Here is a 60,948-nt window from a genome sequence, read left to right as displayed (position 1 = left end):
CTTAAAACAAACAGAAAGGTTAACATTTTAATTACCATATTAAAGTTTCTTCTCTTTAATAACCGTGACCATAGATTTTTTCAGTGTGGTATTTTTAGAGCTTCACTTTTTTCTGTTTTTGCTGATATGAAAATTAAATTGATCAAGACTGCTTTAAATAATAGCTAGGGAAAATGCATCCACAGCGATGAGTCTCATCCTAATGTCATCTGCCATGTTGAATGTGACACCCTGTAAATTCAGATGAATTCTGATTTGCTGTCAGTGTTTCTATTGTTCATCTAATTGCTCTAAAGTGATCCCAGCAATATCATTTGCCACAGTCATTGTTGTTATAGTGTATAGTGGTGTGGGCTCTACCATCCACATGAGTGAGAACAATTTTCAAAACAATAATAGCTGTTGTTCTTGGTGTGGAAGGACTTTAGTATCTAAGTGTCTGAAATCACACCCTCATTCACACTTTCACTGTCCAGTGGACACTCAGTAGCTTAGTCTACTTCAAAACTGAGCAGTAAATAGAGTTTTGAATTAAGTCCCTCCCCTTCTGAAAGAGAAAGTCATGATGTCACTTAAGCGACTTGTGAAGGCATTCCAACCTTGATGAAAGAATGCTTTCTCTCTGGCCGGTGCTTCTCTTCATCACACATCAACCTGATTTTTTTCAGTTTGAATCTGCACAAATTACTGTTTATTAACAATGGATCAATGACTAGGTGACAGGTGTCGCTTATAGAGACAGTAGTTCATGAGAATCATGGCCTCAAAGTTTACATTAATGCCAGGATTCTCTAACACATGAACTACTGTCTTACCAGCTGACAGGTAGGACCATGTTATTATAATAATGCCGAGGGTGGCCTTTCACATTGTATCTTGATGCAGGGGTTGGCAATAAGTCACATGAGTCGACTCACATGACTAAGAAGGGTCGGTGGTTAGGTTTAGGCAAAAAACTATGTTGAAGGGTTAAGAAAAGATTGTGGGGTAGGGTTAGTCAGTCGGTCGGTGAGCACCTCACGTGACTAACGAGTCATGTGACAAAATAACTAAGCACTGACTTTTAGTTTAGCCAAAGACATGAACACCGGTCTCCTGGGTCAAAGTCCTATGCATGCTGGGCCGATCCATCTCCCCCGTCCCACTTGCACTAAATGGACTTGTGGCCTCATTTTACTACATCTGTTGCACTGAGTAATCTAGTAATGGTCAAATGATGACGTGGATGGTTTTACACTGGAGTTGTTTGAAAGCTCAGCGTGGCTCACACAGAGGTTTAATGGTGCCCCAAGCGCCCCTTTGACACCCAGTGAGACCAGGCTGCCACAGAACTGAGGAACATCACATCTTTCAACGCTTTATCCAAGTCTATAAAAAAGTGGTTACTGGACAATCAAATATGCTGTCATAATCTAGAGCAAAGCTTTTATGTCTTGTTTCATGAATAGTTTTTGCTCATGTGCTTTTGCATGTTTTACTACCTCCGCGCTGGCGATAGCTGTGGCTGAAGGCATTATGTCCATCCCGCCATTTATCTGTCTGTCCCACTCTTGAGAGCAAGATATCTCAAAAATGCCTCAAGGGAACTTCTTAAAGTGTCCACTTGGACTCAATGATGTATTAGTTTTTGATGGTCATCGGTCAAAGGTCAAGGTCACTGTGACCTCTTCTGTCTCATTCTTGTAAACGTGATATCTTCAGAACACCTTGAGGGAATTTTTTTCCAATTTGACACAAACTTCCACCTGGACTGAAGAATAAACTGATTAGCATTTGGTTATTGAAGGTCAAAGGTCAAGGTTAGTGTATCCTCACAAAACCATTTTTTGGCCATAACTCCAGAATTCTTGCACTGATTATGACAAAACTTCACACAAATGTCTAATAGGATAAAATGATGACATGTTGCATTTTATATGCAAAAGGTCAAAGGGCAACTTCACTGGGACATCATAATATCCTGCAAAAACACTCTACTGGTCATCATTTATAGTCAGGAACAGGAGGAGAGACATATGGTTAGATATTGACTTGATTACACTAATCATTAACTGTGCTGACTGTATAGATCCTCTGTGTGGTCGGGGTTAAAATGTGGGTGAAGCATTTATGTTTTCACAGACATGGCTGTAAACTATGACAGGAAATTGACTGGTGCGTGAAGACATACAGTGGTAATTCTAGTTCTTTCATTTTCTTTTATGTCATAGTCATGTCATTGTTTAACTATTTATCTGTACTTCTGTGCTTTTTAATGCTTGATTTTAGGGTTTTTATATGCAGTCATCTTGCAGACAGAGGATGATCATCACCTGACCCTGCAGCTCTGCAGAGAGCTATAGTGTCTTTAAGCTCGTTGTTTTGGTTTTACAGTTCTTATAGTTTCTCATCATTCTCGTCTCCCTTGGCAACATACAGCTGTTTTTTGCAAGTTTTGTTAATTTCCACATTCATTTTAATTTCAGATCCTTAACATGTTGGGTTTTTTTTTAAAGCAGCTGCACAATATAACTGCTTTCCTGTTATGCCAGGTTACATAATTCAAGTTAAATGTGGAATCATCTGTGAGCTAGAGGAAAATTCATTTAAACCATCAGGCCTATGTTATGAACTTGTGATTTTAAAGCTGGCACATGCCACTGCCTGATTTTTTAACTTATAACTGTTCACCTTTTTTAATTGAGTTATCTAAAAGCCATCTCTCAGAGATTCATGGAAACGTGAGGTCATGTGCTGTGTGCCCAGCTTTTAGCGTTGTGGGTTTTACGTCAGAGTTGCAACATTTATCACATGCAATCGATTGTTTCTCTTTCCATCACTCGGTCTCCTGGAGTACAAAAAGCATGAAAAAACACTTGATAGAAAAACAGAGAAATAAAACTATGTAACAGAGTCTCTCATAATAAGACCAATCTTAGATGATTAATTAAATCCCCATCAGTGATCACCTCTGTATAAAGAGCAAAAATTGATCCAGCACTCCTAACCCTGATCCTGCCCCTCACCCAGGGCAAGTATTGATTGTGACTAGTATTCCTGCTCACAGCAACCTCTTTTTCACTGACAGATCGACAAGGCTGCACTTTTTTTTTTTTTTACATTTATGTACTATGTTTTCATTCAAGACACTGTAGCTGTTTGTCAAATTCTACTACACAAATGGGAGAAGAGCAGAGTTTACACTGAAGTTTACATTTTAATTTACATGGAAAAAATGTTTTCTTTTACCCTGAAAATGCCTCATCATGAAATCATTATCAACAATTAAGCAGCCACCTCATTAAACTGCTGCAAGATTTTGATTTCTCTTATTTGATTGCAATATCACTTTAACTTTACCATGTAGCACTTATAAGCAGTATATAAACAAGTAATACATTGATGATAACACACTCTAATGAAGCTGTAAACACATGTAAGGGTGGGTTTTGAGTGTGCATTTATGTGTTCATCAAAAACTTTCTTATAAGGCATCCACAACCAGTGTACAAACAGTTTACAAATTAATACACTTAATTAATTGTTAATTAATTATACAATAATTCATTATTAGCAAATCTTTACAGTGTCGTATTAAAGATCTACAAATCATGTACAAATCATTCATAGATAGGTTTAGGCATAAAGACATGTTGAGCTTCTTTTTCATTCTTGAAATATTAGTTTGGCAAAAACAAAACATTCATCCCAGAGCTCTACACTGCATTTTATGATCTTCATCTGCAGATGGAGTTTGCCCAGTTGTCATGGAGAATGAAGATGAAGTACTTATGAATTCATCTTTTTGAAAAATATGTTACATACATGTTTCACATTTCATATTTGAATTTAATATATTAAGACATATTTTGTGTGATTTCAGGCTGTTCCCCCGCATTGTTTGTATGTATACCTGCACAAAGTAATGTACCACAACTTGTATATAACCAATGTAATCAGGAAGTCTGCGATCACATGACCGATGCGCTGATGGGATTAGAGAAGGAAGTAGGATACAGAGCAAAAGTCCTATTAAGGACACAGGTGGGATTGGTGGATGGGTTAAACATACAGGAATTTCCCCGGTGTTCAGGACCATGTTAAACCAAGTGAACTCTGAGTCTTCCTAAACCTAACCTATGGATCTTAATGTTAAATACATAACTTTACATTAAGTAGATGTAATGTGACATCAGCATTCATTGGACACTAATGCGTTAGATAGCATACAAACCATTGTCTGTGCATTTTCGTATTATATGCACATGTATCATTGTATAGGATACACTGAGGATTTACAACTGTTAAATTTAATTGTCACTCAACATGCTTCACCTGAGATGTTATAGCTGTTGACAAAAACAATAATTAACACTTAAAAATGTCCTTATATGCTCACAGCTACATTGTACTGTGTTACTGCTTTTTACGAATTTACAAATTGTTGAATACTGCTTATGAAAGTTAGAGAGTGAGGGTACATTTCAGGGTGTTACTACATATATGAATTAAATTATGCATAGGTGTCATGTATTAAAACACTGTATAGGAACATGACACGCAGAGTAAATGTCAGCACAGATATCTCTCTGTTTAATGAGAAACAGTTCAGTCTGGTTCTTTCTTTTGTGAATAATTTTGTTATGTAAGCCTGTCTTGAAAGAAGTTAAAGTAATGCACTTATTTATACAAAACTCGCCAAAAATGTGCACACAGATCTTTGGAGTTGTTTTGTGTTATTTCATCAAATGTTCAAAAAGTTTGGGAAGATAGATTGGGAATCAGTTGAAAATAAAATACAGTACAATAGATTGCTCATGGCATGTTGGTGTTTCAAATAGACAGAGCAACACTGTAATATAGTTCATATTCCTTCCTTGCCCTCCTCCCACCTCCCCCTCAGACCGCTTTTCTAAAAACACATTGACCTGGATCACTTCTCACAGTGAGAAATGAGGTGTCCGCCTGCTTCTGAGTAAATTGGCTCTCATGGCATTCGAGGGGGAGTCATCAAGCAGGGCCACAGAGACGGCCGGCACTACAGAAAATAGCTCCCATCATCTGCTTATCACATTTTAAAAGGACTGAAGGGAAGAGTTATCCTAATAATGTTGTGGGCTTTTCTGTCATTGCCCTCCTCAATGAGGTTTGCTCAGGGAAAAACCCTGTGTGTGTTTGTGTGAATGCATGTGTGTGTTTTTAATGCTTTTCTGCATGTGATCAGGAGAGGTGATGGATGGTCCTGGTGGAGACAGAAATACAGGAGTGCCTCCAGCAAAATATGCCACTAAAATGCATTAATATCTCACTGCCACCTAGATCAGAGCTATTTCTATACACAGATGGCCGGGTTGGCAGTGAGGACGGTCTTTCCTTCACCTCAGCTTCATGTCTTGGTGTGCGACTTAACACACTCTAATTAGAGGGTTTTCTATTAAATACTTTGGCAGTCAAAGTGTGGCTGCAAAGCCTGCTCAAACAGAGCAATCCTCATGCTTCTGCAGTATTAATGTATTATCTTTATGTTATTATACTATCATGTGTACAACCCACATTCATTTATCAAGCGTAAATGCCACCACGTATTTGATTGTAAAACTTTGTGCACATGAATCATCAAACAGCTACCTTCACTAACACAACAGTAACAACTCTTTCATTCAGACTTGTTAAATGGAGGACATTGTGTTCCTCTGGCTGTGAGTTATTGTCAGCCCACTCATTCCCACTTAGTTAATCCTCTAACCTCTGACCCGTGCCCACACTGCTCAGTCCGATATTACTGTACCCCAACCCCCCGCCCCCCGCCCCCCCCCCGTGCAATGCAACACCCACCTGTTGTCTCATGAAGCTATAAAGAAAGGAGGTTTAAATATAAACCGTGTGGAGAGAGAGGGAGTGTATTTATATGCAAGAGAAAGGACAGAAAGACGAGAAAAATAAGGTTTCCATGGAAACTAAAGAGTTGTGTCTAATTGGCAATAACACCTCAAAGAGGTCTGAAATAAGAAACATGAAGCCGGCCTCATTGCCGCGCTCAATCGACATTTATTTATTAATGCTTTTCTATTTATTTACAGACACTGATGGTGTTCAATCTGTCCAGTGCATCAAGTACACAATGATTTTGGCTGCAGTCATTTTATCATTTTGTCTAGGATGAATGGTTAACTAAAGCAGGAGAGATTATTTTTTATCACTTCAGAGGACATTACGTTCATTTGTTTCCTAAAGACTAACCCCTAACCCTAACCACCACGAGCCTTATCCTACAAACCCTTACCCTAACATTAACCCAAGTCGTCATCCTAAAATTTAATCATTGACATTATGGGGACTTACATTGTGTCCCTGAAAGGACACACACACACACACACACACACACACACACACACACACACACACACACACACACACACACACACACACACAAACCAAACCTCAACCAGGCTGCCAAAAGAAAATGCCTCTTCTTTTTTTTAGCTATTAAGTCTGGATGGACTTTGCTGCCTCAACCATCAACAAATCATCACAGATATTCCAGAATATACTGTATTATCACCCCTCTAATTTCTTTTAGGGCTGCAATTAATGATATTTTCATTACTAATTAATCATTTTGTCTATAAAATTGTGAAAAATGCCCATCTCAACTTCCCAGACCCAGAGGCTAAAGGGACTACCTTAAATTACTTGTTTTTCTGACCAACAGTCCAAAACCAACAGTAAATCTTCACACTTGAGATGCTGGAAATATTTGACATGTTGCTTAAAAAATGACTGAAACAAATGATTAATTAATTATCAAAACAGTTGCTGGTTAACTTTCTTTTTAATAGACTGATTAACCAACTTATTGCTACACCTCTAGATTTTCTGCAACCACCAGGTCAACAGTGTACCTAACTAAAATAAAAAAGTCTCGGTCGGTCCGTCCTTTTATTTTCTCAACAATAGTTCTTCATCTGATAGACTTCAAACTTGTTGTGTGTGTTGCTGAGGATCCTCGGAGGTACAATGTTCAACACGAGCTCTTGAGCTCTACGGAACATTTACACTTTTGTTCTCGAAAATACCTTTTAGTTCACTGAGGTCATAAAATGTTCTTGTGACCTTTTGCACTCAAATGGGGCTCGTACTTCAATGTTGCTAGGGGACACAAGGAGGGAAACACAGGAAAGCTGCATGCAGCAACAATGGAGGCTGAGCAATCGGCCTGTTCTGAACAGGCACTTTTGAACAGGCACTGCACCAGTGTTCTTATTTCCTAATTTTGAGAGTTACTTGATGAATCACAGTTCCAGACGTTGCAAAGGGAGGTAAACACAAATCATCATTATGTAACCTGTTAAACCTGACATAACACATTAATGACATAATCACCTCCCTTGGCATGGGATTGCATGTAAATAATGCCTGAGACGAATGACAATGAGCTGAGTTCATCTGAAGTTCGTCATAATTTTACCTCTCCGTAAAAAGCATCTCCAATGTTATATATCATTATTACTTTTAAAGTATTTGTGTAAATGACAAGTAAAAGCATAAGATAAGATTGAAGCTGGAAAAAGTAAAACAATTTCCATCATGACTTGTTACAGTGTGGTTGTTGGTTGGGTGCCGCTGCTGGAGGCATAGATGTAGGATGGAGAACAAGGAAGAAATCAACAGATAGAAGCTGCAGAGATTTTAGCAATTACTCTCTTCTGCCTCTCTGATTATCTTCAGTGGACTGGCGATTTAGTCATCATGGTTGACGATGCAAGTAATTTGTTTCTTCCAAAAAATGGTAAATTGTAAAAGCCTCCACTTGACTCAAATGATTGTTGAGTCAGTTCTGGATGGTAACTATACATTTTAACAACAAATAAGGTGAAATTTAAGTGAGAATATTGCGGTAACTTCCAAATAAACATTATAACATTTAAAATGAAATGGACTGGGTGTCTTTATGTGTTGTCATGGTTACAATGATTTGTAATTTCTGACCTAAATGTTTAACATGATGCTGTCTTTTTTTTGTTGTTGATCACAGCAGAGTCTTTATATCTAAATGTAATAATCTGAGGTATCTGGCTGCTGTTGAATTGATTCAAAGTTTATCCATTGTCAGGAAAATAAAGTTCGCTGGCTAATGGAAGTTTTAATATTTGGGCTTGGGGAGGAAAAGTCACGAGCTGTGATGAGCAAGCCAGTAGGATACTCACCCACAGGGACTCACATGCACTAACATGCACACACAGCTGGACTATCTACTGTAACACACAACAGAGAAGCTCAGATTACAACACACAGACACAGTGTGACTTATATGTGACTTCTATATTAAAGGCTATGTATGCAACATTAAAAGCATTAGTATAGCAGCAATCTTGGAACTCTTAGGGGGCGATCACACAGAAATGAGATGCTAGAGACGCGGACGCTTCAAAGACGCTTGAAACTCTGGAAGCGCTTATTCAATGCGCGCTAGCTACTGGCGTCTGACGCTCAAAAATTTGAAAATATTTGAACTTTTCAGCATCTACGCGTGCCTAAAAACGCGCGTCTACAAAAACGTGCCTCTAAAAAGATGCTGGAAAAACGCCTGTCTAAAAAGACGCTTGAACGCCGGTATCATAGCAAAACAATGGTTTTACTGGCGTCGCGTTTCTGCCGTTTCATCTCGGTGTGATCGCTCCCTTAGGCTTTCGGTCTGATGAAAACAAAGCTCCTGAGGGTGAGGGCCAACATTTCGGTCTGATCCAGTGTAGCCAGTGGATATCCCAGCTAAGACTTCCTCTTCCATGTGCTGGTTATTTTTGCTAATCGCGATAAAAGATATCTGCATATGAATGCAAATTTTAAAAAAGGTAATATAAAGCTTAATAGTTGTCACACAATAGTCAGTGGGTTCAGAGATTGCATTTCGGCCAATGCGTTTCTCAAATGTGGAGGATAAATGTTTATAGAGAATATAATGGCAGTAAAACAGTTGAGTTCTGACGTTCTGAGCAGAGAATGAAGTAACGCTACCTCTGTGTGTTTTGTAATTTTAGCATCTCTGTGATTTGTTGTGGTAAACTGGTCTGGCAGCGCATGCATGTTAGTGCATGGGTGTATCTCACTAGCTCACTCATCACTGCTGCTTTGCACTGCACGCATACAGCAGTAACCCCTGGTATGGGGACATTGTGGCCCCCACCCTCCAGATCACCCCAGTTCACATCATTAACTCTATTAGCACTGTTGCTGTTGTTAAGTGCTGTTTATGGAGTTAGAACTATTAGCTGATAGGGGAAGTCTAATAGAAGAGGCTATTGAGGTGCATTGCGAGAAATGTAGAGCCAGCATTTTTCTGAGCTTTACCCAAACTAGGGAATAAAAGTCTCTTCTAAAAGTATTCCTTTATTCATGTGTCTTTTGCAGGCCTCCTTTGTGGAAGTGCAAGTCACCAGATTCATGATTTGAGTCTGACTCAAGTTTAAGTTCTCTCTCTAAGTTATGTGACTCATCTCTCTTTGAAATATACGATATCTTAAATAATTATAAAAAAATAACATAAAAGAAATTATAAATCATAAATCACCATGTAGAGCACCCGTGACACACAACTGTATCTTGGATTTCTTTGGTAGGGATCTGAAACCATGAAATCAGTTAACTTTTGTATCCATCAGACAAAATATTGTATTGTTCTTCAATGAAAAATGAACCCATTTGTGCCCGCAAATGAAGTTTTTTATTTCCTTTGGTGGAGGTTCTTCTCTGGGCTTGCCTAAGCACAAATCTGAAGAACTTTTTCAACATCAGTCAGACTGTTGGGCTGAAAAGTGAGTTTTCATATCATACTGTATCTGTTCTTTGGGCATATAAGACTATTGTTTTTTCCATTATGTATCAGGAAAAAATAATAGTCCCATTTGCCCAAAGACTTGCACAATAACAACATATTTATATAACCTACATGTTTAAAAGTTTTGAAGGTTTAAAATTATGCATAATTAAGACAGTGTTGGTTTGGTAACCCCAGATTCACAGAGTCAGTGTATTCTCATAGAACAGTTAATTTGATATTCTACGAATTAAGGCCCCACAAATGACGTTACGTCCTTAATGTACAGTTAAGTAACTAACATAAAGTCACTGAGGGTAGGTTTAGCAAAAGAAACATGGTAAGGATATACCTTAAAATGACTCAAAATTTACTCAAAGTTCTCACAGTTCTGGACAGTCCCTTGAGAAAGGTTTNCGGAAAACATGCAAAAAAGTAAGAAATCAGGAAGGGGGCAAACACTTTTTCACACCACTGTACCTTAAAATGACTCAAAATTTACTCAAAGTTCTCACAGTTCTGGACAGTCCCTTGAGAAAGGTTTTTTGTTAACCATCAACCACCCAAACTGCCTTCTTACAAGACTGCTTAGGGGTACTTCCTTGTCAGCGCACTGGTCACATGATTGCAGCCTTTCAAAATATGTGGGATATATACAAATTTAGGTGCATTCATTTTCATAGGAAAACATATGAACAATTTGTGAGAACAGCCTGACAGAGTATAGGCGTAGCCGTAGCTGTTGCTGTTTCAGGTTGTTTTCAGTTCATGAAAATTATTGTAATATTTTGGTCGTCCCAAAAAGGTCTTGTTCAGCCTTTTTTTCCCCAGATTCCCAGTTTGAGATCAATAAAGTACTGTCTTATCTTATCTTTTGTTGAATGAAAGACCCTCTAAGGAGTCAAATATTTAGTTTTTCCAGTAAGTACTCTTGTTTTATGGTTTTAAAGCCTGTTTTTTGCTAGCAAAAATTAGCATTAGCATTATTACAGTTAACTAATGCACTGTGCCAACCAAGCTAGCACCTAGCGTTAGGGTTAGCTCACCCTGTTGTCCCTTCTCAACCTGGTCACTTCTGGCTCAAAAAATTCAAGATGGGGACGATGTTTTATTTTGCTTCCTTTGTCCTTTAAAAATGTGTGTTTGTACATATCTTTGTATATTGTGCAAAAAGGGATAAAAATGCAAAAACTTCAACTTATTGTGCATTCCCACAGTTATACACTGAGCCTGTTTAATCATTGTTGTAATTCAATATGAGACCAAAAGAAACCCCATTTTGTACCACACAGTCAGTATATGTAAACACACTGTAAAATGCCTCAGAAACACTCTGAACTCTCCTAGAGATAACAATAGTCACTGGTGTGTTTTGTTGGATGCCAGTGCAAGTCTGAGTGGGCTAAAGTCTAAATTATACAATCCACATCTCCACACTCTGGGGAAAACAATAGCATATATATTTATAAATAGGAACATAATCAGAGCGCGCTCTCTCTCTCTCCCCCTCTCTCTCTCTCTGTCTTTCTGTCTCTCTCTCTCTCCCACACACACACATACACACACACACACTGGCAGGGATCAGAGCAGATGCACAACCAGCAGGCTGCAGGAGCGACTCCGTTCAGCTACTATGGAGCAACAAAACAAAGCTCAGACTGGAGACATGTACAAGTTTGTGCAACAGAAATCTGCCAGCAGATTTACTAAAGAGGTGTTTGTCTATTAAAGGAAAAACAAAGGAGAGAAGAAGAGAGGACGGTGCCAATAACTCAAACATCTTTTTATGAGGATGAAGCCAATATTAGTCTTCGAGTGATTCAGTCGACAGTAACACCTGGGTGAGTTTATAGTTTCATATTCTTATTTTTATTTTTTGTAACATCTGTTGGATCTACTGGAAAGATTTTTTTTTTAAAAATCTTGAATCCCGAAAAGGCATTTTTGTTTTTGTTATGATCAATAATTACAACATGTTAACTTTCCTGACTCCACTTAAAATCTTAAAATTTTAAAACTGCATAGTAAGTAGTAGTGCCACCTCTTGCAATAGTTTCTCTGTCCCTGTTCTGTCTAAACAAGCAACTACTCAGAAAACACAATCAATACTTAAACAAAACGTTCATGTGGCTGAGTAAGTCGACTGTAAAAAATCTGGAGAGTGTAAACAGATAGAGGAAAAGATTTTAAAGGCCAAAATCATTTTCAAGGTTACGGTAGTACTCAGCTCTTCTCCCAGCCCCCCCCATCACCTCTCCGCTCCCAGCTGTCGATTATTCCTGCAGGCTTTGGATTGATTTTCAGCACTGGACAGCTCCTGTGGCCTCAATGAAACGAACACGCGTCACAGCTGCTGCTTAGTTTGCAAACTGCCCCGTCATAACTTTGGGTTGCACTGTGTGAACCATTGATCGGCATTTAAGACTTCCTCTGACAGTGATGCATGTGCAAAGATGGAAACTTTGCTTTTATCTATATGATTTAAAACTGGTACATATTTGGAGCAACGTATGACCCAGATGTATGGTGTGGCTCAAAATATCCTCTATCAAACTGATTTGAACTCACACATCTTTGAACTAATTTTTGCAGCACAAAGTAATATTTATTATACTTTAGTAAAAGTAGCAATACCACACTATAAATATACACCATTACAAGTAAAAGTTTCAAAGTTTTACAACAGTAAAAGTATATAAGTATTAAACATTAATGTCCACTATGACAGAAATTCCAGTTTGTTTCTATTTTCCTTTTTGTAGGAACTACACACAATACTTTTAGTGGGATCACAACAGAAACAGACTTCAGATGATGCACAAAGACTACATAAGTGTTAAACATTAACATACTTAAAATGAAAAATAAAAGTAAAAAGTAAAGGTGGTCATTATTGTTTATTAAAGGATCCATATTCGTCTTCCTGGGGTCCCACACATTGAAATTCAGATCAAAAACAAAATAGGAGTACAGACAAATTAAGATCTAAAACAATCAAAATACCGAACTGTCACATGTATCATGTATGTTTTTTACAAGACTATTATTACCTATGCATTAACATGTAAGCAGCATTTATAGAGGAATTAATTTATCAACTGTATATACACATTGTTAAGTTGTGTAACCCAGTGGTTTTCAACCTTTTTGGTTTCAAGGACATTGATAGACATTAGGCCATTAACCCCTTTTGGTTAGATTTTGCTTCAGGGGCCTCCATCTAAAAATATTTTGGTTGTTAGATATGACTAAAACCTGAATTCTATAGTTGTAAACTACACCAGGAGATAACTGTGTAGGAAGTGAAACCTACGATCAGAATAGTCATGCTAATGATTCTTACTGACACAGGGCTCACTTCTGTTGTGTATTAAATAGTGAAAATAAACTATTCACAATTTTTCTGGGGACTCCCTGGATTTCTGTCAAGGACACCTTGGGGTTGCTGGACATTATATTTAAGTACAGCACTTGAGTAAATTTAGGTACATGCCACCACTGCATTAGACTTGTTTTGGCCTGTGAAAAGAACACAAAGGGGCCTCTCTATTTTGTATATCTATTACTTTTTAGTGTTATTTGTAGTGTGTATTCGTGTATGTGTGTGTGTAGGATGAAGTTCTTCTAGTGAGAATATGTGCCTGTTATACTATTTTTGCTTCTCCATCGGACTATAGGACACTGTGGACCCACTGCTGTCCTCAGGGACATGTGGTCCCTTCTTTAATGTCAGTTAAAAGATAGTGTGCTGTACAGAAATACTGAAATACAGAAATACAGAAGAAAAACAAAACAGAATCGCCTCCGAAGAACATGGCATTACCAAATGCAGCTCTCTCGCACATTTTCAAACATTCCTTTGTCTTTTAGAAAGACATTTACAGACTGGTGTGTGTGTGTGTGTGTGTGTGTGTGTGTTATAGAGTGTTTGTAGTAACATCATCTGACGTCATAATCTCGTCATCTTAATCTGTATTTTTTTCTCACACTCCGTCCAACGTGGAGGACCTCCTAATCTTTTCTTTTTTTTTCTTTCCTTATCCCTCCCTCCCCTTCTCATATCATCAGATCTCAGATTACACAAAAGGGCTTAAACCAGGTCAAACAGCAACTGCCATCCACCTTTCATATTGTTGTTTGGATTGGGAGATTAAGGGACATGGTAATCTGGTATTTGACAAGGGCTTCCTCCATCCTTTTCCTTTGCATGATTATGCTCTGACGTACCTGAATAAGAGCTACGTCAGAGTCTTCAGCGCACTGCGTAATAATAATCTGCACTTGTGGAGAGCTGTGTTGCACTGCAGGTGTCGGTGCTTGTTTATGAGCATAGGTGGGTAACTTGAGGGAGAGTCTGTGGCCTATTTACATCTCTCCACTCCACAGTTGGTTTATCTCCTCCTTACAGGTTGTCTCACACACACACACACACACACACACACACACACACACACACAGCAAATCAGCCCCATAGAGAGAGAGAGGAGAGATGTTCCTATGGAGACGGCTAACAAAGTAACTATGATCAACCATTAATTACTGTCACTCTCCCCCAGGGATCCCATCAGATGAGGAATAAAGATATCAGTAATCGGTAATTTTTCACCCCATTGTCATTCCCAGGTCGTCAAATACCAAAACTTTATCGCGCCCCTCAGCGTCTCATAGCGACACACAGGGCACCTTTAGCTTCTCTGTGTGACACACAGCTGTAACACCATGTTAGCCATGATCAGTGTTCCGAAACAGTTGCGGGTAGGTTCAGGCAGCAAAACTAGTTGTATAGGTAGATTAAGTACGATTGACAATAACGTAGCATGACCTAAATGCATCAGTGTGTGACATCATTGCACAATGACAACGCTGACTTTTGGTTTCACACGGGACACAACCATGCCCCTCTGGGTTAAATTCCTTTTGTGTTCAGTCCATCCTCTTCTCTTTCTTCAGGCCCTTTTGTCTTGCTCTTCATATTACATCAGTTGCTCAGCACTGAGTATTGCTCTGGATGGGTTTACACTGGAGTTTGTTGAAAGCCTGAAAGCCTCTTAAAAGGATGCTAAAGGGTGGCGTCGGTATCACACACCGAGGGGTAAGACAGAGTGTCGTTATTTTATGACCTGGGGATGAGAACGTGCTGAGTTATCTATTCTGTATTTATGTTCTTGACTGTTGCAGTACTTTGCCTTTATTTTTATTTCTTCTAAATATGTTTACTTTATGCACCAAACACCAAGGCAAATTCCTTATAAGTGACAGTTATAAACCTTATTGTCATTCTGAGTCTGAAGTGATAGTTTGTGCTGTGAGAAAACAATCTGAACCCGAGGGCCACATGATATTTTTTTTTCTGAAACTTTAAGATGGAGTTGGGTTTGGTTGTCATGGAGATGATTTATAACATGATTTCACCCATGATACTTTTAGGATTCTTTTTTACGGGGGCCTAAAAGCACAAGCTAGTCAGTGGACACTGAGTGTGGATGTTTTATGTTTTTTTCATTCTGTTACACTGTAAACCTGACGTCGACAAAAGACAAGAGAACAGTTCAATCAACACCTCTCTGATATTTCAACAACTGGATATTGTATAGAATCAGCTTTACAAAGGTATTTTTAAAGGCTTATGTCTAAATATTGTGTGAAGTTTTGTTTGCATGACACTAATAATAACATAAATATCTTTCTCCAGGGTAACACCATAATATGTTTTTAACCAAAAACATATTCTTAGACAAATGTAATTAAATCATACAGTTCACCACAGCTGGCCACACCTGTATCCAGTGCACCATCTCAGTTATATATAAAACCAGTTCCATTTTTTATTGTCCACTTAACTGGGAACAATGCTGTATTTAGACAAATAAAAACAGAAATTGATTTTGTGAATATAAATAAAAAAGGGGCGGGAAGGTTGCCATTGGATATGCTAGCACAGGTGGCATGGGCCAAACATTTGGCATGACACAAAAATAAAAAAACAAACTAACAACACTGAGATATAGAACATTAGATACAACATGTAAAACAATAGATAACTGATTTGGAAACTATGGGATGCTCCTCACCAGTACAAACTGTTTAAAATAAAATACAAATACAATTCAGGAGAACTGCACCAGCACAATTCAGTCTTTCATTCATGTCTTCATTGTAAATCCCATCAGACTGACTTATGAACAGTGTTGTTCCATCCTGATCCCATGCATGATGCCGCTGGCACCGACATGCGTCTGACCTACGTATGTGATCCAACATTTTGGCTGGCATCATTAAGGACTCTGTAAGAAAAGGTTGTGACTTCAGGCAGAGGACACTCTCCTCCAGCTGTACCGAGCTGACGTAATCATCTGCCCTTTGGGATTATCCAGTCGAAAATCACTCCTCATCCGGCCAATCAGCAGCCAGTTCGTAACATCTGTCATTGGTGTTGCAGGAAAGAGAGTCTGGAAGCATCACATACAAAGGTTGCACCCAGGCCACATTACATGATATCAAATCCCATCAAAATTCTATTTGCTTGTTATTGACGGTGATATTGAACAAAGGCTTTTAAACTGCAGATTTCCCCAAGACAATCCATTACTACCTTTCACTGTCAACTAATTTAAATAAGCCAAAGTGATTCACGTACAATAAAACATAAACCACTGTTGCCCTTTTGTAGTGCGTGCGACCGGCCTTCTATTGGTTACGCAACCCGGTGCTTTTTGGTTCTCCTGGCTTCCAACTTGCTGACATAATAAGCCGAGTGAAATCACCCTCCAACCTTGTCATCAGGCCAAACAGCAGATCAATTGTTCCTCTAACAGTAGATTACCACTGATTCATCTCTTTTTTAGACCTTTGTCCCTTCCACTGCCTGTCTGGTTTTCCACCCCTGATTGGTCTGAAGGTCCCTAAGGCTAACCACTAGCAAGGACCTAATCAATAAGCTTTCATTACACAAAACTGTCTGGTCTGCACCGTGCATTAGGACAAAGCCAAAATTTACAGGGAGAGATTTTTGATTCCTCTGATTTTTAGCCATTATAGCAATGTGGCGCTACAGATGGAAATGTCAGTTTGTCCACTGCTTTGGTCCAGACTGAAATATTTTAACAACTATTGGATGATCTGCCATGAAAACTGATCCAGACATTTGGGTCAAATTTTCAAATCATCCAGTACTTTGGTTAGTGACCAAATTCTTGCAAAAATAATGCATTTCCCCTCATCCTCAGCTGTGCTGCTAATTACTGATAGCATGCTAACATGCTTGAAAAAAGTGACCACGGTAAATACCCCCTGCTGTAGCATGTTAACATTGTCATTGTGAGCATGTTAGCATGTTGACATTAGCATTTAGCTCAAAGCACCGCTGTGTGAGTATGGCCTCTCAGAGCTGTTAGCGTGGCTGTCGACCCGTAGCCTTGTTGATTTTTTTGGAGGTCCAGGAATTAGTCATCTTTGTTAACCAGTTTGGTTTTGTTTACCTCCACATTTTGAATGCGCTTAAATTTACAATTCTGATTACTAATGTCTTCATTGTCTTATTTGTTTACAGAAAATGCATCACGAGAAGGCAGCACTGATAACGAATGCAAGACAGACCTGAGCTCATACTGCCCCCCTGTCCAGCAACAGTACTTTAATGGTTGGAACTACCCGCCCCAACCTACATTACTGCCCTCGCAGACACAGCCTGATGATCACCGGTGCCATGGGAGCGGTGCGAGTCAACAGGTAAGATGGGGATGGGGAAACTGTGTCAGTGGCCACTGGCCACAACTGCTCTAGTTTTTCTTTTAGGTTGTTTCTGTTGCCTCTAACTTAGGAAAAAAAGTCCAACAAATTATGGCTGCACCTACAAAAATATAGCAGATATTAAAAATATTGTACCAATTTTATAAGTCACTCTTAATATAGGGTTTATAATCCTTAAGAAATTATTAAATAGAGCTTAAGAGATCAAGTATAAGCCAATATTTAGAACACCATTTGTGATGCCAGGTTTTAAAAAAAATGGACACTATTGTTCACCAGGTAGAGCCTCAATCAAACCATTTGACCTCTGACACTATGGGACATGGCTGCAGAGCATCTGGATGATAACCCATTTATCAACTTTTTTTTAACATTTACAGCTGCTGACTTGATGGATGATCATAAAAGCCCTTTATCAATAACATTTGTATTTCCATACAGATGACTTACCAACTTCTGTGAAGAAACCCATGACCCTTTATCGATGAGTTCATATGTGTGTGTAACTGCAGAATTAATAGTTTATTACAATTAATAGATAGCTTATCAATATCTATATTTTCAGACTTGATGGATTCTTAGAGAGTAAGAGACCCCTGAGGATTTATTCCCTGGGTCTAGACCTGTGAATCCACCCACTCCACCAGGTTTGAGTTGACTGATTCGTCTGACATTGAGACACAAAACTGCGATTTGTCGTTTAAAATAAAATACAACCAATGAATGCTGCTGAGGGTCTCGATTAGCCAATCAATCAGAGTAACACCTTTGTCAAGTGGTGTGCCAGAACTATTGAGAAGCAACAACAACAATGACCAGTGTTATAGACAAGAGAGATGCTGCAATCAAGACTGTTTCTTCTCCATATCGCCTGACATCATAGTTTATTTTACTTTGCTCTGCTCCACCCATGAAACCACAGCAAAAGTATGTTGTCATGACTATGGCAGTGTGGACTACAAATTATGTTAGATTCAGGTGGATATGTTGGTCTCTAGTGATTGGTTAGGGAAAACTGAATCTATCTCCTCTGTGAAAATCAGTTAGAGTGGACGGTTTTTTAAAAATGTGACGTATGATAAAGGGGTACTAAAACATCCAATCGATTGTTCGCAATCAGAGTCTAGCAATGTTACTAAGACAATGAAGGTCTGCCAAGCTCTGCATTTCTCCACATGTTGAAGTGGTGTGCATTGAGCTGTAGTAACAAAGATACAGGTAACAGGTACAGCCAAACAGGTCTGAGCTTACTTTTTTATCATACTTACAGAGCAGAGAGTTTGACAGTAATGGCAACAGTGAGCAGCTTTATAACCTGTCAGTTTCCAGGAAGTAAATTTCTCCTCTCTGTTCTTCCAGATACAGCATCGTTTCCACAGATGAAGATGCCCTAAAGATCTCCAGCCTGGGCCTCCACAATGGCCACAGTCCTCTGACTCAGCAGACGCTGTCGGGGGCCTGTATGCGGGGTGAAGAAGGAGGAGGAGAGTGTCAAGGAAGTGACGAGGGAAGAGGAGCTTTGACTTTGAGAGTGGCAAACGAGCCCATCGTCCACAACAGCTGCCGTGCTTCACCTTCCTGTCGTCTGGGCCTGGATCTGGGCACCGGCCGCCTGCGCAGCCGCTTTGTGAAGAAGAATGGCCAGTGCAATGTGGTGTTCAATAACATGGAGGATAAACCACGACGATACCTGGCTGACATTTTCACCACCTGCGTGGACATACGTTGGCGCTACCTCCTGCTCATTTTCACCACCACCTTCCTTCTGTCTTGGCTGGTGTTCGGCCTGATCTTTTGGGGAGTGGCGCTTGCTCATGGAGACTTTAACCCTCGCATTCCTGTGAAGGAAGGGGATCCTCAAAATAATGTAGAGGATGGAAAAGACGAATGGCGGCCATGTATTCTCCACATCCAGGGTTTCATTGGGGCGTTCCTCTTCTCCATAGAGACCCAGACCACCATTGGATATGGTTTCCGGTGTGTCACTGAAGAGTGCCCAGTTGCTGTGGTGACTGTGGTGGTCCAGTCCATTGTGGGCTGCATTATTGACTCCTTCATGATCGGCACCATCATGGCAAAGATGGTGCGGCCCAAGAAGCGGGCACAGACCTTGCTGTTCTCGCATCATGCCGTCATCGCTCTGCGAGATGGTAAGCTGTGCCTCATGTGGCGCTTGGGGAACATGCGCAAGAGCCACATTGTTGAAGCACACGTGCGTGCTCAGCTCATCAAGCCACATGTGACGGCGGAGGGCGAGTACCTCCCTTTGGAGCAAACGGACATTGATGTTGGCTATGACGATGGGCTGGATCGGCTGTTTCTGGTGTCGCCACTGGTGGTGGTCCATGAAATCAACAAAAACAGTCCTCTGTATGACCTGAGCCGGGATGACCTACAAAAGGAAGACTTTGAGATTGTGGTCATCCTGGAGGGAATGGTGGAAGCTACAGCTATGACCACTCAGGCCCGTAGCTCCTACTTGGCAAAGGAGATCCTGTGGGGTCACCGCTTTGAGCCTGTGGTCTTTGAGAAGAGTGACCGCTATTACGTGGACTACTCCCGCTTCCATAAGTCCTACGAAGTGCCATCTACACCTCACTGCAGTGCCAGGGAACTGAGTCTGATGACAGGTCGTGGCGGGCAGTCCTCATCCTCCAGCTCAAGTTACTCCCAGTCTCCATCACCATTTGCACCGAGGGCAGCCCACCACTTCCTGGGCCCTCACTCCCCCAGCGCTTTCTGCTACGAGAACGAGGTAGCTTTGTGCTGCGGGGATGACGAGGATGAGGAGGACGTGAAAGAGGAGGCAGGGAGCCTGAACGTCAGAAGTGACAGAGAGGTAAAGATGAGAGATGACATTCACTTGGGTTTTAAAGAGACATTTGTGGAGGAGCAGACGGTGGAGATGCTGTGTGTTCTGGACACAGAGAATCAGATCAGCCTTGACAGACTACAGCCCACCCTACCTTTATACATCAGCAGAGAGTCAGGAGTTTAATCAATGTAATGGCTGCCCTTCCATTTTGTTTCCTCTCTTTGTCTGTGTGAATCCAACCAAAGTATTGAACTCATGTAAAAATAAAAGATGGAGGACACAATTTAAACTGTACATCTGGCAGAAGAGAAAGTTATTTTTTGCAGCTGTACAAATCCACTCAGCTTTAGCTCATAACTTGCTCTGGTTTCAGGTATTGTACACTTTCAGTTGTAACATCAGCATCTAAACCACGCACAGCTCATCTACTTTTAAACATGGTGACCGGATATTTCTCTCAAATCATGAGGTATCTTGAAGACTCTATTGCTTTCTTGTTTTATTCAATATAACGGTGTATGATCTACAGTTAAGTCAAGCTTTTTGTTCTTGATTTTGTTTTTGTAAATATGATATGCTTTTGTTTGAATTTTGAAATGATTATGCATCATAAACAAATAAATGTTATGAGAGAAAAATCCATTTATTTCAAAAGAAGCACAACACAAATGCTCAACTTCAACACACTTATTTTCTCTGTGTAAAAATAAATTATTTATTTATTTTGAACTTATGTCTTCCTGCCTGTTATTTTTCACATTTGGTGACGATGCCATTTATTCCATTATAGACAACAGGTTCACACACATTGAATGAGCCATTAAACAGAATTCAGTTAGTCAAACACGTACCGTTGAAGAACAAGCACTTTATTCTTACTTTTATCATTAGATATGAACACTTTGTAACAGTGTGTTGTTTTGTATGAACACAGAACCTAATAAACAACAGTGTATACTGTTAACACTTGAACTGTCTCTGTTGAGTCTGTATTGCACATTTGTCTTGACTTTGGATCACAACAAAGGTGGTTGCTCTTTTTCTTGAATAAGCAATGATAGCTGTTCAAGAGATGGCAAATTGGGCCAGTCGGTGTGTTAGTTGGTCTGTCGGTCAACCACTTTGGTCCAGACTAAAATATCTGAAAAAATGAATGGACTGTCATCCTCAGGATGAGTTGTGATAACTTTTAATCATTCTGCTATCATCAGGACACATTGTTATTACTTTTTAATGCTTTGATTTATGACCAAAAGTCTACAAATATCATGGCATTCCCACCAGTCTCTGCTGTACTTTGTATTAAGTGCTTTTATTTTTTATATTCTAAGTTAAGATGGTGAGTACCATAACTTTTATACCCATAAAAATATTAGCACGTTGGCATTGTCACTGTGATAACTGCATGTTATCATGCTGAAGTTAGCATTAATTGAAAGTGTAACAGAACTGCTAACATGACTATTGACTCTAAAGCTGCTTTCAGATTGCTGCACAGTAACTGCCCCGACAACCCGCAACAGCAATTCCTCAAAAAGCAAAGCGTTTTTAAAGGTTGCTGCCTCTGCTACAGTCAGCAGCTGCCATGACGGGCAGGTACTTCGTTGAACACTGTCAGAAGTGGGAGCTAGCTTGTAACTGCATACTCAACGGAAATCACTGAAATTACCAAAGATTTCTGCATATTTGGACAATCTAGCAGTCATCTGAATTTAAGTATAGATGTTATCCCAGGTCACTTTTTCTTCTGGTTGCCCTTATAAGTTGCTAGCACCCTTCATCTAGGTATTCAGTAACCAACATTTTCAGCTCCTCCATCTCGTCTTCCCTCTGCTTCTGTGATGCCCATTATTTGATCGGCCAGATAGGCAGCAACTGCCAGAAGTTCAACAAGCTAGACTCAGTGCAGCAGGGAAAAATCTGTGTGCGTGCATGTGGCAGCAACCACGCCATACCCCTACCACCATGTTGGGAACCGCTTCCCTTCTGCAGTCTTCTCCTATATAACAAGAGGCTGCGAGGTAACCTGTGGAGTGTGAAAGCCCTTTAGTGTTGTTGGTAACTTGTTAGAGAACCTTCATCACTCAAGTACAATATCACTTGTGTTTCACCTTATCATGGAGGTAATCTCGTGATTCTATGTCCAGTGTCAAAATCTAGTTCAAGTTGTGTGTTAAAACAGAATGCAAAGCAGAAAGATGGAAAGACAAAATTACACACATATTTGCTCACCTCTCTATGAATTGAAAATGTTTAAACTTAAGCAAAAATTCACACATAATCTGCTGCTTTATGAAGCTGCTTCATAGATGTGCAGAGACAAGAGGACAGAGGAGAGAGACTGGTGGGAATATATATTATATTAACATTTTTTTCAGGTATTTTCACCTTTATTACACTGAGAGGGGAGTATGACATGCAGCAACAGTTCTCTGAAGAAGTGAGGGAGAGGCACTTACCACAAAAACACCATGAGGAGGCACTGAAGTCCATCTAACTGTGAAGTGGAGAACGGAGTGTTTCTGTCTGTTGTACAAGCTCCCCCATGTGGTTGAACAGCGACATCACAGTGAGCAACAGTGCCAAAGTTCTGTATGTTGCTGTTGTGTTGATCGCTGAACTGTTTTCTTTGTGTGTTTTTTATTTTTGGTTATTCCACTGTGTACCAAAATCAGAATCAAGATGTCTGAAATATGAAATTAAACCAGTGACAAGAACTTTTCTCTGAGATTCTTCTAGCTGATGGGCACTTTGGGACAGAGTTTCCCAACCTGCGGGTCAAAGCCTCTCCAAGATTTGCCATTACCCCTTTTGAAAATACTAAATTTGCAACACAGAACGATATATGATTGTTTTCAACTTTTAATCTGTCCATACTATCATGCAGTTTGACCTCCTCTTGCTCCTAACAGTTATTCGATAAACAGTTTGAAAGGTTTAGAGAAGGGATACTCAACTTGCTTTGCCCAGGGTCCACTTTTGCAAAATGACAGGAGTTAATAAAAAGATATTAATAATATATAATAAACTATTTGCCTGTTTTCAGCTTTTCAACATTTGCTGTCCTCACTCATTTTTGCCAGAAGACAAATCCAGTTGCAGCAGCCCCGCTCAGATCAGGTGTACATAGTGGCATTTCCAAGATCTGGGGACATTCTGGGGGCATCCTATCTTTGGCCAGATTTGATCCACAGGCCGCAAGCTGAGTATCACTGGTTTAAAAGGTAAAATCACTTAGATGTACGCATTTATTGAGAACTGAATAGGCCTACCAGGCACAGGCTCAGGGGCCCTAATTGTCAGGGGCCCCCCTCTGGCCTTTACCTGCCAAATGTCAAATTATCACGTACTGACCAGGAAGAGACTTAAGATGACTACAAAGAGACACAAAGAGATGCAGAGAAACTGCTAATGACTACAAAAAGTGGCAGAACAACCACACAAAGATGGAAAACAGCAAAAAAAAGAGGCAAAATCACAAAGTCTGTCTTGCTCCTGTGTAGAGGAGATGTAGGGGCCTCTTGTATATCTGTGTCCAGGGTCCCATTGTCTTATAAACCATTTGCAAAGGGTTGCAGACAGACACTGCTTTGCTTTAAGGGTCATAAAAATGAGAACCAGTGCTTCAGGATAAAATCGTAAACCCACTTTTTTTTTTTTTTTTTAATCAAATCATAATTTTAAGTTAACAACAGGGACAGTTATAGGAAACTGGTATTCCTTTAGATTTTAAGTAATGTTCATAGATTGAGTTGTACTTTATTTATAGTTATATATTATTTCAAGTCTGTCTTTAAAGAAAACATACCGGCCCAAAAGAATATGGAAACAGTTTTTAGTTTGTGTAATCATTTCTGTCACCCATGCTGGCCTTCCTCATGTAATAGGGGACAAACATGGAAAAATGTGCACCTATCTGTCAGTTCCTTATGGATCTGACTAACTATCAACAGCACACGGGGGGGGGGCAAGTCCAGGTGTGAGGCCAGTGCCTTGGTAATGCTTCTGATATTCAGAGTTGTTGATATTGAGGGAACACTTGGAGGAAGGCCAATCCTCCACAGAAAGTCCCAGAGCTGAGACTCGGACCAGAACTGTATTGCTGTGAGGTGACAGTGCCAACCTCTGAGCCGCTGTTCCTCATTAACATGATTGATAATTAGATCCATGTCACGCTGTAATCCCCCCTGCTGCTCTTTTTCTGCCATCTTACATCTTTATAGTCCGTCAAAAGACCAAACCAGGTGAGAACTTCTTTGCTCAAATCACTTTGCATGTAACTTAAAAAGGAATGTTTAAATATCATCTCCTGGCCACTCTAACAAGTCATTTCTTCTCACGTCAATCTGCCTGTCTCCCTGCTGTCATCCCATCCTTCTCTCCCTGGCAGTTTTCTGATGCTGGTTAATTAACCGGACCGTCACCCCCCCCCCTGTCATCAGTGTCCGTGAGGGAGAGCAGCTGGGTGACCTCTGTGACCTCTGTTAAGACTTCTAATGGCTGACTTGGATCTTGCCTAATAAGGTGGTGTGTGTTCATCCTCGTGTAGGTTAAGTGTGTGAGTGTGTGCGCGGGCTTTCATGTGTGTGACACCCTGTATATCTGCGTGCCCTCTCTTGGCCTCACTGGCTGTTTGTGGCCTCGGGCTGTGCGACCAGAGCCGGTGACAGTGTCTGTGTGCTCAGCAGGGGACAGTATTTAGGCACTGGGAGCTGTGGCCGAGAGATCTCTGGTTCCATAATGAGCTGTTGTGTGTTGTGGAGCTGTGAAGCAGCTCGCTGGGGGGACAGAGGAGCATTGTGTGCTGCTTGACACAGCTCAGCTAAGGAGGCCTGACTGATTCAGGCTGGGAAGCACCACAGGGCAAACATCTTCTGGTTACTACTGTCTGTGTGTCTGTCTGCTGCTTCTGTCTGTGTGCTTGTATTTTTGTCCACCCTGTTCTTCTGTTATAGGCTGCTATCAGTGCAGCCAGTCACATTTCAACAGCTAAACTGGCTTAATTTCAGTAGAAATATTAATGTCGATCCATGGATTGAGACGGTGGGGATCTTTGTCGCATGTCAGCCCTCCTCTGTCTCAACTTATCTCCCTTTACTTCCTGTAATTCCTCCAGTAGTGGAGAGTAACTGAGTCCAAGTATTGTACTAAAGTACAATTTTAACATACTTGTACTTTACTGGAGTATTTCCATTTTGTGCTACTTTATACCTCAACTAAGCAAATATTGCACTTTTCACTCCACTACATTTATATAACAGCTTGAGTTACTTTGCAGATCTGGATTATTAATACAAATTCTAAATAAAATAATACATTTATTATATATTATAATAGATTAAGCTACCCAGCAGTATATAAAGTAAATTAAATTAGCTCCACCTTTACCAGCTGCAACATTTAAGTATTGAACATATTAATCCATCTATAATTAAAATCTCGATTATGATTTTAAACTGATCCATTCTGCATGAATAGTACTTTTACTTTTGGTGCTTGAAGTTTATTCTGATGCTTATTTTTTACTACTCGAATAAGATTTTTAGCTTTTTAACTGTGGGTTTTGCTATCTTCAGACAGAGCCAGGCTAGCTGTTTGCCCCTGCATCCAGTCTTTATGCTAAGCTAAGCTAACTGGCTGCTTGTTGCATCCTTTTTTGCACAGACAAACATGAGAGTGGTGTCCATCTTTTCATTTAACTCTTGGCAAGAAAATAAATTCAAATGTCAAACCATGTCTTTACCCTGTCTCAAAGGAGGGCCCAGTGTTGAAACCTTTTTTTTTTTTTTTTAAATTTTTTTTAACTTCATCATTTCAGTTTTGTACTTGTATGTTGCATGTTAAAGGTCCAGTGTGAAGGGTTTAGGCCCTGTCTACATGTACACAGATATGTTTGTAAATGGATATTTTCCTCTACGATTTGTCTGCTCATGCAAACACAAATGGAGTTTCAGGTCATTAAAATAGAGACATTTAAAGATACCTTCTAAGATGCAGATTTTTTAAGACTCCAGTTACTGTTGATCTGTGTAGATGTAAAAAATGGCGTGTTTAGGAAGCAATGACATCATCTCATCAAGTCATGCAGGCCTATTGTTGCTTTGTGTAATGAGCTAGACACTAGAAAACAGAAACAACATCAACAATGGTGGACTACCAGTTTGCTAATGTTTTGTTAGCTCTGCTTGGTCTTATGACTACTTTACACAATTCTGTACTGCTACACCACTTCAGGGAGGAACGGCGCCATCTGCTGCACCCAGTGTTTTTGCTCCAGCTGAGTCTCCACGGTTTAAAGCCCGCCAGCAGTATGTCTGCACGTCCAGAGCATCACTCGTATATTTGAATGAGCTACTTCATCCTTATATTGAAAGAACATCAGCAGTGATGGGCTCTCCAGTAGGTGTTTTGAAAAAGGTAACATTAGCCTGTAGTCTTAACTACTTTTGTGACGAGGAAAAAACACTGAAGACAGCAAGCGTCTGGGGTTGTTTTTGCGTTCTTGTGTGGACAGAGACATTTTGTAAAACAAAGGTTGTGTTGACAAAATTATTTTCTAAGGAAGTGGAAAATATTTGTTTTCAGAAATAAATGTACATGTGTAGGAAGGGCCTTAGTGGCATCAAGCGGTGAGGCTGCAGAACTTCTCCAGCGTGCTAAGTGTATAAGAGAACTACTGGCCGAAGTGGGAAAAATAAATAAATAATGCAAATTGCTATATCTAGAGCCAGTGTTTGGTTTGTCCATTCTGGGCTACTGTAAACACAACATTGCAAACTCTGTAGAAGAGAAAACAATCTGTATGCAAAACAAAACACAATGATTCTTATTTTCAGGTGACAATAAACATAGTTATAAATATTATATACCATTTCTGAGAATAGATGCCCATAAATAATATACACTGGACCTTTAAGTAGAGGCACAACATCTCATATTTTTTTTACCATGTAGCAGGTTAATCCAACCCTGTTTTACATCAGAATTGTGAATTTGTTGTTGTTGTTTCCATCACAGTTTGTAAATAACGTCAGGTATTTCTTCACAGTTTACTTTATGTTTTGCTGAAGGACAAATTAATGTATACAACATTTTGACCAAACAGATAATTTTGGAATGTCTTTATTTCTCTGTTGTTTATTTTCTTTGCTCTGTTTCTCTCTGAGGCTGTAGCAAAGAGATGCGGACGCAGCAAACCACAGAACAATAGGCCTTTCATGATGCCCTGCAGTGCAATGATGATCCTTAACTGGAATTTGTAGCTTTGAATTTTTTAAATACACAATTTCAGATCTAATCTCAACAATCGATTTCACTACCTTATGTACAAATTCAGGATGCACAGTTTAGGTTTTACGTCAGATTTGTACATTTTGTATTTGTAACATGACCAATGTGAGCAGCTCACCAAAACAAATGAATTACACTGACTTTGATTCTGATTATCACACGCTATCCATTTGTCCATCTGTCTATCTGCTCAGTCACCAACCTGTCTGTCTGCTCTGAATGTGTGAGATAACACCTGTCTGTGCTTTTCTCTGCCTGTCGATCTGGCAGCTTGTCTGTGTATATATATATATATATATATACATATATATATGTACAGGCAATTTCTCTGTGAGTCTGACCAACAGAGCGCTCTCTGCTCTTATAAGCTGTGTGACATGCATTCATCTGTTATTGCCACACAAGGGGAAAATTAATCATATTCATCCATGTCCACAAGAAGAAAACAAGTCAAATCAAAATGACGGCATAAAGAAAGTCATAAATCAGCATATTTCTCACTCTCTCCCCCCAAATATATCATCTATCTTTCTGGCTCACTGCCTTTTATGTGTCCCTCTGCTCCGACAACAACAGAGTCTTTTATGTAGACATCTTTTCCTCAGACCCCTCAGGCCTTCGCCCTCTTTCTCTTTCGTTCACACAGACTAATTAAATGTTCTGAGGAGAACTCATGATTGCAAAGTCTGCTATACTTTCTCCATCTCCTTGCCTTTTTGTCTTTCCCGCTCGTTTTCTTTTATCAAAAATTCTTGTAAATTCCATTTTTCACTTATTGCCCGCAATTTAATGTCTGTTGTCTAAAGCTGTTTTAAAAATCAAGACGGAATGTTTTTGTTGCTGTAATGAAATACAACTTTATTTGTGGTTTTTAGATCAGTTAACATCAGACAAACATGACACCATAGCAGATTACATAAGAGTCTACAACCATCTTAAACTTTGAGAACAGTTGACAGGTGAAATGTCATCAACAGGGCAGTATTTAACATTTTGTATTGACAGGCTGCCTGTGATTCATTTAAAAAAAAAGAAAAGAAAAGAAAAGTGCTTCAAAGGGGCAAGAAAAAGAAAAAATAGAGGCAGAGAAGGCGACATTGAAAAACCACAGAATAAGAAAACTAAGACAGACAAAGAAAATAAATTTAAGTTGCTTTGTGGAGAAGCTGCTCCAGAGTCCCACAAAGTAAAGCAGAAATATTCATAAATGACAGTTCATGTCAATCTGATTCAACACACAGTTTTGTTTTTACCAAAGACGTCACAATAAGCACCAGAGTAAATCAGCATTAGTAAGTGATGCTAGCAAGACCGTAACCATGGAGTCAACAATGGGGGAGACCAAATCTGCAGGGGGGTCCGGGGTCCTGTGCTAATGCGTGGAATGTATAGCTAGCTGTCTAACGCGCTAACAGGAATTAGCTTAACATTACATTTATGAAGATAGCCATTCATAAAATTAGCATTTTCATAACACTTTACAAAACCTATCCCAATGACAGTAATATAGTGTATGAAACATGAATATTACATTTTAGTTTTCCACTTGTTAACACATTTAAAAGTAAGTAGGGTTAGTTTGACAGTGATTGTACCAACCCACAGCAGAAGTTCAGCAGCTTCACAAACAACCTGATTGCAATCCCAACCCGTCAAATACCGATGCTTGGGCAGTGGCCCTTGGCATCAGATACTCAGGCATGAGGCGCCCAGGCCCTACTGCCGTAGTATAAAGGCAAAGGGTCAGTGGGATGGGTCAAACAAACTGTGGACTTTCACCCAGGTGACTGCTGTTTGCTTCCTATGTGAATCCAAAAGTCATGTGAGTTATTTTAATAACAACATAGTGTGCTAGTATGTGTAGCATGCTCCGCTAGTGATGTATGTCACGTAACGTAATGTTATGTCAGAAAGAAATGTACTTGTTTTAAGCCAAACCATGATGGTTTTTCTAATCCTACCCACCTGCTTTTGTTACCTAAACCTAAACCTTTTTACACTCTGCGTTTTTTCTGAAAACAGACAGTATGCATTTAACAAGCAGAAACTTGCATTGTCACATTTCCTGTGACAATGCAAGTTTATTTTGAAAAGACACAATGTATGATATGGGCGTATATTGACCGACCCAGAGTGTCCAAAACACATGCAGGAGGGGTACATAGAGTATCACAGTTTAATGTTTAGGGTCACTGACTGAGCGTCCGTATTTGATGAGTTGGCACACAGCACAAGAACAGCAGTAACAGAAAAATAACCTACAACATTTTGATCATCAGTCAGTCATTTCAGTCATTTTTCAAGCAAATAATGTGGAAGTAACGCCAAATATTCTCCAGTTGTAGCTTCTCCATTGAGAAGATTTTCTGTTTGTCTCTGTCATGTATCACTGTAAACTAAAAATCTTTAGGTTTTGGACTGTTAGTTGAACAAAACAAGATATTTGGAGACGTCACTTTGGGCTCTGGAAGGTTTGATAGGCATTGTTTCTACTGTTCTTTGACAATCCATCGACTAAAAGATAAACAGATGAAACAGAAAAAAATCAGCAGATCAATCGATAACGAAATTAATGGTTAGTTGCTGCCCTGGTGTTATGTCACATAGGTCTTAGATGAAGCAGTTTGCAGCCTCTCATCAGTTGGACTCTGATTGAAGACCTGGGAGTTCACCTGGGTTCATATGGCCCCAGTACGCTCTTTATTTTACTTTTCTTTTACTCTAATGTTTCAGAAGAGAATCACACTCAAGAAATCCAAGCAAGAAGATATCTGATAAAAGAGTAATAACAACTCAGAAATATCTGAAAATGTACAAAAATCCTGTTACCACAAGTTTGACTGATCAATTTCACATTCATGTAGCTGAAAATGTACAAGTATCACAATGTGTAAATTGAATCTGACAGAAACACAAACACACAGCACTGCAGGGAAGAATTTAAAGTGTAACTAACAGTCAACATATAAGTATGACTGCAGAGCGTGCTGGCACATATGACTGAGGGGCAAAACCGTCATAGAGTCCCAATATGAATGCCACCATTGTCCCAATCACCATCATCCCCATCTTCATCATCACCATCACACTGCGAGTCTCAACATCCTCCTGCATCTGAGTCAGAGGCACAAATATGAGATTGAGTTATGGTGTTTTTCCCAGGCTTCCTCCCATACTCCCACATCATTTTCTCCTCCATGTGATTCTCGTCTTTTTTAAAAAAAAAATCAAAACCACAAATTACTTCTTCATTTATTTTTTAATCTCTTTGTTCATTTTCTTTTCCTCCATTCCTCTTGGAGGCTGAAGTTGTAGCAAAGAGATGCGGACACAGCAAACCACCGAACAATAGGCCATTCATGATGCCCTGCAATGCAATGATGATCCTGCTCTGCCCTCCACCCCCCACCCTGCACCAGCCTCCACAGCTGCACAGGAATGTGGTCCAACAAGTTACCCGCTCCCCCTCCTCTTCCCCACCGCCCGCCACCATCGCTACCACCACCACCACCTCACCAGTGCTGCCGCCATCGCAACCGAAGCCCCTCTTCTCCCAAATAAAAAAAAGACGAAGAAGGCAAGAAACTATAGAGGGGGGAAACTCTGCAGACGGAGCACAAAGAGAGGATTCATGCTCGGTCACATACACTCCCAGGGAAAAAAGAGGGGGACCCATTTAAGTGTGGTGCAGCTGCACTAATTTACTGGGTGAGAATGGGAAAAAAGGGAGTGACAGAGGTCAGATAGCAGAATCATTTTTTATTCATCCCCATGGATGGCATGTCACTGCATCATCAACACTTACACAGTCTGCATGATGCATAAGTCAAGTGATGAACCCAGAAAACACCTGCAGCCCTCAGTGTAATAATATCCACCATTTTCTTCCTAATTTCAACTTCAAAATAAAAGATTTTGAGACACCCAACAAGTCAGTTAGCAGATCCGTCAGAGGTCCCAACACGACCCTTGTTTTTCACATATTTTTCATTTCACGTGTAAATACTTCATGACATTCAGCTCCAGAGAGTTAAGGCAGAATGCTCTTGACACCCAAAACCTCAGAAGAGGAAGACATGTTGTCTCCTCCGTCAGTGATGTCTAGTGTAATCACCACACGGCTCTCAGAAATCAACTAGAGGAGAAGTTCTGATTCAGATGTAAAGGACAGCGTGAAAGTCTGAGTCGAACTACTTGAGTCACATGAGGTTCAGTTTAATTGACAGTCTAGATTCAGAGCTGGAATTCCCCACAGAAAAGCACTGACCTCGACTGTTTTTCACACAAACACTGAGAGGAAATGGATGCCGTTCATGAATTAAATGCAGTGTTTGACACAAACCAACAAAACGCAAAGGAAGGCCATGGCACGAGAAACAACTTGTATTGACAGATAAAGTCCATTTTCAAACTCACTGGGACACTTTGTTATAAAATCTGAGCCTCAGAAAGGAGAAAACATACTTCTGCTCCAATCCTCACCATTTCTGACATATCATTTCAGATCCTTTTGTCGAGTTCGTCATCACTGGGAACAAATGACGCCATTCATTTCAGGCCAAAATGTGCCTATTGACATGGGACTGAATGCTTTCCACCAATTATACATCAGTTTAATGCAGAATGTGACCCAGCATGTGAATATTTGACCGCTGTGCATGCTTCTCTTATCTGCATCCTTCTCACACACACTCTTTCTCACACTATCTGCATCTCTCTGTTTTTCCCTCTCTTGCCTTTTCTCTCCATCCATCGTCAGATTTCAGGAATTTCCCCCGGGGGTTGTTCAAGTAGTAAGGCCAAAGTGAAAAGGGCGTTCTCTTTTTCTTTCCTCTTCTCCTTTCTTTGTCCTTTCCACCACCTCATCGCCTAATTTTCTATCTAAAAACATCTATCATATAAGATGTTCTCAGACATAAACCTTGAACCCATCCCTTAAGATCAGTTTCATCCCAATCACACCCGCCCGTGACTAAGTGTGCACCTGAAGGCTGACTCTTTGACCCTCCCTTGCTGATCATGAGACCTCATCCTCCCATCCTCTCCCCGCTCTCCCCCAGGAGCCGCAGGAAACGGGCTTCTTGTGACCCAGTGGTCTGTGGAGCCATGGAAAGGCCCATTACAGCAGTCACATGGCAGGTTAGCGCAGACACTGATGCGACCATGTGAGCCCTATTTTCCAACAAGTTACAGCTGCCCTGAGGGCCCATGATATTTTCACACAGGACATAGAAAATGTCTGAAAGTGCATGTTTAGATCCCAAGCCAAATGCAAGGTTACAAATGTTTCAGCAATAAATATGAAATACATAAAGGAAAAAACAAAACAGGTGATATCTCTTTGATTAGCTTTGGGTAATAGGTGAAATATCCATGAGTTGTTTCGTTTCCTATACATCAAGTTAGCTACTTATCTTAAAAAAGAGGAAACTATCAGATGTGGCATTTAACCTGTCAACTTTAAAAATCTTTTGGAGTCTTCAGTGATAGAATAAAAAGTTCTTTATAACCTGTGCAGCATATTCAAAGATCAGGAAAATGAAAAATCTCATGAAGCCTATGACGTTAAACTATGCCCAAGGACAAAAAGTAATCCAGAGATTATCAAAGATATGAGATAAATAAATGAGTTCATTATGTCTCTGTATTAAATCAGTGCTGGGTGCTCATCTCATCACTGCAGACTCTGGGGAAAACTGAAGGAGTTTGAAATCCACTTTTCTCTATTTGCTTTTTTTCAACTTTCAAGCTTGAAGTTCATCATTTTTCTCAGAGTCAAATTGTTTTCACTGAATATCTAAAATACAAATGGTAGAAAAAAAATGTAGAGCACTAATTTAAAAGTATAAACAAAATATAAAGTCATTTGAAATTCAAATATTTTGAAGACAAATGTCTGATAATTAGAGGCATAATTCAGCTGGTTTAGAGAAAACTGAGGCCTATTCTCGGCTGAACTCCAGCTGGAGAACAAAAGACCTGCAGGCAAACAAGGAGGGAGTGACGGAGTGACAATAAAATCATAAAACCACATACAGTATTTATCAGAATAAACATCGTCAGAGATTAATCGAGATTGTCTTAGTGCAAAGAAATTAAAGCCCAACGGGAGCACATTATAAGTGTCAAGCAGCTTCTTGAGGCCTATGTGACACACTTAAATCACAACTGATTGAAAGAACGGACCGTGAAGGCACCACTGGAAAGTCTGCCTCTTTCGTTACATTTTATTCGATGATTTTAATATATAAAAAAACACACTGAATTTAAGGAAAACATGGATAAGACATTATTATCTTAAACACTGGAAATCTCGTTTAGACAATATTCTAATGGCTACTTTCTTTTCCTCTGTTTGTTCCATTATTACCGATTTTAATAACCTTAATTTATACTGTAGCTACATTAACAATACACACGCAAAAATAATAAAACGAAAATCTCATACAGCTTCAATTTTGATTTTTGTGTGTCGGAGCAAAGCAGTCCGTTTTATTTGTCTCAGCTCCAAACACTTGATCTTTCATTTTTTTGAGCGCACATAATTACATTGGCCTATGAAAAAGAAAACTTGTCCTGAACGCAAATTGTATTTTCCCGCTAATTATAAAACAGCCGCTACATATTACTGCTTTTATCTTAAAATACTTTTCAACATGAAAAAAATATGTTCAGATAATTCTGTAGGAGTCCAACTTCCTAAATCTTTTTTTTAAAACAAACTTTCTGTCGGCAATTTCCAAAATAACTAACAAAACTGTTTAATAAGAAGCGGAACCGCCTTAAGCTTAACTATCAAATGGCCTTTTAAGTAGAAATTTTACAACGACAATGAAGTAACCACTACGAGAAATAAATTATTGTTAAGTCAAAGTGAGGTCATATAAAAGAATAATAATAATAATAATTATTATTATTATTATAATAATGCCTGTGGATATTCTCATTCATCCAGGTCATAGTTATCTCAAGGCAATTGAATCGAACGCAAAACCAAGTCCAGTTGCGTTCGATTCAATTGCCTTGAGATAATAATAATAATGTCACAGAATTGTAAAAGTCATTACAAAGTCACTTCACTGGCACATACAGCAACATAAAGACCTAACGCCTTATGATAAAGTTATTACTGAGTAGCCGAATATGTCATAGGTTATATAAGAGTGATATGAGGCTGTTTTTAACTCAGCATCCAGACGATTAAATCCAATATTTTATGGCCAATTTCAATGATTAAATTCTGCGCTTGATTTCCTCAGTGCAGACACTGACACCGTCTGACAGACTCCCTGGGGGGCCATTTACATCCAGCTGCACTATCTAAACACCCTCCGTAAAACCGCAGCTTCCTCTGGTCTCTGGAAACCTAGTGAACAAGCCGCAGAACGACGCGCACATTTTCCAACACATTTTCCTGCCAAACAATCCTCCTCGTACCGACCACAGCACAGACAAAAACACTCACTTCACAAGCCTCGGAGGCCTCATGCAGGATCCCAGTGGTGCTGCTTGGCTCGCTGGGGTGCAGCATGGAGGTGTCCCCCACCTCCCCCTCCCCTCCACCACCAACCCATCACCCCCATCATCTCCAAACACAAGCCCCCCTACCATCAGCACCTCCGAGGCCCAGATCCAGGTGCTTTGGAGAGTGTTTAGAGACAGAAAAGTGTCGCAGCGGCAGAAACAGAGAGAGCTCCATGTGTCCCGTCTGCTGCAGAGTATTTTCTATGTGTGCGGGACTGGTGTCTATGCTCGGACATAAGGGGAGAAAGACGCACACATCGCTCTCTGTTATCAATTTTTTCCATGTTTGCAGCACAAAACTGCTTTTTGTTCCCCCATTTTTTTCATTTACGAGGGTTAATGGATAGAGGCTTGGGCGTTTGATCACATGGCTACAATTCACCTGAGATGGAGACAAAGAGAGCAAAGAGAGAGGAGAGAGAGAGAGGGAGAAAACCGAGAGTCAGGCTCAACATGAGAGGCAACGGACACACAGGGGTTATTGTTGTATTCATTTTGAGCGTGTGTGTGTGTGTGTGTGTGTGTGTGTGTGTGTCCGGGTGCGCATCAGATGCTGAAGTCGATTCTCTCCCTCTTCCCATCACGCCATGCTTTATCGGCACAAATCATGGCCTGCAAGCACAGATCAACCTTTTCACTGCTGCAGCCTTTATGCACAAAAACATTGGGAAAGACAATTTATAAAGTGCTGGAAAGTTTTCTTATTCATTTCATTTAAGAAAAGGTGACATGTATTTGTTTTAAGAAATTATTCTCAATGTTTAGTCAGGCTGGAGGAGTTATTTTACTGTTGAGAAAGTTTATCTTTTAATCTCCAACCTACAGTTATATAGAAAACAGCTCGATTAGACTATTAGATATAATCGTTGATAAATCAATTCTGGTTTGATCTGAATAAAACAATTCCACATCGATCTGCATTTCCAATATGATGTAATAACTTTAAGTTAAAGTTGATGAGGTCTAAAGTTTATCTGCTGATTTCTAAAACACAGACTAAAGTCAATGAGTTCAGGAAAAGTGGGACATTTAAGCATTACATTGTTTTGCCATTTGACTCTCTGGAACCAATATAATTTATGTATATGTATTTTTATTTGGGAATATCCTCGTTGTGGGCGTGGTTATAACTAAAACAGACTGACTGGCATGTGTTCAGGCACCTAAAAACATGAGTTTTTAAGTAAATATAATTTAACTTGACATAATATTGGCTACTGTATATTTTAATAAAGCAATGGTGTCTCTGGTCAATGTCATGTCATCTTTATTTGTCTTGTATCTGTCCGGTGAACAGTGTTTTCAGGTAAAGTGGGACACCTCTTTAAGTAGGCTATGTTTAATGCCACACACATGATCTTCCATTTTAATTTAATAATGTACATCATTGCTCAAGATGTTAAAGCTGTCATGTAGAGATAGTAGCAAGAGTGTAGGTTTTGTTTTAATAATGAGGGGCACACAGAGCCCATAGGCTATGATATGGGGGTTGGGGTCGGATCCCAGGAACTATTAAGCATCGAACACTTAATTTCCTGCATATTGGTGAATTTTCATGCATCAATTTTTGCCTTTTTGCTTCCATTTATGGTGGAAATATGATTAATTTAGTCAAAAGTCCTCTGCTACTTTCATGTTTTCATTTGGGGGGACAATAAATGCACATGCTCTAATTATTGAGGGGGGCATGTCCCCCACATCCACCCCAAAATCTACAACTATGGTGGGTAGTTGACATCTCATCAAGGATGTCAAATGTTACATGGTGCTTTGTTTCTGTAACATTTCACAAAAATTGAATGGCTGCCAGTGAATATTTGTTATTGTGGAGCTCTAGCATATTTGCCATAAAGTCACCCACTTTTGGTGAACCCATTATATCCTCTCTAATTAAGACTTTTGTAAAAGTTGCATCAATTGATGATTTAATTCATTGTGCTTGTAGTGAATGTAGTAAGTAATGTAATGAATTTAAAACTTTTCATCAGATATCGATGCCAAATTTAAGTATCATTGATTTTATGGCATTATTAATCACTAACCAAAGCTTTTCTTAATTTATTATACTATTTATCTGTTGCATTTTCTTTTAAAAATCAGCTACAGTTCATCTACTTTTGTCTCTGATATGTTTTAAAAGATTTTATTTGTTATTATAAAGATGATAACTCAAAGATGTACGCTTTATTTCCTGTATCAAACGGACTCCAGTTAAATCAGGGCTGAACTTTTGATTTTTTTGAGGAACGTGACCACACGAGGCAATAACTCTCCTCATGATTGTTTATTTGTTTGATAGAACATGTCAACACGTCCAACAAAGCTGGCCTTCTCCTGCCTCTAAATGGGCGCACTGTAGAGTCATTTAAGCCACTCCGATGTAAAAATCTCACCTCTTCTCTGTTGGAAATGTTGCAGTGATGGACAGACGGGCATTAACAGTGAGTTGCTGCCGTCCAATCAGAGAGCAGCGGGATAATTAGCGGACCAATCGGGACGCGGCGCTGTGCCGAGGGGGCGGGGCTGACTGTGTGCTGGAATGCTGCCTCTCTGGGAATGTTTTCCACTTTCAATCACTTTTTTTTTTCTCCCAGTCCTCCTCACAAGGCGCTCTTTAAGCTCCGGTGTTGCCACACAGAGCAGCCATTCATCGGCTCTACAGTCAGCCACACACACTCCCATGTTGAACCACTGGACATCTAAATTGGTAAGTTATGTAATTTTTTAAAAACTAAATTCATACGATAAAAGAAAAATATTTCATATTAGTATTTATGTGCCAGTTATAGGATTTTATTCTTAATTGGAAGATGTTTAGTATTAATGGGTTTTGATAAAAAATATATTGTTGGATGCGGTTCTTTGGTCCAAATAGCATGATCAATATTGCTGTTATTATTATTGGCTAGAGATGTAGTTATATGGACACATTTAATCCGCCAACTCTTTCACCGTGTTTAGCTGAATATAGCGGGTTATGTTTGATTCATATTAAAACTAAAATGATATTTTCCCCATGTGTGGACTTTTTAGGACTAAATTGTTTTTATTATACTTCAAATGGTTTTCAGGTGTAACTGGTTTTGCTGAAACGGATTTCCAGCCGACGGTGGAAAGGATTTGGACACTTTTACGCAGCATTATGGCTTTGCCTGAGAAGAATCAGCAATAACTGGGATCGTCGCAGACATCTTATTCAGTTAAAACGAATCAATTAGCCTCCAGTGAATAGTTTGGACTCCTTAAAAAGAAGTTTTGCATTAGTTGGTTGGTTGTCTTGTCATTAGTTGAAGGTAAAAATAAATACATAAATAATGTCCGGTGAGGAGCACAGCCTGTCTGAGGCGGAACTGAGTCCGGGAGGGTCAGACGATGGTCACTCCCTGTCACCGACTCAACCCGGAGCGCCAACCCGCCAGGACTCACCTCTGACCGGGCCGCCGCAGCAGCTGACCTCGCTCTGTGTCGCGGATGGGAGCGAGGAGGATGGAGGCGATAGAGCCAAATCAGAGATCGAGGACGATCGCTTTCCGATCGGCATCAGGGAGGCGGTCAGTCAGGTGCTGGACGGATATGACTGGACACTTGTGCCTATGCCGGTGCGCGTTAACAACGGAAACAAAGCTAAGCCCCACGTCAAGAGGCCCATGAACGCCTTCATGGTGTGGGCGCAAGCGGCGAGGAGGAAACTGGCCGACCAGTACCCCCACCTGCACAACGCGGAGCTCAGCAAGACCTTGGGCAAACTGTGGAGGTTTGTATGGGCTGGTTGTTCCATAAAAAAGAACAGTGTGGCCACACAGTCGCACATTTCCTGTGTCGCCTGTGTGTAAATGAGACGGGGGGATAAGATCTGAACTCAAATGTAGAAAGTGGGCAAATTATAAACTTAACTAGCTGACTGCACACAAGAAAAACACAAAAAATATAAACTTGTTTTTTTGTTGTTTTTTTGTTTTGTTTTGTTTTTACGTTGTGTTCATTTATATTATGTATACTGTGTACTAAATAGCTTTATACCAGCCTAAATGCCTTACCATCCTCTTTTCCGGCATTTATCCATTACGCACGGGGTATAATGAGACAATATTTTAATTTTCAGCCATATTCTAATAAATTACTTTGACATTAATCCAGCGGGCCTGCAAGACTAAAATCCCTCCTTGTTTTTCTCCCCCCAGGCTGCTGAACGAGAGCGACAAGAGGCCATTCATCGAGGAGGCGGAGAGGCTGAGGAAACAGCACAAGAAGGACTACCCGGAGTACAAGTATCAGCCCCGGAGACGCAAAAACGGCAAACTAGCGCCTGCTAGTGAGTCCGACAGCCAGGGGGAAGGGGAGGCCAGCCACTCCCAGTCACACTACAAGACCCTGCATCTGGAGCACAACGGTGGGGCTGGGTCTCCCCTGGGTGACCTGCACCACCACCACCATCACCACCACCATCCTGCTGGTAGGAGTTTGGACACAGTAATCAATTTACTTTTTGATATTTCAAGAGATATTTGGTTGATAACATAAAATCTAATCTAAATCAAAGTTTGATAAAAGGAGACAATTAAACTTTGTTGTATGTCAGAGTTCACCTGACCAATACTCTTCCTTCTCCTCTTTCCTCTAGGTCAGGGTCACAGCCCACCCACGCCCCCCACCACCCCAAAGACAGAGCTCCAGTCTGGGAAACTGTCAGATGCCAAGAGGGAGGGGGCAGCAGGAGCAGCCGGAGGATCAGGGGGGTCCAGGGGAGCCCTTGGGGTGGGGGCTGAAGGGGCATCTGGTGGTCCATCATCTTCGAGCGCTAAACCCCACATCGACTTTGGCACCATGGACATCGGCGAGATAAGCCACGAGGTGATGTCCAACATTGAACCGTTTGACGTAAACGAGTTCGACCAGTACCTTCCGCCAAATGGCCACCCGCAGAGTGGAACCGGGGCCCCTACGGCTGGATCCTCAGCTTCATCTTACGCCTATGCCCTGGCTGCTGCCAGTGGCCACTCAGCGTGGCTCTCCAAACAACAGCAGCAGCCTCAGGCCTCTCCGTCTTCCTCCGACCCCTCCAAGGCCCAAATCAAGAGCGAGTCCGCGGCCGGGAGCCACTACGCCGAGGCCTCGTCCTCTCCCTCTTCAGGCACCCATGTCACCTACACCCCGCTCAGCCTCCCTCATTATGGCTCTGCTTTCCCCTCGCTGGCCTCCAGGGCTCAGTTTGAGTACGGAGAGCACCAGGCCCCCGGGGCATACTATGCCCACTCCAGCCAGGCCCCGGGGCTGTACTCAGCCTTCTCCTACATGGGCCCTACACAGAGGCCTCTGTACACTACCATAGGAGACCCCTCCAGTGTGGCCCCCTCTCACAGCCCCACACACTGGGAGCAGCCTGTTTACACCACACTCACAAGACCTTGAGGGAGACCAGCTGAGCAGAGGGAAATATGGGAAGTGTGTGAGTGGATCTGTCTGTGGGTGTGCAAATATATGAGTGTGTGATTGTGTATGTGTGTGTGCATGTGTGTGTGTGTGTGTGTGTGTGTGTGTGTGTGTGCCCGTGCCATATTGATGTTAGAGGTTTTTACTTTTTTAGCCAATATAATGCAAGACGCATCCACAGGGGCCTTACACAGTTTAAAAAACAGCCACAAACTCACACAATGTAAAGTGTGAATCATGGGTGAACTGCCAATCAAAAATTAAATAAACCTTAACAAATGTGTGCCATCATAAATTTTATAAGTCGGGATGTACAGTAAGTTTGTATACAAGAAGTAGACGAGTGAGACGCTGAGAGTGAACAGACGATGCATTGATGAGTGACTCTGATTTGACCTGGAAACGATGGGTTTCGACTGACATAATCAGATTTTATTAACCAAACTAAAGCAGATGTTTTTGATGTTATTGTGTTATTTTATATGAGTAGTAAGTTTATTGTTGTTGTTGATATCCTAGGGTGTAACTTTATTGTGACTGATTTGATATTACACTAATACATCTGCACCACTGCTTTGGGAAAAGCATATTTTGTTTCAATAAGATATTCCCTGGGGTTGTTCTTTCGTGGCCAGAAAAGGATAGTTGCAACCTTTTTTTTTTCTTGATAGTACACTCTGAATTTCTGACTTCACTGAACTGAAGAATTAAGCATTTAAGGGGAAAAAGGAAAAAGAGAGGGAAAGGAAGCTCTTAAAGATGTATTTTAGCTTGACGCTCAGTTTTGGACACTTACCTCAACTCTGTAAATTTTGTGCCAATAGCAAAGGAGAAATACGACACTGGATACCTGATCAAATAATGAATGATAAAGGTATTCAGACTTTCAGAAACCTCCGCTTCAGTCTTCCTTTTTGCTTTTTGAGTGCCTAACATTTTGCTGATTCGCATCTGATTTTTTTTTCCAATAACTGAGTTCAAATCTATAAGTACAAAGTCTCAACCAAATCTTTTCAGATAATTGGCCAGCTTTGGGTCCTGCTTAAGGATTAGAATCACATGTACGACCGCTCTGCACTGCATGTGGGCCAAAAGCATGTTTTCGTCTTTGCAGTTTGTCCTATATTGTACCCAAATTGCCCTCTTCCTCCTCAGCAATGTGAATAATGGTCATTACCACAGGCTTCACCTTTATTATGTGATGCATTCTTTATCATTTTATACTGACCCTCTTACCATGTAGTTATTATTTTTTATGTAAGTAATAATGCATTGTGTGTCACACCTTTGCTTCTTCCATTTTGTATAATTCTGGATAGTTTTGTAAAGTGTTTGCTATACATTCACTTGAGTATTTTGCTTCCATACAAGAAAAGCAATGTTGAAATTTTATTGTTGTCATCTATTAAATCAATTTATTTATAAAAAAAAAAAAATCATGTGTAAGAGCGTTATTTTATGCAGCAGCGATGGTTCAGAGATAACACATGGAGCGGTGAGCAAGTGAAGGGTGAAAAAAAATAAATTAAAAACATGCTGCTGACGTGTGAACTGTAATAACAACACAATCAGTGCCCCACCAACCTAAGCTGTTTAGTGTGTTTGTGTGTGTGGTAGGCTAAAATTGACTACTAATTCCCCACATTTAATCGGCTGGGGACTGCGTGTTACTGGGAAAGACAAAGGGAGCCATTCAGCGAGGGAGAGGGACAGAAGGAGAGAGAAGGGGTGGGTGTAAAGAGCCAGAGGCAAGGCCAATTTCAGCTCAGTAACCAGCGTACACTTGGACTTTTGTACATGGCTTTCCTTTCACTCTGCCTTCTCCTCTCCACCTGAGGCTCCCTCCCTGCCTCCACATACAGCTGCAGTTCAAACCCATTCAGTCAGGCATCTGAAATCAAAATGTTAAGTTAATTGGAGTAAGATTGTGTATGAGGGAGATGTAAAACAAGGGTGATGACAGCTATGGTGGTCTTTAGCAAAAATATATCCAGAATGAGGAGTGAGAGATTTAAATTTTGATTCAGAATTCATTTGGTAGAAAAGGGAAGGTAATTCACAGAGCAGTCCAAAGCAGGGGAAAGAGGTTCATTTTTCACCATAAATTACATAAACTACAGTTGGTTTATGACACTCAGAGAACTCGGATCGATTCAATCAATCATACTGTGAGCATGGAAAGAATAAAAGATAATGGGGTTGGAGGGGAAACTAACAGGACAAAACTTCAACAGCTGTTGTTCCAGCCTCAGGCTTATCTTTCTGATAATAAAAGTCAGAAAATATTTGAGAATGGAAAATGTATAAATGCTTACACTGAAAATAAACCTTACTGACCTGTGACAATTTATATTGGCTCTCAGGGTTTTGAATCTGGGGAATCTCAACAGTAGTTAACAAGGCAGCACAAAGCACTGAAGATACTACACAGAAACCTATGTTACAAAAAAGTACACATTTATTTTCTTTATCTGTTTTCAGGGCTGAACTACCAGCTGAGCATCCTCATTCACTGTTTGTTACCTGATTTGTGGTAATTTGAGTACTTCTGCATCATCAAGGACAACATCAGCTTAAATGTGAAGAGCCTTGAGGCAAAGCCTAGAAGACGTCAATTTGGGCCCGTGGTAAATATTTACCCCACAAGGGGAAATCTGCCTATCTCAACAGCACTCTGGAAGCACCCATTATTATTTTAGTATAGCAGAGAAACACTCTGTTTTTCTTTAGTCCAATCACAATGTTCACAGGCTGTGCGATGCCCAGGATGCTGTGATGGTGCCCCTGCAAAATGACAGCACGCTGATTAGTGGTGTAAGGAAGTTACAACGGGCCGCAGTTCACACTATTATGACGGGCCTGCATGCTATCGTGTATATTTTGAATTGACACAAACAGAGACTTGACACTGGACAATATCAGCATACATATTACCCAGCAATCATTTCATATCTGACAAAAATATTGAAGAAAGTAAGAAATTAATCATTTAATTGAATCATTTTTATAGTATAACTATAGATTTTATACTTATATAGAAAAAGCATGTCATTTTGTTCTAAACAGTTGACCATTTAAGAAATGATGCATGGGTTTGCCTTTTTGAGGACATACATAGCAAATGGCACCAAGTTTTAATTAATAATATTCTTTTTTTTTATCATTTACTTTGAAAACAGGTATATTTCCAAGGTGGCAACCTGAATTACTTGCAAGGACCTGCTCTCTCTACAGGCTTCTCCACCCCAGGGGCCCCAGTGCAATGGCACTGCCTGCACTGTCTATATTTACACCTCTGACACAGATAGCAGAGGGACGGGAGAATGCTGGAATAGCCAGCTGTTGGCAAGTGTATACCCATAGTCTACATCCTGTAAGTCAGACTAGTTAATATGAAACACTTTTTGTCTTTTCAGATATGGCAAAAAAATTGTCAGCATTAGCCAAAAAACATTTTGGCTAATGCTGATTAATACAGTGGATCTCATGAGCCTCCATCTGATAAGATTTTGCTTTAGGGACATCCATCTGATAAGATTTTGATTGTAAGATATGATTAAGATGAGAATTCTATTGCTGTCAACAACACTGAGGACTTAACCACGGCTCAGAGGAAGTAAAAACCAATCAGAACAGTTACTCTTATGACTGTTACCAACACTGGGCTCACTTCGGACATGAATTAAATAGTGAAAAGACACTATTCCCCACTTTATGGGAACCTTCTGAAACTCCCCTGAGGACCAGGACCTGTTTGAGGACCACTGAATTAACATGATTTGTCCTTAATAAATAAACACAACACAAAAAAGTAAAGATAAATTCAAAGGCTTTAGCTAAGCTAAACATAAGGGTTGCTGTTTGTTTGAAATTAAAGCAGCTGTTTGGATTTCTGTTGACAGAAAGTAATTATTACATTTATACAATCACTTATCACAAACACTTTTTTTAAGGTATTTTTCGGGCATTTTTAAGCCTTTAATTGATAGGACAGATGAGCGTGAAGGGGGGAGAGAGAGAGGGAGTGACATGCAGTGAGGGGCCACAGGCTGGAGTCAAGCCCGGGCCGCTGCGGCAACAGCCTTGTACATGGGGCGCCTGCTCTACCACTAAGGCACTGACGCCCCTATACAATCACTTTTAGGTAAAATCCTCTGTACTTCATCCTACTTTACTTCTAGGCCTACTCTACATTTAGGATTTATTTATTGTAGGCTAAGATCTACTCCACTATATTCATTTCACAACTGTAGTTGCTTGTTACTTTGCAGATTAAGAATCAAAAGCTCATCTTTTAAAATATGATGCACTGTTAAGTGTTCTCCAATCATCAGCAGGCCCACATAAAACAGGCCTAGTTGAATTTAGCTCACTTTCTACTATTTCTAACAACATGCCGTTTGCATGTACAAAGTCTAATTTGCAATTAAACAATATAATATATAAAATATCAGACTCTAAAAGGGGAAATTAGTTGTAATTTGACCTCTGATATTATATTTTGTTGATAACACTTACCGGTATGTAACCTTCACTGTTTTAGATGACTTTGACTTTTTACTTTTGGCACTCCAGACCAACTGGTGGCGGTAACGAAACAGAAATTAAGACGAAGAAGAAATGTGTGACGTCATTCTAGAGGCGCCAAATCGGCCGCAGACAGAAAACAACACGAAGTTCATTGTAAGTGCCGTCACCGTTTGAATAGGTAAAAATTAGCTCTGTTAACGTGTATCATGGTGTGTGTCACTGTAGGGGTTTCTTTGACGAGTATAAAGTACTTGTAAACAGGCGACGTTTCTGGTAGAAAATGTCAGTTTGAGTAACGTTAGTTAGCTGTCAGCTAACGTTTGTCTTCGTTTGCAGCATAATAACTTTAAACCTGTGTATCTGTCTGTAGCTAGCATGGCAGGTTGTCAGGAGGTAGAGTTGTACATTGAATAAGACTTGAACATGATGAAATAAATATGTAACTGGTGTTCTCTCTCAGCCAGCTGTCATGGACCTCAGCCCCTTTGAAACAGACAACTCTGTCAGCTGCAGACTGGCCTCTCAGATCCCTGAGGTCTGCCGGACTGAGGACTGCTGTCTGGGCATTGACGAGGCGGGCAGGGGGCCTGTGCTGGGTATGCTGTTGTCTTATGTTTCCATAAATCTAAACCTTACTGTGATTTAATAAGACTGCAGCCTTACGTCCTCTGTTGCAGTCATTCAGATTTAATGGAGATAATGTTTTGATTTACCATCTGCCATGATTTGAATGCATTTCCCATTTGTTTTAGCACCCACTGTACTGTGGTATCCATACTTAGTGTTCATTGTTTTTTGATCCAGGGCCCATGGTGTATGGAATATGTTTCTGTCCAGTTTCCAAAAAGGAGGAGCTGAAGGAATCGAAAGTGGCAGGTAATACAGCTGGTCTACATCTCTGCAGATTGCCCTTTAGAAGGATGTTGCACAGTGTGATACTTTATATTCATCCTCAATGTTATCTTACTGAAGAAATGTAAAGTTTGCCATCTTTTCCTTTGTCCAATAAGTTAAAAATACCATCATAAGATAAGTAAGCAAAATAAGCAATGCATCATCTCTTGATGCATTATGTCACTTCTTCATCAGATTCAAAGACTCTAACAGAGGCAGAAAGAGAGAATCTTTTCCAAAAACTGGATGAAGCCAAAAGTTACATAGGCTGGGCTCTGCAGATTCTCTCACCAAACACCATCTCTACCAGCATGTTACAGAGGTATGTGGCACATACATTATCATACACAGAGGGACTCTTTATTTTTTTCAGAACTGTGTTTTATGTTCACACACTGACGAAACGTCTGCTTTTGTTAGGACAAAATACAACCTGAACGCCCTTTCACACGATACAGCAATTGGTCTAGTACAGTATGCCTTGGACAGCGGGGTACAGCTCACAGAGGTATGATCACAAGTAACTCATGGATATAAGGATGCTCTTCATGTACTGTATAGTGCTGTGTTTCTAAGTTCTGAATACATACAACTGATCCAAGATGGAAACATTCATCATTTGACAACATATTCTCATTTTCACTCATTTGTCTTTTTTACTTTGTTCTGTCCTTTCTTACTTGCCCTGCCCACCTCCACCTGGTTTCCTGCAGGTATTTGTAGACACAGTCGGCCCAGCAGAGAAGTATGAGGAGAAACTCTCGAAGCTGTTCCCAGGTATCAAGGTGACTGTGAGGCCAAAGGCCGACTCCCTCTTCCCCATCGTCAGTGCGGCCAGTATCTGTGCAAAGGTTAGTGGCCAACAGCCAACTGGATCTCACTTCACAGTAGTGTTGTCACAATACCAAAATTCTGAATTTGATACAACATATCCCAGAATATCGCGATACGGATACTGAAACGACACCACGGCAAAAATCTTAAACATCAGGAAAAGTAATGTAACTTGAAATTCTTTGTTTTTAATAATAAAAAAAACACCCAGAAATTATGTTATGCCCAAATGTTTGCCAAACATCACCGTCACAGTCAGAAAAACCATTTCTGATTGGTCGACAGACTTAATAAGTAAATAACGTTACGCTAGACATTGCATGTATTTTCTCAGTTGCACAGTCAGACAGCTACATGAGGCATTTCACTTGCCAGAGCACAGAGCTGCACACATGCACTTTGCTGCTGTCGCACATGAATTCACAGGAAACACAGCTCTTATTAAAACGCTGTCATTCATAAAGTACCAGTACTAATAAAATGGGGTATAGTACTGTCTTAAACAGCTGGGTATTGTGATACCTTTCTATTACTGGTATACCGTGCAGCACTAGCTTAGAGTTGTCACAACTGCTTACATGGATGTCCTTGTTACATTAGAGATGGATTATAGAGCTCACATTTGCTGCTGCTGAAAATATGCTTGTCCAAATTTTAAGCGGTGTTCAAAATCGGTCGATTTTTCTTTGCTGCTGATTTTCAGGTGGCCAGGGATCGTGTTGTAAAGGGCTGGAACTTTGCTGAGGACCTGGGAGAGGTGGATACAGACTATGGCTCAGGATATCCAAATGGTAACTTAAACGATAAACTGCGATAATTATCCTTCCATAATGACATTAACAGATATTTCTTTTTTTATAATTCCTTGTCACTGCTAATGTTACTTAAACAAGACTAAGTTGGTTATCGTTGCATGTAGAAACGGCATGTAAACACTGATTTCTTTTTACTGCGTTTTCAGACCCCAAGACCAAAGCATGGCTGCTGAAGTACCTGGATCCAGTGTTCGGTTACCCTCAGTTTGTTCGATTTAGTTGGAGCACTGCCCAAACCTTGATGGAGAGCAAGGGCGTGACTGTCCACTGGTAAAGAGCCTTTGAAATTCATTTTTTACTGAAATCCTTGGGTGTATAAAAGCAGAGAATACCAGCATTAAACCATGACTTTCATTATCTGTGCCCACTGTGATTCTGCTGTGAGAAAATGACTCAGTGTGCTACTAAGTAACAAATATTTTGAAGATAAGAAGAATTTTCTTAATGCATTAAAATAGTTTACAGCTTTTATCCAAGTCCATATAAGCCAATAAAAAGCTTGTCAAAAACTGCTTTTGAAATTTTGTGTGTATGTGTTAAGTTAAGAATACTTGCATGTGTTAGTGTGTAAAAACCACTACCCCCTTTGATACCCAGGTCACGCTTAAATGTGTGTGTAAATCCTTTGACTTCAGGAGATGAAAGCTAACCACAGTATAAAAATGTTCTGTTTTGTTAAATTTCTTCACAGGGACGACGATGAAGAGGTCGGGGAGAAGGCAGCCCAGCGGCAGAACAACAGGTCCATGCTGGCCTACTTCAGTGCATCAGCTGGAGGTAACAACCAAAACCCAACCCACCAGACACACCGCTTCTTCACTGAGCGGAGGCTGAAGAGCCTCGACACACTCTGAAGACAACACAGTGAAGGACACGCGCACACAGACAGGAAATCAAAAGCTCTGTGATATTTTCATGTGCAGCCTTGACAGTTAAGTCTTGGGTAAAGATGTGGACTTTAATTAAACATTTCAGACCTGATGTTTGTATCATTAACACAGACGTAAATGTAGAGCTATCTTTATTTGTCCTCTTTGTACCTGTTTTTTTAAATACATAAAAGTATGTTTAAAACTCATGTTTTGCTTTAAAGCCTTTGTTTTACATTTTACGCCATACTTTCAAAAGAAGCAAAAAGACATTATTTGGAAAGTAGTGATCTTTAATACTTATGCTGCCCTCTGGTGGCGTTAACACAGAACTACACAGGGATTTGAAAAGCATGTTAATCATGAACAGTTGGGGTCCCAACACATGGCTGACATGGACAAATGCAGAATATCCTCCACAATATGACAACTGCAGAATGAAAACCGTTCATCACAGCTTGTTCCACACACGTTGAAATCATGTATATACTACATTTAGACTATATTAATTATGTGTAGTTCTCCAGGGTATCATTGGAACTTGAGGAATACAAACATGTATTACTAAAAAAACATTTAAGAATAGAAAAGTAGGCTGTCAAACATTAGACTTTGTCTAAAAACAAACAACAATACCAGATTTAAGCATCACCTCAATAAAATAGTCTTAGATTATGTTTCATATCAGAACTCGCTAATAAAGTGTGATTTAAGAGTAATACTCTTAGTAAGCTTGAATGCCAGCTAACAGTTTTGGACCCATGGCATTGTCAGCACCAAAACATTTTGAGGTTTAATACCCAGCTCTTGCAGGAAAACTGGGAAGTCTTATATTTATGTTAAATAATATATACACATTTGTTTTTATTCTGATTTTAGCTTTCATTATGTTCTGTCTTTACTAAGTTGATTTATAGCTTTTAAGACAAGACCACATTTTATAACTGTCCCTGAACCACCAGCACCAGACATGTTGAACTAAAACCTTTTAAAGATTTTCTATTCTCTTCAGTTTTACATGTGAGACTACTCACTACAAGCATGAGGCAAAAAGGATCCCGTCTTTAAATACCACAGTGTAATCTGTATCAGCTCAACAAACCACATCCGGCGTTCGTAGATTGGTCTTGAGATGTTGCCAAATGTTTGTCTTCCCAGAAATGTCTGTCTCTTGTTGTTCAGTCTCACTTCCTCTGAGAGCTTCATCCTCTTCTGACTTTCCAGGCTAACTCTCGAACACAAAGGAAACTTCACGTATGACGTAACACACTTTACGTATCATGGTTTGCTACAGGGACACAAAAGGCAGCTGGCTAAGAAAGAGTGTCCAGGTCATCAGAAAAATAAATATATCACCTACTAGCCCAGCTTAACAAAGGTCAACACACAAAAAAAAATAATGGCATGTCCGTCTGTCCACCGTTGCTAGTTCCCGTTGGGTTTGTGTCTAGACTCTTGGATCTTCTTCCCACAGTTCATAGCCAATGTGGAGACTGCAAACGAGGACAGGATCATAATGGAGCTCCCCACAAAATGGGAGGACGCTCCTCTGAAGGTTGTCCTCACGGCTTTCCTGGGGAAAGTTTCTCTGTCAAAGGCTGCAGCGGCGGTCACTGTCTGGACTACAGGCTCCATGGCTATAGATGTTGCTTGGGTCCACGAACTGGTCTCAGAGGGTTAGATGATGGGTCTGCTTCAGCCTCAGCAGGAGTCGTCTGGAGCTTTCTGTGCTGACCAACACGTAGCAGAGCTCGATCTGTTGTGTTCTGATTCCTTCTGTGATCCCTGCCTTTGCACCCATTTATAACCTTACCAGACTCCTCATGTAATCCCTCTAAGACGCTTTGCCTACAACAACGTCAATGGGATTAAAATTAGCTTGCCCATTCCTGCAGAGGATCAAGGTGACGATCTATTTCAGCGTAAGACTGTCTACTGTAATTCTATTAGATCACCCTGCCTGTCATCCATGTGAATGAATGGAGTTGTTTACGGGATAGATGCTTACAAACAGTCACCTCTGGTGTGTAAACATATAATTAGGAAGGGTCACAAACAACAATGACACTGACAGGCAAGAGGTACAGTGAGTCATTTCCTCACACCTTCATGTGTTAGTTTCAGTGCTGAAAAAATGCTGCAGATGTTTCTCTTCATACTCAGCTGAAGATGAGCTCTTCACTTTTTAAATATGCTCTATATGCATTTTGCACTTTAGTTTACATCACTGGCTAACAACAAGAAATGTAAAATGGATGAAATATCTTGCAGAGCAAAGCTATTGTTTACAACAGCAATAAATAGCCCTGTCCTCGCAGACAATGAGGACTAAGGTGCTCAGGAGGACAAACAGATTAGAACCTAATATTTGGCAGCTATTTTGTTTTTCCACTGATTACGGGCTGTAATTGATACCAGAGGAGCTGCCAGAATGAGTCACTGTAGACTGTTATTCACGTCAACTGACTAAAAAGAAGATCAATTAAGTGATCCAGCCTGAAGAAGAAGAAGAGTACATCTGATTAGGAAACGGTACAATTAAACAATAAAACTCAACCTAAAAATTCTAATTAACTCACCATACATGTCACCAGTCAAGGACATAGTTTGTCATGAAATACTTAAATTCTCATTTGTGATTTTCTGTCTTTTCACATCATGCACACAAGTCCCCAACCTCTAAGGCTTTACAAGACACCAAAAATACACTTGCAGTGGTCAAAGATTTCATTTCATTATGTAACATTACATTACGTTAGAGTTTATTTTACAATTATTTTTTTGGTCCTATGCTGTGTTCACATGGAATCAGGCAGACAGCAGATAAGTAACACCTTCTGGACATCACAGGAAAAACAAACAGTCCACAGAATGGCAGGACGGTAAAATGAAACATGTATGACAATATGTTGTGATGGTGATGCTGTATTGTTTAAAAAGAAAAAGAAAATATATTACACGTAATTATTTTGTGTTTATTATTTTATGTAATTGTTCTAGTAATGTCCAGTAATTGTCAGATCACCTGTGTTTTCTCCTTGAGGGAGCTACTTAACATCTGGATGTAAATTTTGTCGCAGAGGACGCTAAAAATTTTTAATTTTTTTTGATAATACATTAATCGGGGGCGGCAAGGTGGTGCAGTGGTTAGCACTGTCGCCTCACAGCAAGAGGGTAGGGGAGCCCTTCTGTGCAGAGTCTGCATGTTCTCCCTGTGTCAGCGTGGGTTTTCTCTGGGTACTCCGGCTTGCTCCCACAGTCCAAAGACATGCAGGTTAACTGGTGACTCTAAATTGGCCGTAGGTGTGAATGTGAGCGTGAATGGTTGTCTGTCTGCGATAGTCTGCCAACCTGTCCAGGGTGTACCCAGCACTCCGCCAAAGGTCAGCTGGGATAGGCTTCAGCCCCCTCAATCTCTGTTAAATAAATCAAGTTTATCACAAACCATCAGATGCTTTAAGTATATTTATTCTGCAGCTTTACTTTTATCTATGTATTTGTATTACCTATGACAGCCAGTGTGTTAAATTCTTTGAACCCAGAAAATCACTTTCTTTGTCCGCATTTAAAATACTGTTTGAAAACCTTAATGACGCAAGAACTTCATACAAACTGACATTTTTTAGTGGATACATCGAAATGTCACTGTCAGCTGTAGTTTGTACAGTTTTCAGCACCGAGGACAGCTCCTCCTCACTGTGACCCAGGTCCGGTCTCATAGGGTCATCAGGCCCTGAGGTCGTTATATGTAGTCCCAGTTTCTTTTCATGGCGTCTCTTTAATTGTGCTAATTGGATTGCACAGGTTCTTTTCCACTACTGACACAGAAAGCTCTCATGAATGAATGTGTGGCAGCGTTCCAGTATGCGAGACTTCAGCTATGAGTCAGAAAAATACAAGGCATTCTGTGTTCTGATACATCTATTTTTCCCCCTTTGAGTCATGTCTGTAATATTTGTCTAACTCTTGTGTACAAATCCACACTGGCCATGCTCTCTTGTCTGACTCATTTGGTAAACAAAAGGGCCCAAATATATCAGCTTTCAGACTGACAACAGGGTGTTCAAACAGTAATTGATTAATAAAGTAGTTATTGATATAAGGATTAACATAACAATAACAGATAACACCATAGATTTTGCAAAAATGGATTTTATTTCATGATTAAAGGAAGATTAAAAAGCCTCCACTCAAAATGAATTCTTGTTTGTATGAGACCATCTGCGACTCAACAAAATACATACATTTGTTATACAGTTTATTGTGCAGCATTAAACACTGTATTACTTGATGAACTTGCAGTTAAAATGTCAAAATAATATCACTGAATATGTTGCGTTCAGTTGAAAATCAAAGACATTCTACACCATCCTATCAAATATATCAGACGGCAGAATTTATTTTGTAAATGCCATAATCTGTGATAGAGACCTTTGAGGATTTCCTCATTAAACTGCAGATATATTTCTTGGCATCTCATTCTGGCTCTGTTCGTGAAAACATTTTCCTGGGTACAGATTTAAAGACCATTCAGCTATTTCCTCTTCCCTTTTATAATTATTATGTGTTTAAGTGTTTTATGTATATTCCCACGGCTTTGGTCCAAATGGCGCAGTCTGATCTAAAGCTTCTTTTTGTCTGTGGATCAGCAGTGTTTCCCCGGTCTCCACAGACTCTGTTGTGCCTGGCTGTCAGATTCAATTATCCCTGTCGAGCTCCCTCAGGTGCCCTGACTTTTTTGTCTTGGCTCATTCAACATATGGTGGCTCATTTTAATTGGAATAGCAGGTCCTTTCCACATGGTGTCTCTATTGCCCCAGAATGGAAATTGCTCTGTTTTTTAAGCCATATCAAAATTTCAGTATGTGAGTGGAAAACTTTGGGTTTCATGTAATTTATTGTTTATTTTTACATGGACAGCGCGCAATTAAAAGTCAGCTTGCAGCTAATTAGCATCTGGCTTGCATTAGAACAAGATAATAATAACTTTTTTTGAAGCAGTTATTGGTTTTAAATGCAATTACTGTTCTCTGTTTTCTGCATTGGTCTCTCTTTATGTACTATTTTAAAAAAGGACAGAAAATGTAATGCAGTGCAACACAATAAAGAATGTAAGAGATGACAGCATGCTATATGAAAACTGGTGTGCAAGCAACTGGATCTGTACTGCAGCTGTGAAGGTGTCACTCAGTGATAACCACAATTTCACATCTTTTTTTGTGTTACTGCTGCTGGTGCTTGTGTTTCTTCTCAATTCAATCCAGTATACAGTAATTCATCCTCCGTGTTATATTGGAGGTCAGGAGGTTGGGATTTATGGACAGCTAAATCACTCCACGACCAGAAACCACGAATACCATAACCATACAGAATCATAGACAAGTATAAGGCAGCAGCCAACAGTGAAAGAAGATGCAAAAAAGACTTAATGACAGTGCACAAGTTAAAGGACCTGATGGGATTGCATTTTACCAGTCCAGATGATGTTCTGGGCCTACCCCGGGGCTTCCCACCAGTTGGACGTGCACAGAAAACCTTTAACAGGAGGCATCCAGGCATTTTGTTCAGATCCCCAAACCGCCTCAGCTGGCCCCTTTCAAAGTGAAGGAGCAGCGGCTCTACTCCAAGCTCCCTCTGGATGTTTGAGCTCCTCACCCCATCGCCAAGGCTGCACCCAGCCAACCTAAGAAGGAAACTCACTTCAGCCACTTGTATCCATTCTACGATTTTATTCTTTCAGTCACTACCCAAAGCTCATGACCATTGATGAGGCCTGGGACGTAGATGGACCAGTTAATCAAAAGCTTTGCCTTCTGACTCAGCTCCCTCTTTACACGTACTGCTAAAAAAAAATAAGGGAACACTTAATCATCACAGCGTAACACCAACACGGTTAAACTTCAGGGATATCAAACTGGCCATTTAGGAAGCACAAGTGATTGCGAATCAGTTTCAGCTGCTTTGGTGCAAATGAAAGTGACAACAGGTGCAATGGAGAAGCAAAGGCAAGACAATTCCCAAAAAGGGAATGGTTCTAAATGTAGTGGCCATAGACAGTTGCTCTCTCCTTAACCTTCCTGACTGATTCTCCTCTAGTTTTGTGTTCTGCGAGTGTCCTTGTCACTATTGGTAGCATGAGGTGGTACCTGTAGCCCAATCAGGTTGCACAGGTAGTCCAGCTCCTCCAGGATGGCGCATCCATTTGTGCGGTCGCAAGAAGGTTTGCTGTGTCTCCCAGCAGTCTCAAGAGCGTGGAGGAGATACCAGGAGACCGACTGTAACACAAGAAGAGCTGGACAGGGCCGTAGAAGGGCATCAACCCAGCAGCAGGACTGAAATCTGCTCCTTTGTGCGAGGAGGAACAGGAGGAGCACTGCCAGAGATCTACAAAATGACCTCCAGCAGGCTACTGGTGTGCATGGTTCTGACCAAACTGACTGAAACAGACTCCATGAGGGTGGCGTGACGGCCCCTGGACCTGTGCTCACAGCCCAGCACTGTGCAGCTTGATTGGCATTCTCCAGAGAACACCCAAATTGGCACGTCCACCATTGGCGCCCTGTTCTTACAGATGAGAGGAAGTTTAAACTGAGTAGATGTGACAGGCGTTCAACGGTCTGGAGATGCCATAGTGAACGGTATGCTGCCTGCCATCATCCAGCATGACGATGTGATCAGATGTGTGATTTAAGTGTTCCCTTAAATTTTTTGAGCAATGCAGATAGCTCCCTCCAAAAACATAGTTTTTGGTTCAAACCTCACTATGTAAAACACTTCCACATATGGGTAGCATGCCTGGGCAAGCAAATGCATTTGAACTCTGCTTGTCCATTCCATTGAGTTGCCGAGGCGTGCTATTCAGTCCATGCATGAGACTGTTTATGCAGAAGTGTTCTCAATCGTAGGGTTTTAGTGAAAATGCATGTGTTTGTGTTTGCATGCTTAGCACAAGACTGGATAAATGAGACTTGGATTATACTGCATGAGTTGTGTGGGAGTTTGTAAACGGTTGTTTTGATAGTTTTGCTGTCTTTAAACGTGGTCCCATTCACTCCAATTCATTGATAATGTTCTGCATTTTTGATTCTTTGTTGACCGTGGTGGCATGCAAGAAAAACATGTTTTCTTCCTGAATTCAGTGTAACACTGGGTGAGTTAACCATATACAAATAGTCATTTGAGAGGTGAATTATTCCTTTAAGTTTTGAGACAGTGTTGGCCATTGTAGTTTTTACTGGAAGCAGTTGTTAAACTGAAAACAGTATTGGATAATAAATTCACTGATAGAGATAAGAAATTAGAAAAGATACCATAAACAAGATATAATAACGAGACAGAGTCTGCAGCCATGCTATCAGACTGTGAGGCTGTGATGCTCATTGTAAACCATACTGTTGAACTACTCCACAGTATTGGACAAATTACATTTTTGACCTCATGATGGCGTCAGATTAATAAATCAGGGGATCAGCCAAAGTTAAAAAACACACCATGAATGTGTGTACCACATTGCACAGTAATCCATCCAACAGCTGTCGAGACATTTCACTCAGAACCACAAATGTCAGTGCTGGTGGATTTGCAAAAGTATCAACTGATTGTCACATTAGTTTGATTATCCCTCATGCCATAAAGAACCAAAGAATCACCAGTGGAAGAAGTCCCACAGGAAGTACACAGTGACCTATCTAGTAAACATACAGTATGTACATGAATAAAAGAATAAAACACATAACGTTAGCCCAACAGTTACCAGTAACAGTTACCTACCATGTTGCATTAGCAACACATTAGTGTCACACAGCTGATATAATGAAACCAACTGCTGCTGGCAGGACACAATTCACAGTACATACTTCATGCTCTTAAGTTCTTCACTAAATCATAAAGATGAAAATCTACTGGTCAGTGCACATGGAAAACTTCACCATGACTAATGTGACAACTCTTAAGAGTACTTCAGTCGAAACATTTGTGATTAAAAGCTTTGATGCTTTATGATATATATGTGTAGCCTATATATAATACATGCAAGCGGAAATGGCTTTCTATCTTTACAGAAACGAGTCCGGAAACCTCTTAACCAATCAAGATTCATATACATTATCTCTCCCTCTTGAACTCGTTCCCCTCTTCCCTCCATCTTTGTTAGGTTTATGTATGTATGATGAGGCACCCCCGAGACCGCTGATCGTATGGTGTTTTATTTAGAGAAGCTCCTCTTCCCAGACTAGGCTTTTAGCACAGCTGTAGTCTGTGACCCACTTCTACACAGACAGGGCTAGAAATGAGGAGAAGGTGGGAGATGAGAGGAGGAGAAAGACGGTGTTTTAAAGAAGGAGATCTGCAGGATAAGGAGAGTAAATGGAAAAGAGTGAGTGGATAAATGAGGACAACAATAGGGGAGATGAAGAGCATAAAATGGAGGTGTAAGTGGAGAGTATGGGGATAAAAGATGAGGAGCTGTGGGTGAATTGTCCTAAAGTTGAACAGAGGAAAATTGCTGTTGCCTTATATGATTCCTTAAATATTGTACTTGTAGAAAAATCCAATCAAAAGAATAGTTTTGGAGTGGTTATGGTATTTTTCACAGCAAACATTTTGACATCTCTTAGCAAGAAAAGCACAGTTGTGATTTCAGGGCATGCACTCAGTGGCACTCTGTCATCATCAATATTAATTTCACCTATCCTTAACCTGCTCCGGCAAGTCAGGAATTTACAAAGCGTGAATCACATCTACCGAGGTTGTGTACTGTGTGTACTGACTGTAATACTGTTGAATTAGATCACTGAAAGAAGTGCACAGGAATGTACGCAGCATCAAATTGGTAATTAAAACTAGGTGGTAAACAATGCAAACGCTGCTCCTCTTTACACAGTCACAGTTACAAACAGCGCTGCAGAGTCACGTCATGTTAGGCTGGATGCCAATTAGCAGCAGTTATTTAGAGATGTCGCAGTCAACACTTACCTTTATGTGAATTTTCACAGCAGCAGAGACAAACTAAGAGCTTAGAGAGGCCAAATCACCACCACTTGATTTAAAGGAGCTCCTCCCAAAAGATTAAATCAGCTATTACGTCAAAGTATGCATTAAATATCTTCACATAATCATTTTGTGAAGATTTATCGTGTGTGATGCTGAATTAGATAGAGTCATTATAGGGGGTGATTTTAAAATGTGGGGGCAAAGTCATAATAAATGAGGTACATCTGAATTAGCAGAGACAGCCTTCAGCTTCAAGGGCATTTGGAGTGAATTATGTTATAATGCCTTCATGTAGTTTTGTCCCTGCACTTGTATTTAACTGTGTAGACCGCTTAACATCAACACATTATGTGATGCAGAGATGAAATAGTCGCTCAATCATAGGACTGGGCGATATGGAGAAAATCAAGTGTCATTGTCTTTTATCTTAGGTTTCCGTTTGGGTTTTAATCAGACAAAACAACAGAAACCTCATCAAACTTCTAATGGGTTAATAGAGAAAACAATCGGCAGATCAGCCGATCAGTAACTTAAAGGTCTAGTATGTAACATGTCTGCATTAAAATGTCTGAAAACAACTGGACCTATGGTAAATATTTTTGTTGAGTTGTGTCCTGACATTATCTCAAATGTTTCCAAAAGTGTTCAAACCTAGAGAAATCTGTACTATTATTCAATGAAAGGGTGTTTTATTTGGTTGGTTTCCAGGTGTTTAATGTGAATTTGTATAGGCTACTCCTTGTATGTCCTAAATCATCTGCCCACACAGTGGTTGATGTGGTTTATCACTGGAGAAAAACTTTACTCTCACTATTACTTTTTATAACTTAAAATCATGCCTACATTAATGCTGAGTCCTTTTATCAACCTGCATACGCAGACACCCTCCCTAACAGACACACAACCCACCACAGCCACAGAGCAGATACGAATGCAGAGGGAGGCACTTGCAGTCTATGAAGAGATGTGAGCTGACATGGCTCTTGTGAGACAGGCTTACCAGGACGGGAAATGGGATCGTGCAAGCGGCAGGCATATCCTAAATCCCAGCCCTGCCAAGCTTTTTGGCTGCAGAGAGCTGACCCTGTGTGACCTCCCTGGGGGCGTCCATTGAAAAAGGGTGGCATCATTTTTTGAGAGCCTTTTTAGCACACAGCAGTGTGAAAAAGTCTTTGTTAAAACTGTGCCTCGTAAGGTTTCTATACTGCTGCCTCCTCCCCCCTCACCAAATCTCACAGCACCTAATGAACAAAAAAGATGTAAAATTCATGTGCCTGCATTAATTATTTAATATTAATAAGAAAAGCAGCATAGGCTAAATGTGCTACAGAAGTCAGACAAGCTGGTAACTGGGTCACTCCCCAGAAATGTCATTTTTCACCTGCTGACATCAGTGCACATTTAGCCTGGGTCCCACTTTATTCTAATGCTTTAGCATCAGATCAGTATGAGCTTTAAAGCTGGGGAAGGCAATTTTATTTCTGGCATAATTGTGCTAAAATCCCATTATAAACTTTGGGCATATTATAATTAAAGTGGACGGAGAGAGCATGAGACTCCTTTACCTCTTCTTGGCTCTGTTTTCAGGCTTTAGAAAATCCAGCCCATGACAGGAGACTTTGGCCAATCACATGTCATTTCAGAGAGAGGACTTTCCTGTTGGCTGTTCTACAAATGCAGATGCACATGTACGTCTCTTCTGTGAAAGCTTGATTCAATGGTGGAGAATCCTGCAGAGAAAGTTGCTGCTCCAGCATAGGCAACAACTTCCTACACTGGGAGGAGAACCGACAGCAGCTCTGGACAGAGACCCCCAGTCAGCAGCTGCAGCAACCTGAATCTAGCCAGCACAAACCCCAGCCCTGGGGGACCTGACAGTTTGACTCCCCACAGGACTAGAAAACTTTCTTTTGCTGCCATTACACAGGTTAGAGCTACTGCTGCTGCTGGCCGCAAGCCCGCTGTCTCACCCAGAGCTAGGGAGTTTGTGCTGGCTGAATTCGAGCAACTGCAGCTGCCATCTGAGGGTCCATCTCCAAAAATGCCGCCCACACTCCTTCCAGAGAAGCAGTCGACAGCAATGGGGAGTGAAGCTGTGGGACCGTGGGGTGGCTAGCTAGCTAAATCTTTTATCATGTGTGGTCTGATAAACAGAGTGAGAAAGAGCGGGGAAAGGAGGGGCTGAGCGGATGCGCTATGCACAACTCTACAATGAAATACAATAAAATAAATCCATGGTCGTCTGGTGGGAGGGGCTTAGGACAACAAAGGGGAGATTTCAGATTTCTGCCTACCTTAGCTTTAAAAAGGTTGATGCCAACATGACTGGATTCACATCTAAGATGTAATCATACATTTTCGATGTTCTCCTGCTGACAAGTTCCCCGGCACATAATATTGTTACACCTATTGGACACAGACACATTTAAGACTTTCAAGTGATGTTGCTAATAGGAGTTTTCAGTGTAGTGTAATAAAAAATATCATCAGCATACTTGTTTGAATTCTCACTCAGTAATTTTCAGATTAACATCTGATTATTGCAAGAACCTGTAGATTATTGTGATGGAAAATTGATGGATTTAAATGTATCATTATGTAACACTACATAGATGAAAATTTCACCAAAACACATAGATCAGAGTACTTAAACAATTATTCATGGCCTAAGTGTGGGGCACTCCACAGACCTTACACAATATTTCACTTTATTAGTTTCGAGAAGAACTACCCAACCTGTGAAAGAGTTTAATAATATCCTCTGTGGCTCTGGAGGGAGCTTTGAAAGAAGTGGGCATTTAGGAGGCCCACTAAAACACTATTGAACTGCATCATGGGAAATGTTGGATCCAGAGTTTTTGGTGATTGATTCTCACTAAAAGTTAGGATATCTTGGCCACTGACACTTCCATTTTGATAATTGATTTTAAATTGTCTCTTGTGAGTCCCCTGCATTTAGACTAAATTTCCAGAGTATTCCTTTATGTAAGGAAACCATCCAGACCTGCAAACACTTGATGACTGAGATTTCATGAGATGCAATGGGAGAAACAGACTCAGCATCATCTGTAGTTACTTCTTAAAATCATGCCTACTTCCCTTTGTCAAAAGGACAAGCACTGACAACAGTGTTGTTAACCACTGTTATAAAATTGTTGGCACAGAGAGCTAACACACAGCTTACACGCAATACAAAACAAATGCTGTGAAATGCATAATGCGAATCTCAATGCCCCCACACATGTTCATCGTGACTTTTTTTAAGCATGCCGTCTGGAATGCTTTTAAGATTGCCTATAATAAGTTTGGTTCAATTCCAGAAGCCATAAGACTCATGAACACTTGAGTTAAGGGGGATTTTTAAAGGATCTTCAGAGAAGCCTAATGTTGGTACCAACGTTTTACTGTGTCCTT

The 60,948-nt window shown here is 40.3% G+C and overlaps 3 protein-coding genes across 4 annotated transcripts; all 3 read left to right on the top strand.

The window, feature by feature from the left end:
- The first annotated feature begins 11,507 nt into the window (after window positions 1-11,507).
- On the top strand, window positions 11,508-20,978 carry LOC126390042 (ATP-sensitive inward rectifier potassium channel 12-like). The gene is made up of 3 exons (XM_050044128.1): window positions 11,508-11,634; window positions 17,343-17,521; window positions 18,902-20,978. The coding sequence occupies exons 2-3, from the start codon at window positions 17,430-17,432 to the stop codon at window positions 20,538-20,540; spliced, it is 1,731 nt and encodes a 576-aa protein (XP_049900085.1). The 5' UTR covers window positions 11,508-11,634; window positions 17,343-17,429; the 3' UTR covers window positions 20,541-20,978.
- A 16,775-nt stretch (window positions 20,979-37,753) lies between these two features.
- LOC126390045 (transcription factor Sox-10-like) lies at window positions 37,754-42,876 on the top strand. Its single transcript, XM_050044130.1, has 4 exons — window positions 37,754-37,878; window positions 38,243-38,925; window positions 39,353-39,624; window positions 39,793-42,876. The coding sequence occupies exons 2-4, from the start codon at window positions 38,486-38,488 to the stop codon at window positions 40,578-40,580; spliced, it is 1,500 nt and encodes a 499-aa protein (XP_049900087.1). The 5' UTR covers window positions 37,754-37,878; window positions 38,243-38,485; the 3' UTR covers window positions 40,581-42,876.
- Window positions 42,877-45,213: 2,337 nt separating this feature from the next.
- Window positions 45,214-48,752, top strand: rnaseh2a (ribonuclease H2, subunit A). Of its 2 annotated transcripts, none has more exons than XM_050044144.1 (9): window positions 45,214-45,284; window positions 45,592-45,727; window positions 45,936-46,007; window positions 46,221-46,347; window positions 46,446-46,533; window positions 46,739-46,876; window positions 47,563-47,650; window positions 47,821-47,944; window positions 48,366-48,752. In XM_050044144.1, exons 1-9 carry the CDS (start codon window positions 45,222-45,224, stop codon window positions 48,526-48,528), a joined length of 999 nt encoding a protein of 332 aa, XP_049900101.1. In that variant the 5' UTR covers window positions 45,214-45,221; the 3' UTR covers window positions 48,529-48,752. The 2 variants fall into 2 exon arrangements, with proteins under 2 accessions (XP_049900101.1, XP_049900102.1); XM_050044145.1 differs by having other exon boundaries at window positions 45,229-45,309.
- Window positions 48,753-60,948: the final 12,196 nt, after the last annotated feature.

The sequence above is a fragment of the Epinephelus moara genome, chromosome 5 (assembly GCF_006386435.1).
Source record: "Epinephelus moara isolate mb chromosome 5, YSFRI_EMoa_1.0, whole genome shotgun sequence".
NCBI classification, from domain to species: Eukaryota; Metazoa; Chordata; class Actinopteri; order Perciformes; family Serranidae; genus Epinephelus; species Epinephelus moara.
Note: the sequence above shows the minus strand (reverse complement) of the source record. Positions and strands in the feature narration are given on the sequence as shown.

Coding starts and splice junctions, on each gene's coding strand:
- LOC126390042 (XM_050044128.1), top strand. CDS start 17,430: ATGGTTGGAACTACCCGCCCCAACCTACATTACTGCCCTCGCAGACAC. Junction 17,522..18,901: donor GGAGCGGTGCGAGTCAACAG/GTAAGATGGGGA, acceptor CTGTTCTTCCAG/ATACAGCATCGTTTCCACAG.
- LOC126390045 (XM_050044130.1), top strand. CDS start 38,486: ATGTCCGGTGAGGAGCACAGCCTGTCTGAGGCGGAACTGAGTCCGGGA. Junction 38,926..39,352: donor ACCTTGGGCAAACTGTGGAG/GTTTGTATGGGC, acceptor TTCTCCCCCCAG/GCTGCTGAACGAGAGCGACA. Junction 39,625..39,792: donor TCACCACCACCATCCTGCTG/GTAGGAGTTTGG, acceptor TCTTTCCTCTAG/GTCAGGGTCACAGCCCACCC.
- rnaseh2a (XM_050044144.1), top strand. CDS start 45,222: ATGTGTGACGTCATTCTAGAGGCGCCAAATCGGCCGCAGACAGAAAAC. Junction 46,348..46,445: donor TCTACCAGCATGTTACAGAG/GTATGTGGCACA, acceptor TGCTTTTGTTAG/GACAAAATACAACCTGAACG. Junction 47,945..48,365: donor AAGGGCGTGACTGTCCACTG/GTAAAGAGCCTT, acceptor ATTTCTTCACAG/GGACGACGATGAAGAGGTCG.